Source organism: Ixodes scapularis, unplaced genomic scaffold (genome assembly GCF_016920785.2).
Source record: "Ixodes scapularis isolate PalLabHiFi unplaced genomic scaffold, ASM1692078v2 PGA_scaffold2__306_contigs__length_199485367, whole genome shotgun sequence".
Classification (NCBI taxonomy): domain Eukaryota; kingdom Metazoa; phylum Arthropoda; class Arachnida; order Ixodida; family Ixodidae; genus Ixodes; species Ixodes scapularis.
The window spans coordinates 45,826,706-45,898,794 of NW_024609857.1; the positions used below are offsets into that span (position 1 = coordinate 45,826,706).

Genomic DNA, 72,089 nt, shown 5'->3' on the forward strand with positions numbered 1-72,089 from the left:
TTCCAGATTGATCTTCAAAAGGATGCGACTGCCTGCGAATGGCTACATGCGTTGACATTGATGGGCATATAGACTGCACAGAATGCTTATCCCTACCTGATGGATGCTAGGAGGGTATGCGTTCCATATTTTTTTACTGATCTCTACGACAATTGCTAAATTGCGCTTCCCCGTTCCGTGATTGCGGCTGCCGGACGACCATCTTGGGACACGGAAAATTAACCTTTTGGAGCATTGCAGAGGCTGGCCGGCAGCGTGCTGAAGACATGTTTTTTGCTCGTTTGTCGTCATTGGGAGCGTTAAAGTGGCCCTGCAATAACTTCTTGACTGGTTTTTAATTTGGACCGAACCTGAGCGCATTGAACGTAGTAATTTAAAGAAACTTTTCTTTTCTCAAATTTCGCTTTATTTTAAAACTTATAGGCAAATTAGACTTACAAAAACAAGCAAAAAATAACATCCTTCATGACGTCGTAGGTCCTGGTTTGAGTGGCCGTGAAGTAGTGAGCTCATCGAGCGCTCACGGCTGCCGCACTCAGTGTCGACGGCTCGAGAGGGTGCCACTAAAGCACGTGTTGACTAGGCTGTATGAAGCGGGCGGCCAGGGCAGCTCGCATTGCATTTGCCGCGCGATTAAAGACTAATTCGGCATAACACTTCATTGGCCACAAACGACGGCAAACACGGGGTAAAGATCAGTTCAGAACGGGAGCCACTTCGCGCTGCCATACCGCCAAAGGGTCAAATCGCCTGCCAAGCCCGCACCGAAAGCCTTGGGAACGCTCGGAACCGGTCGGATCCTCGAGCCGGTATACGACCGCAGTGCCACCGCGTACATCCGGGACCTTTCTAAGCCCATTGTTCGTCGGAGCCTCATCCCACTACGCCTTTCTAGTACTGCGCCGTTTTTTTCACCGCTTGGTGGCGGGTTTGTCGACAAGTCTTTTCTTGTTTCCGTACTTTATAAACTGCATTTGTTTCTTTTCTGATCTAAAATACTGAACAAAAACTACTTTCATACATAATTGAAACGGTTCGCGACACTTATATTTTGTATCGACTAAAAAAAATGCTTTTAGCGGCTCTGACCAGTAGTAGCCCAGGACCAAAGACGTCACATATTCCGCGCTTTCGGCAACGCGGGTCGCCCTCGTAGGTGGAGGAGGTTTCCGCGTCGTCCGGTTAAAATATGACTCACTGATATTTAGTTATTCTCTCCGTGCCCGCTGGCTTACCCAAACCCAAAGAGACGTGGAAACCGCAAAAGAGGTAGACGCTTAAGTATGATTGCAGCTCCCCTTTCAGTCCACACTCCTTTACTCCTACTCTGACACTCCGAGTTTCATACTCCAGGCACAGCAACTAAACGGCGCATGGCGTACAGGAGCGCGACACACCAAATCTATTGACGAGCCGCACAAGCTCCTTCCCACCGCACGATTATGACGAACCTGGCATCCTGTGGATACGGGTGGGAGAAGCCAAAATTATTTCGGTGGTAAATTAATTAAAGCCAGTGTAGAGCGGCAGGGTACAAAGTAAAAGAGACGGCGACGTTATGAAGTTTCTACGAACGTTTAAGTATTTCTGAGAGGTTTGGAGACTCGCTTCAAGCACGTGCGGGGAAAGGCACCTTGGCTGATCTATTTATTGACCGTGCAAGCTGTTTATATTTGATTGTGCAAGCTGTTTTCAGGCGAGATGCACGAACAAACCTTTCCCGCAATGCTAACTGATGCTTCGGCTTTCCAATCTAAGTATCTTTATTCGCTGCAGCTGGACTAAGCAGTTTAAAAAGGGCAGCCGTCCCACTGTCTTCTCGGCAACTTTTCTGTCGCCGAGCTATCAGCACGCTCGTTCGATAGATCACTTTGTTCTTAGGCAAGGCACATGAACAAACCTTTTCCGGAATGCTAATTGCTGTCTTGGCTTTCAAATCAAATTGTTTTTACCTGCTGGATTAACCACTAATGGACTGAAAAGGAGGAGCTGTCCGGCTACGCCTTTTGTTTCAACAATCTCAACAATGGCACAGCCATCTTGTTTGTAGACGTGACATCACGGAGCGCAAAGAAGTCACTTGTGCTCCAAGAAATGCTCGGAGCACGAAGAGCACGCTCGAGTGTCAGTCTCCGGCGGCGCTCCCCTCCGTTTAGTGAAAGGAGCGCCAAACGCTTGCAATGTGTAAACAATAAGAATTTCCTTTGAAAACGCATAACATTTTTTGCAACAGCGCGGCACCGCAAGAAAAAGGCACAACTTGTCGAACGTCGAGTCTCGCCGGTCTTGCGGCGTGATCAAAGCTTCCTTGGCCTGCCAAACTGCTGCGTCTCTGTGCCTTTTCACGCTTGGATACTTATCAAGAATCGATGCCATGGCAGAGCTTTGAAGGTATGTCACACATAGGCGTCTTCTCTATCACCCAGCTGTTCCAGCGAGTTGCTATCAATAGGAAACGAAATCGGTGGTTGCTATTATGGATTAACCATGGCTATTTTCCAAATCTACTCAAATGGATCACATGACAGCACAAATAGAGCAATGCTGTGGAAGAAGGTAGGTTTTCGAAGACAAAAGTATGAAGCGGCGATATCTGAAGTTTTTCAAACGTGGCCCGTCCATATAGTTGTGTGCAATCTGTCGCCGTCGCCATAGCCTCCTACCCCTCCTTTTTCGCCACTGGATCATGCCCGCTTCTGGACTGCAAGTGCCGCAAGTTACAAATACAGTCGTAAGAGTAAAGTAAAATGCTGCTCCAGAGGCACATGCATCTTCATGCTCTTTGCACTCACGAAACAAATCCACACGGCGTTAATTCTTTATCGGTATTCAAGCGTGCGAAGACCAAGCTGCAGCACTTTGGCATGCCAAGGAAGCTTTGATCATGCCGCCAGAATGGTAAGACTTGCGTTAGACGAGTTGCCCCTTTTTCTTGCGGTGCTAAGCTTTCGTAAAAATTTCCACGTGTTCTCAAACGCAATTCTCACCGTTCGGGGTTTTAACAAACTTCTTCGGTAAATGACAACGAACGAGCAGAAAACATGTCTTCAGCTTACTGCCGCCCAGCCTCCGCAACGCTCCAAAAGGTTGACTGATAATCTTTGTCCCAAGGTGGCCATCCGGTGGCCGCACCTGAGCTGCAACGACCAAGCGGAGACACGCGATCCAGCAAATTGTCGTGGAGATCAATGGTATTGCTTGCACGGCGTACTATTAGTCTTCAGAGAAAACACAAGTGTCGCTGCGGTCGCCACGTCTTGATTGGGTTAGGTGTATCGTGACGTCTGGTGACGGACTCCGCTTCGCGTTCTGACATCTAGCTGGCTTCCCTGCGCCCGTTTCCTCACGATCGGAGGTTTGTGATCATGCTGACCTACTGTTCAGCGCTGCAATGCAATTTCCAAAAAGAAGCTGGTATCATATTCTACCACCCGAAAACTTCGAGATTAAAGAGAGCATGGACAGTCAGACTAAGGATGGGAAAGGCACCGTCAACATCGGCCGTTGTGAGCTGTAAGCACGTTGCGAAGCGGGGCTTCGTTTACCCAGTGCACAAGGCGCTGGGTGAGACTTATGCCGACAGAATTTTCATAGCTTTTCCAACCGTATTTGTCACGTTTACCCTTATAATTGGGTTATAAGTATGGAAAGCTATCGGTGGAGGCAACTCCGTCGATGAACCCCCCCGCCCCCTCCACACGATATAAGGCGGTTGTGCAAGGGGTTGTGGAAGCGGCGGTGTAAGTGTTTCAGACACTGAAATTCTGTTCTTTGAAGATTCATGAGTTAAGCACGAGACACATGCGCGAAAAATCCATCCGATCCGACGTCCGATCCGACAGTACGACTGCCTGATCCGAAAAATTTGGTCGCTTCAGGCGTCAGATCGGCGATCCGACATGCGTCAAACGCGCCAGATAGTTTCGCATGGCGGACGGATTGTCGGATGCGTCCAGCCAATGACAGCACAGCTAGCGCGAACGTCATGATGACATACTTGGTCTGTCGGGACGAATAAGAAAACGGGACGGGCGACGGGAAGCCGGACGCGTAGATCCCGCTGATCCATTTGAGAAAGATGGCCCCGGCAAAGAATGCACGCGCTAACAAGAACGAGCTCCTAGCTTCGCTCGTGCGAGCTAAACCATCAATCTGGGACCAGAGATCTATGAACGCGGACTTCTGCTGGAGTGCTTGGAAGTTGGATCTCCTGGGCGGAGCCGAACGGATTGTTGTGTCGCTTGCAAGGTCGGAAGCGTGTGCGTGTGTCTCAATTCGGAGCGGCGTTCGGACTGTCGGATCGGACGATTTTGCCGTCCATTTGTCTCGCACTTTAGGAGAACATCAGACCCTGCTTTGCAGGCATACAAATGGCATTTAAGTCAAAGGCCTTTGGGCGGTCTCACTTGTAATTTTTTCCCAATGGCCCAGAATACATTTAACATGTTGCTCGAGCAGAGTGCAGCTTTTTCGCTGAGACGTTTTTGTTTAGAAACAAAGTTGAAAAAAACCTCTTAATTTATTCAAATCATCAGCGGCGTTGATTGTGCGAGATGTAAATATACTGCAATGCTCCTGCAAGTGTGGTGGCATTTCTTCCTTTTCATATACCATCTCTGATTCATGCACTGTCTGCCCCGGAAACCATGCTCGGAATGTTGGTTGAAGTTTCGCCTGCAGCTACAGACCGTACCTCAATAAGGCCGCATATAATAATTCGCACTTCCTACGTAAAATGCGCACAAAAAAAAAAAAAAAAACGAAAGTAATATGCCGGCAGCTACTGCCGTCTCGGCCTTTGTAGGGCGAGTGACGGGGTAAATTTTGTCCTCAGCAGGACGTCACCCTGGCTCGCTGTAAAAGGTCGCCTCCCAAACTTCTCGGTGCTAATACTCTCACCATACAGTGCACCTGTTATTTGTTTGGCCCCTGGTCATGAAATCATTCTCAGCTTGCCATTCCATCTCACCGAGAGCCCGATTTTAGTCATTGAGGTCTCAACCGGCTTGCACTGAAGAAGTATTAGAGAGTTCGTTTCACGGGACTCGCAGCGTGGAGCGGGTTCGTTTCAGCCGGCACTCCACAAGTGGTTGCACTCTCCGAGTTCGTTTCATTGCTGACACCCCACGCGTGCATGCACTCGCTGCACTGAGAAAATCGAGATTGCGCCAAAATGCAATCCCGTCGTGCCTCGCTCCGGCTAGGCCGGCAAGGTGCTGGAGCAGATGACGAAAGTTTGTCTGCTACGATGTGTCGCAAAACTGAAAGGAAAAAAAGTAGATTTTCTGATAGAAATTGCGTCCCGCGGGCAACGGAATCAAACACGAGCTTGAACTGTGAGCGTCTCCTATTTCATGAAGGAAGCAGTTGACAAACCGTGCTTTATTTGGAGGTTTTAAGTCGCTCTGTTGCCATAAAAACGCTGAAATATACCAGTGTGTAAAGAAATGCTCAGAACAAATGCATCAGCGGCCCCCGAGATGTTTATCACCGACTTGTGCGGGTGAAAAATTGAACATTTGCCGACAAAACTGCCCCAGCAGAAACTTTGACTGCCCAATAAGCATCAGAGAAAGCTAAATTTAGTGATTTTACCCAAGGCTTGGGCAACATCATCATGTTTAACATTTACCTACTTCAGCTAACTTGCCCCGTCATATTTTGTTCGAGAAAGCTCTTGTTCTCGAAGCCCTCACCAAAGCTAATATCTGATCCACCTGTAATGACGATCGAAATCGAAAAGTTTTGCTGGGTATTCCAGCAGACTAGTTTTAAGGCGTACCCTTTCAGTGGTCCACGCATAATGCCATGCTGAAATGGATCAAGCTTCTGCTCGGACAGCATCATCCATTTTCTTCAGTGTAAACGGTTATGAGAATTGAAAGATCGCAACCAGCTGCTTTGTAGACAGCTGGTTGCGGAAATTTACGCCGTCTGTAACTATCCCTATGACAGCCGAGTTGCTTGAAGTCATCGCAACTATAAACTACAGGCTGCAGCGACCAACGTTTGTAGATAAACGTTGGTAGCGACTGTACTCTCGCATCCCCACCCATCACTCCGAACAGCAAGGCGCCAGTTTCGATTTGAGGCCGGTATTCCTTCTACAACATAGATGGCGGCAGCATCAGTCTTCTGCACTTGGTGCGTTTGGCGAATTCGTTTGAGTCCAGTTCTCAGTGCAACACTCTGCGAGTGCGATGCATTCTGGGAGAGAACTCGAACGGTGCCAGTGCGTGTGAAACGAACTCGCTATAAAATACCGCTACCAGACGCATCGTCTGCTAACATGAGGGAATAATAATGAGTTTGTTTGCTACTAGGTAGGTATCATTCTCTGACAGAAACAAAACGACGAACAGACTGGCAAGTCATCTGCGAACAGAGCCAAAAAGGGACAATCGTCTGCTACGAATTGTGTGCTGCGCAGAGTGAGATCAAAAACTAATTGAAATATGGAACATCGGCTATTTTACGGATGCAATTGTCCGGTGCTTCGTTTGGCTATGCTGATTTGTTTTCTGGCTGTGTGTAACTTGACACCCACTGGTGCTAAAACAAGAGCTTGGGACAAGCACCCACCTTACCACAATATCAATCTCACTATCCGAAAGAGTATTGGATATAATTACTGAGTGCCTTTTCCATTGACAAGAAGGCCCCAACATTTTCTAAGAACTCCAGTAGGGTTTTGTTGTGGCATCTTTATACTCGCAACTCATTCACTTTGCCAATTTCGTTTTTCTAGCCTGGCTCAGCTGGCAAGCTGAGTGGCGAGTCTGAAACTGTACCAATATTGTTTCCGGTCAGACTGTCCATTATTATTTATTGTTCTTCCCTGCTATTGTGATATGTCTGCACTGTAGTCATGACAGGGGCTTGAATGGTGGCTCCTACTTTCTACACATGGGTCCTAGGAAACATTTTGTAAGTGATGAGGTGCCCACAATCATGGGCGTCAGCAAAGTGGCGGAAAAGGGGGGGGGGGGGATTATTCTGAAGGGGTGTAGCTTTCAAACCTATAACTTTGAAAGAAAACAAGGTTTGCCCCCCTCCCCCTCCTTTTCCTGCAAAACGTACTGCAGATGCCCATGCCCGCAATCTAGGCCAACGGTTCTGGAAAGAGGGTTTGTGGAACCTCTCCGTAAAGGCATTTTAGGAGTCTGCAAACCTCTGCCGGCAATAATATTTTTTTTAAATATGATTTGGGGCATTGAGTGGAGCCCAGTCCGGCCATGGCACATTCACAGCTCCGGGAGAAAAAGGAATCTACAGAAGAATACCTCCTTTCACTCTTCCCCCTTTTTATTCCTGGTAAACACGTTTGCAATCCACCCCCCCCCCCTTCCCCTTTTTTTATACTGCCTGGCGTCTCCCATCACTTCTGCCAGTCCAAAAAGGGTTTGCTTGCCACGATTGGCGGTTTCCTTCTTTTCTCTATAGCATCCTTTCCGCTAAAGTGGAAAGAGTGTAGACGGAGCTTCTTCCCCTCACCGTACCGTCTTAACCTGCAACATACTATACTCTCGGGAACAAGATAATAGCCTTGTATCTTTTCTGCCGCCACAAATGCTGTGCTTAGCACGTTTTTGGCAGAGCCTTTTGCTGCCACCACATGCCACGCTATGAAGTGGAGTGCCACGGTGTGTGCGTGCCACCTGTCGCATAAAGCAGTGCACTTTCAAGCTGCGTGGATGCAATGACGGCAGAAAAAACACCAGCAGAGCGGACAATACAGAGCATGTTATTAACAGCACTGGTTAATTCCCAATAAATCACAATCTGGATCATTACTGTAAAACCATTTATTTTTGCAAATCGGTCACAGAGGACATAATCGCGGCCACTAAATTTTGCGAATTCCAGACGCCTGCATTCAAACTCTTAAAGAGATTATAAAAGCAATTTCGAAATTTTATTTGACGTCTGAAATGGGCGTCGGGCTCATCTCAGACACTGTTGACCAAGTTCCAGCCCGAACAGAAGTTTGTGTGCCGCACCAATCAATTAAACAGTTGTGGTAATATTTGCGCGGGGACAATGCCTGAGACCCCCCCCCCCCCCCCCCCCCCCCAAGACGGCGGCAGAAAGGTGAACTAAAGTGCGCTGTCAAAGCGTGACGACAACGGGCTCCTCGTCAGGCGATTGCTTCAAACGGTTTAAACGAATGATGCGCTCTTGGTTTAGAATTCGGTAGTGAGATGTCATACAAAAAAGTAATTTGAATGTTGGATAATTTTTTTAAAGCTGTAGTTCGGAATTAATAGGTTTCATAGTGTGTATAGGAATAGGTTCCATAGCATGTGTAGCGTGTGGGATGACAAGGAAGAAGACTTGTGGAAATAAATGACAGCTGTATGCTGTGCTGGTTTTGAGACGGTGGTGTGTATGTTCCTTTTTGTTTTCTTGTCTCAAGGAAACAAAATTTTGACAGCAAATTTTGAACCCTGCTGGTGCACACGTTTCTGATCCAAAACTGACTTCGAGACCCAGTAGGTTTCAAAGCCGGTTTCAAAGAAGAAAACCAACGCAAAAGTCAACTTCGAAACCTGGGATGTTTTGAAGTGATTTTTGGCATTAGTTCCCGAAAAGATATGTCATCAGTTTGGTGGCCGGGAGCTAAAAGCATTTCATGCTTAAAATCATACTCATCAGTGCGGCCTTTATTATTCTCCGACTGAATCAATTCTGCTTTTATATGCAGGAGGGAACCATTTGGCTTTTCGAAGGCTTTACTGTGGTCATGGCGGCCTACTGGGTTTTCGGCTTTGCCCATGTGCAGAAGACGTACAATACGAGCTGCCTTTTTGAGAGGCTTTGTCTTATTCTAATCTACTCACAGCTACGGCCAGTTGCAATCAAGGTGATTAATACAATCAAGAAAACACCTGTAGCCTGATTGCTGATCACATAGTGCAATCGCCAAAGTCTGAAACTCCTGCCAGGATTGTTCCGATTTTCGAAATCATTAAAGGCTTTGTTTGTTTTTCTTGAGATGGCAGCTGCAAGTTGTGTGGCTCACATACCTAAGTATGCTTCAATTCATGACCAGCTTTATTCGTTTATATTCATCACATTTCTCTAGTCCTCCGTGTTGTTTCCTAGTCATCAAACTATTAGGCACCTGTATGGAGTAGTTACATTTTGTTTTTACGTTTTTATCAAAACGGTTTGTGTCACCCTGTCTGGAATTCATCACCCTTACTACGAAATGTCAAATTAATCTCACGTTGAGATACTTTTTAAAAGTGGAGATGACCTGCATTAAATGTTGTGTTTCTTTATCACTCCTGTTCATACTTTGTATATTACTTCAGTCAAAAGACACCACCAGTGTTCAATATGCCCCGTCCGAGCACAAGCTTTTCAGCCTGGATAAGGTGAGCGTGAGTGAGCACATGCTAAACAGTACCGAAGGTAATGAGCGTGCACTGCTGCATTTTCAAAGTTTCATAAACGCTCTTTTTTAGAAAAAAATAAAAGCCAGGCATTGTTGTGGTATATTCATAACATTGTGGCTTTCTTGAAGAATGCGGGCATTCTGAAGGTGTTGCCGAAGGCTTGCCAGGGTGACAGCGCGGTCGAAGGCGACAAGTGCGAGCTAGTACACGCTCTATCGCAAGCTCTTGTTCTGCGAAAGCGCTTCTCAAAGTCGCTCTTGCATGCCTGTAGCCTTTGCTGCCCTACAGTGGTAATGGTAGGCAACTCCGGCTGACACAAGAAATCATCCCATCGCTGCCACACTCAGTTTCCCTTTAAAGGGCTGGTGAACCGAAATTTGGATTTCAGAAAACGATGCAGAAGCCGTAGGCGGGACGCTACAATCCCTAAAACACTACTCGTAGTCACAAGGCGATATCTCGAATGGACGGCCGTATTTTTGGAGAAAGAGGTTGAGATTGAACGAGGCCGATGAGGCGCGTGACGTCGAGATATCTCGTTTTCTCCTCTCTCTGCTTCGCCCCCTCAAGGCGGCGAGGCGGAGAAGACGCGAGGTCGTTCCTTTTCCTTCTCAGAGAAACAAGACAAACAAATCTGTCAAATGCGCCTCCTATTTTTAAAAATAAGGTCATCCATTCGAAATATCGCTGTATGAGTGATGTTTTGGTGTTTGTAGCATCTTGTTACACGCTTTTGCCTGGATGCAAAGATGGGTTCAGCTTCCACGGGATTGGTGCCACCTGGATCTTGTCCCAAAGGGCCAGCAGCAGCTGGATAGCCTCACATTGCGATGCGGGGATGGGGATGCCGAGCGAGCTCGGGGCATGCCGCCCACTCAGTGTGAGGGCCAGGTGCTCCCACTGACTGGCTAGGTGCATGTTGATGAGTTCCTGGAAGGTGTTGTTTACACTTAGCAGCCGGAGCTTGGCGTTCGACGCGCACGGCGGCACCCCCAGTGCCAGCTAGTACCCCTTGCGAATAATCACGTCCATCTTGCCCTTACCTCTCGACAGCAGGTCAGGTTGAGATACGGATTTGCACAGGCGATGTGGCTCACGACGAGTGGTTGGGTCAGCCGGATCGGGTCCGACTCCTCGAGCCCGTGTCTGTGACTCGTTATCCTTCTCACCATGCGCATGACTTGCATGGTTGTCTTGACGAGTCGGTCGACCGTGTACTTGGCTCCGCCGTCCCGCTGGAGGTGAAGGCCCCAGGATCCGAACCCGCTTCACCACCGGCATGGGGGTACCATCCTTTAATGTGAGGCGGATGTCCGCCTTCTTCTTCTTCGGGAATTGGCTTGCCCGCGCGGAGGAGCAACAGCTGAGACTTATCGGGGGCGCGCTGGAGGTTGCCGGCCTCGAGGTAGTTCTGCACCGTCTCAATGACTTCGAGGAAGTCTTGCCTCCCGCTGTCCGATCCCGACGTAGCCCAAATCGTCAGGTCGTCCACATAGAGTGGCATAGAGTGTATGCTTCATCCAGGGAATCCGTTCCAGTGGAGGAGGCGGCTTGCACATCGCCAGGTAACAAGGTGGGTGACAGGACCGAGCCTTGCCGGTTGCCCTTGCTCGGTATCGGGATGGTGCTTGTGCGGATGGACTCGATTCCGATGGTGGCCATCCAGTTGCTCAGGAAGTCCCGCACATAATCGTACATCCGGGGCCCGCACCCAGTTGAGGCCAAGTTCTCGAACACCAGCGTGTGACTGACGTTGTCAAAGGCGCCCTTTATATCCACGGCCAGGGCCAGGACCGCCCGCGTTGTCGTACAGGAGATTCTGTCAAGGATATCCTCCTTGATCTGAAGCAGGACATCCTGCGTGGAGGTGTGACCAGAACCCGAAAATGGTGTTCATGGTGGCATTGAGTTCAATACAGGATGGTCCCCTCAAATATCGCTGTAAACAGCTCATCAGGGCATGGGCATTTAAAAAACTGAAATGGAGTGTCCAGGTCTGTGACGCTCGGCGGTATACCTGATAACCTCTATTTCTTTTGGATCCTTTTCAAGGGAGTATATTTTCCACTTCGGGGCACTTTTCTTGTTTCTGGCACTTACTACTGCAGGAACTGTTTCACCCTCACTTTTTTCTTTGCTTTCACAGCACTCATTTGATGTTAATGTGGAAGGGAATTGGCCGGATTCCACTCTTCGTTCCTACGTAAAATGTGCTGGCGTCCAATACCTGCCACAAAAAGGGTACTTAAGATTCCAAAAATGACACATGATGCCAGCATTTCTTTTTTTTATTTCCAATGAGCAACATTATATTATGCCAAAACTCTCCCTAAATGCACACTGCATTTCACAGCGCGCTAAACTCTGCCGGAAAAATCGGCGCCTGCACGCAAAGGGGCGTCGTTTCCTCAGCAGTGTATTTTACCTTGTGAAATTTTAAGGCGCTCCTTTCTTTTGTAGCTAGAACATCCTTAAAAATACTAAAAATGCGTTCGCCACGGACGACCGAGTCTTCCGCTGGCAAACGCTGTCGTTTGCGTACGATACGCCTTGAAATTTTCACCCCATGGTCGATCAGGCGCCGATTTTTCCGGTTGCTTTCCCATATTTTGAGCCACCCAGAAACACCGCGCGCCCCCGTAAATAATAAAAAAAAAAAAAAAAAAGAATGGAACGGCATTGAGTGTTTTGTTTACTTACCGACTTTGTGCGTGGACCGCGCCACGTTGCGTTGCCTGCGTTTTGTGCACCCGCGTTTTGTGCGCCCGCGTTTTGGAACTAATTCAGTTGACAGTTCCCTCCGAAGATGAAGCCACTGAAGCCACGGCGGTAATCGTACTGGTAGGCTGTTCCCTTTCGAACGGGCGGAAGAAGACTACGAAGAATTCGGCAGTGAACGGGCGGAAACTCGATTACGTACAGCTTCAGTAGTCGACGCTTTGTTTTCTCGATTGCGTTCGCGGCGTTCACCGTGGACTCGCGCACTCGGCCGTAGCCGAACCAGCCGAACGGCCGAACCACTGAACCAGCTGGACGGCTGCCGGCGCGCGTACCGACAGCGTCGCCATAGCAACCACGCCGCGAGTGTAGTTGCCAGACAGAATTCACACGATTTTTTTTTTCTCGTCACTCACGTTGAGTTACTAGAAGTTAGGCGCGTATCATTATAATGCATTATGCTGTAAGAAGTTATTAAGGGATATGTGTACCTACCTAAGACAAACGCAGAAAAAATATTATTGAAAAATAAAATTGGCGTAATCTTTTCATATCTTGATTAAGACTAGCGTGGTCACTGGGCTAACCGATGAGCGAAATAGGAGGGCATATATACCGCTCGGGCACTTGTTGGTTTGTATAAGTAGGTTGTATGTACTATTTGTTGTGTGTAGTGCAATTGATCAGTACTTGTATGCCCGTGTGTATGTACAGTGTTGTGTGTATGCCCATGTCATGAGTGAATGTAACCGCGCTGTGGGCAGCAAAAAAACTGCTGCTTTCTTTTTTCAAATGTTTATCACTTTTTTTTTTGTCGCTAGATGGGGGTTGTCGCCGCCCAATTTGAAAAGTGTGGCGGTTGGTGATCTATAACTATTAGAGGGCTGGATGCCATTAGTCCATCCGTCGTGTTGATCGCTCCGAGTTGTTCGGTTCCACTGGTAGCTGTGTCGCCGTGTTATGCTGCCTGATTGCAACAAAAGGAGGTTAGGCGGCTTCCCCAGCGCGTGTTCTAGGTGCTGAATGCCGCTGTTCACGCACAAACGTTCATGAGTGGATAACGTACGTAACAGAGGTGAGCACAGGCAATAGTTAATCGAGAGCCACACGGAGCGCGAGTGCGATACCTCCTAGCCGCTGTCGACATAGGGTGTCGGAGCGATTCGTTGTCAACTTCTCCACGGCAAGTGGGCGTTTTGTTCAATAAAGCCAGCCTCTCGGTGTTTTGTAAAGCTATCTCTTCTTTATAAGCGCTTCTGATGCGATGAAAATGCGACCGGCATTGAGCAGGCCGAGCGAGACTTCGGCGACAGTCTCGGCTGTTCAGTCTCCAGCGGTTTCGGCCTTACTCGTATTATTTGCGGTGTTGGCGCTTGGACATAGAGATGTTTGGAAAGTTTTTTGCGCCTACAGATGACACCAAACGAGTGTGCGAGCCGTATGCTCTTGCTCCGGCGAGAAGCCGCGTACGGCTCGCCAGGCTCGTATCGCCTGTCGCATACTGGCCGCCATATTGTTTTTAGGGTGTTAGCAGTTAACACGATTTTCACCACCTCCGGCGGCTAACACCCTTACACGAATAAAGGCGTTAGCCAGAGGACGCGCCATTTACACGAATAAGGGTGTAAAAATTTTAAGTGTGCAGAGGAGCGCGTGGCTCGCGGTACAGGCTGCGTCGCCTGGAAGTCAGCCTAGGAGCGAGGGTGCGTGGCCTACTTCGATGTGTTCACGCCCCTCGATTGGCACTTTCCCAGCTTCGGCAGTGCACCTCTCAGCGCGCTGAAAGCTGTCACCGCTATCTTTGCTCGGCGAGTGCGGCGAGCTTCTTTGCACCGCACGCGCTGAGCCAGCAAAGATAGCGGTGATAGCTTTCAGCGCACCAAGAGGCGCACTGCTGAAGCTTGGGGAGCGCAGAGGGAGGGGCGTGAACACGTCGGAGTAGGCCACGCACCCTCGCTTCTAGGCTCACTTCCAGGCGGCGCAGCCTGTACCGCGAGCCACGCGCTCCTCTGTTCGCATTTAATTTTTCCCCGATAGTACATGCCCAGATCGATGGTCTCACCACGAAGGACCTCGAGGAGCTCGTCAAAGATCTGGAGCATCGGCAGTGACAGGAACACCAACAGCGGGTAACATTTGCATCTAGAAAATAAATACTTACTGGCATATACGTCGATGGAATATTTTATTGTCTTGACTTGCACCCTTGTTGTTCTGTGATCATATTGTCACGGGTGGTGATTCGTGACCAATAAACGAGAAATAAACAGAAATAAATAAACGTTTAATGTGGCGAACTTGTGCCAAAAATAAAGAAGGAAACAGAAGAAAGCAGAGCGTCGCGGGCGTCGAAGTCGGCGTGTCAGCAGAATCGAGCGCTGGGGCGAGACTGACTCGACAAGGTCGCGGGCGGCCTCTTATCTAGAGTGCGTCGCTATCTCGAAGATTCGGCGAAAACGGTTCGAGCGTCGCGTGATCGGGGCGAGAATGAACACGCACTTTCTAGAAAACAAAAGCAGGATAAATGATAGAAGTTACGGGCGGTACATGAATAAACGGGAGCTTTCTGGAGGACCGCGACCGACCGTTGCTTTCTCAGCCTTGCGCGCGGCATTACTCCCCCCTTTAAAAGTGCATCGCCCCGATGCAGTGTAAAACAAATCAAAATAAAAAGAACGATAAACTAAAGAGTCTTTTGGAGCACAAAAGGTCCACAGTCCTATCGAGCGTAGTACGGCTTCAGGCGCACGACGTGGACGACCTCAGGTCGTGGTGGGCGGCGTGACGATGTTCGTGTTCCGTCGGGCATCACCTCGTAGTTCAGATCCCCGAGTCGACGAAGCACTTTGTAGGGTCCAAAGTAACGTTTCAGGAGCTTCTCGCTGAGACCGCGGCGGCGAATCGGTGTCCACACCCACACCCTGTCTCCGGGCTGGAAGTGGACGTCCCGACGACGAAGGTTGTAGCGGCCAGTGTCGACACGTTGTTGAGCCTGAATCCGAAGCCTTGCGAGCTGACGGACTTCTTCTGCCCTTTGGGCAACCACCTGGGCGTCGTCACTTGCGTCGACAGCCACTTCGTGGGGTAACATAGCGTCCAGCATTGTCGTTACCTTGCGCCCATGCACCAGCTGAAAGGGTGTCATTCCGGTGGTCTCTTGTACGGCCGTGTTGTAGGCAAATGTGACGTACGGCAGCACCTCGTCCCATGTCTTGTGCTCCACGTCGACGTACATGGAGATCATGTCGGCGATGGTCTTGTTGAGTCTCTCCGTTAGCCCGTTGGTCTGCGGGTGGTACGCCGTGGTGCGGCGATGGCTGGTGTGGCTGAGACGAAGGACTTCTTGCGTCAGCTGGGCCATGAATGATGATCCACGGTCTGAGATCAGGACTTCGGGAGCGCCGTGCCGGAGGACGATGGATTCAATGAAAAACTTGGCAACTTCCACAGCAGTTCCGGAAGGAAGGGCTTTCGTTTCGGCATACCGCGTGAGATAATCTGTGGCGACGATGATCCAGCGATTTCCCGACGTCGACGGCGGAAAAGGGCCAAGTAGATCCATTCCGATCTGCTGGAAGGGTGCTGTTGGCGGAGGAATTGACTGCAAGAGTCCGGCTGGCCTCGTCGGAGGTTTCTTTCGTCGCTGGCATTCATGACATGATCGCGTGTACAGGTGGACGGTTTTGGGGAGCTTGGGCCAGTAATACTTTTCACGAATACGTGCCAGGGTCCGGCTGTAACCAAGGTGTCCGGACGTCGGGTCGTCGTGGCAGGCTTGAAAGATCTCCTCCCGAAGGTCGGTCGGGATTACCAGCAGCCATGGCGAGTTGTTGTTCCCGAAGTTCTCTTTGTAGAGTACACCTTGTCTAATGGCGAAGGTCGGCAGTGCTCGTGAAAAAACACGTGGCACGGTACTCCCGTGCCCTTCCAGGTGCTCTATTAGTGCGCGCAGCTCAGGATCGTCTCGTTGACGCCGGGCCATGTCGTCGATGTTCACTGCGCCCAGAAAACACTCGTCGTCATCGTCGTCGCTGCTGCCGGAAGGTGTTGCGACGGGAGCTCTGGACAGGCAGTCGGCGTCGCTGTGCTTGCGGCCTGACTTGTAGACGACGGTCATGTTGAACTCTTGTAGTCGGAGACTCCACCGCGCGAGGCGTCCTGACGGGTCCTTGAGGTTCGCAAGCCAGCAGAGCGAGTGGTGGTCCGTGACTACCCGGAACGGGCTCCCGTATAAGTACGGACGAAACTTCGTGATTGCCCAGACGACCGCAAGGCATTCTTTTTCAGTCGTGGAGTAATTTCTCTCCGCCTTGGTCAATGTCCGACTTGCGTAGGCGATGACTCGCTCGGTGCCTTCTTGTACTTGAACCAAAACCGCGCCAAGCCCTGCGTTACTTGCGTCCGTGTGAATCTCGGTTTCCGCATCCTGGTCGAAATGTCCAAGAACAGGAGGAGTCTGCAGTCGTCGCTTCAGCTCGTCAAATGCCTGCTGCTGTTCATCGGCCCATTCGAACTTCTCGGCGTCCTTCGTGAGGTGTGTGAGCGGTGCGGAAATTCTTGCGAAATCTCGAACGAAGTGCCGATAGTAGGCACATAGCCCAAGGAACCTTCGGACGGCCTTCTTGTCTCTTGGCGCTGGAAATGCTGCGACGGCACGAGTCTTCTCGGGGTCTGGGCGGACACCTTCGTTACTAACCACGTGGCCGAGGAACTTCAGTTCGTCATAAGCGAACCGACACTTTGACGGCTTCAGGGTGAGTCCGGCGGTCCGTATGGCTTGGAGAACTGCTCGGAGTCGTCGCAAGTGCTCGTCGAAGTCGCTGGAAAACACGACGACATCGTCGAGGTAGACGAGACAGCTCTGCCACTTCAGTCCTGCCAGTACGGTGTCCATGACACGTTGGAAAGTTGCTGGCGCCGTGCACAGTCCCAAGGGCATCACTTTGAACTCGTACAGTCCATCCGGCGTGACGAAGGCTGTCTTTTCTCGGTCCCTTTCGTCGACTTCGATCTGCCAGTAGCCGCTCTTCAGGTCCATCGATGAGAAATATCGAGAGTGGCGCAGCCGGTCTAGAGTGTCGTCGATGCGGGGGAGTGGGTAGACGTCTTTCTTCGTCACCGTGTTCAGCTGCCGGTAGTCTACACAGAACCTAAGCGTCCCGTCTTTCTTCTTAACCAGTACGACTGGAGAGGCCCAAGGACTGCTTGAAGGTTGAATTATGTCGTCGTTCAGCATTTCTTGAACTTGCTCCTGGATCGCCTGCCTTTCCTTAACGGAGACTCTGTATGGCGATCGATGCACAGGGCGCGCGTCGTCCTCGGTAACGATGCGGTGCTTCGCAACGGTGGTTTGGCGCACCTTCGACGACGTGGCAAAGGAGTCGCGGTATTCGGCGAGAAGGTTAATCAACTGTCGTCGTTTCGGGCCCGGGAGTTTAGGGTCAATGTCGAGCTGCGCTGGCGACGCACTGTCTTGCTGAAGTGGCGAGAATTCGTCAGTAATGGCGGCGACAGCGGCGGAGTTTTGGAGTTCCTCGACCTGGCCCACGGCTGCACCTTTTGTGAGGTGTTGCGCTTCGTTTCGGAAGTTCGTGACGAGGACCACAGTGCGGCCATCCTGAAGTTCAGCAACTCCTCTTGCGACGCCTATTCCTCTTCCCAGAAGCAACTGGAGGCTTCCTTCGAGCAGAACTTCGCCGCAGAAATCTTCGGTGATCCCGACGGGTACGAAAACACTCGACCGCGGCGGTAAGTTAACGTGGCTGGCGAGGACTCGGACCGCAGATGACGTCGCTTTGGGTTCCTCCGGTGGTGAAACAGGCTTTCGCAGCGTCAACCGGTTTGCTCCGAGGTCGATGACGGCGCCATACTCGCAGAGGAAGTCCATTCCGAGGATAACGTCCCTCGAACAGTCTTGCAGAACGACGAACTTTACAGGGCACGTCTCACCGTGGATCTCGACGCGAGCGGTGCATCGCCCGATTGGTGTGATGAGGTGCCCACCGGCGGTTCGTATTTGAGGTCCATCCCACGGCGTCGTGACTTTTCGAAGGCGGCGGGAGAGCCTCCCACTCAAAACTGAGTAGTCTGCTCCGGTGTCCACGAGTGCCGATGCGTCGTGGCCGTCGATGATGACGTTTAGGTTGTTGGACACCGTTTCAGGAGCGTCGTTTCGGTCTCCGGTAGCGTTCGAGTGGGGGCCCTCCGACGTTCGTGGAGGATCTTGGCGTCGGTCGTCTTCGGCAACTCCACCTCCAGGGGTTGCCGCGCCTAGTTTCCCGGGCGTGGAGCAAGGGGCGACAGGCTTTCACGTCGGGGTCGGTGCATCGGCGAAGCTGGACGTCGTGGTGAAGGCGATCGGAACTCTCGGCGGGACGCAGGCTCGGGGGACTGGGGTCGTCGCAAGTACTCGTCGATCTCCCGAGGGCGTTCACCATACCTGGGACGCGGGTCGCTTGGGTGGAATCCGCGCAGCCCGAGTCGTCGGTATGGGCATCGGCGGTACACATGGTCAGCTTCCCCGCAGTGGTAACACAGCGGGCGTCGGTCGGCCGTCCTCCAGACGTCTGTCTTCCTCGGCGCAGGTCGGTCTGGGTGAACGTGCGCTTGATCTTCCTGTCGTCGGGGGTAATGCGGCGTTGGGGCGTCTCTTCGGGGTGGCGACGTGGCTTGACGGGGGGCTTGCGGCGGTCGTCGGGCCATTGCGGCGTAGCTCAACATCGGTTCCTCCGGTGCCACCGTGGTGACGGGAACCTCTGGTTGGAGCGCCCGACGCACTTCTTCGCGCACAGCCTCGGCAATGGAGAGTGTCGCTGGACGACTTGCGGCTGGCAGCAACTGGCGGAGTTCCTCCCGGACGACCTCCCGGATAATTTCGCGGATGTCCGTACCAGGAGCGTTCTCGCCGCCAAGCAGCGCGGTTGCAGCGACACTTGGACTTGGATGTCGCTGGTAGTGGGAAGCGCGCGCTTGGAGGGCGCGCTCGATGTTTGTCGCCTCGGTGACGAAGGCTTCGACGGTGCCCGGCGGGTTGCGCACGAGGCCTCCAAAGATGTCGTCTCTCACCCCGCGCATGAGGACCCGCAGCTTCTTGTCGTCTGTGGCTCGTGGGTCGGCACGGGCGCTCAGGCGGAGGACATCTTCTACGAAGCTTGTGACGCTTTCGTCGGGGCCCTGCGTTCGAATTCGGAGGAGATCTTCTGCCTTCTCCCGTCGGTGTAGGGTGGCGAACGTCCGCTGCAACTCGGCCACACAGATGTCCCACGACGTAAGCGAAGCCTCGTGATTCTCGAACCAATGCCTCGCAGTACCCTCCAGCGAAAAGTAGAGGTTCTGGAGGCACTGCTCCGCAGTCCATCCGTTGTGGCGCGCCACACGCTCGTAGTGCTTGATCCAGTCTTCGACATCCTCGTGGATCTCGCCGTGGAAGGGTGTCGGCATACGGGGAGTGGCGGGCAGGTAGACGATGGCAGGAGCGGCGGGCGTCGGCGACTGGTTGGCCATCGTCGGCTTTGTTGGCTGCTTGGTCCTGGGCGGCAGAAGTTCGTGTTCCGGGGGTAGACCTCGGATGCGGCGACTTGACCGGGTCTCGATCTGGTCTTCGTCGGGTCCTCGGGAGGCTGGGTCCGGACTTGTACTGCGGGACCTCGGAGGGGTACGCGGCAGGGGCATGCGTTACCCCGCACCTCCACCAGAATGTCACGGGTGGTGATTCGTGACCAATAAACGAGAAATAAACAGAAATAAATAAACGTTTAATGTGGCGAACTTGTGCCAAAAATAAAGAAGGAAACAGAAGAAAGCAGAGCGTCGCGGGCGTCGAAGTCGGCGTGTCAGCAGAATCGAGCGCTGGGGCGAGACTGACTCGACAAGGTCGCGGGCGGCCTCTTATCTAGAGTGCGTCGCTATCTCGAAGATTCGGCGAAAACGGTTCGAGCGTCGCGTGATCGGGGCGAGAATGAACACGCACTTTCTAGAAAACAAAAGCAGGATAAATGATAGAAGTTACGGGCGGTACATGAATAAACGGGAGCTTTCTGGAGGACCGCGACCGACCGTTGCTTTCTCAGCCTTGCGCGCGGCAATATGTATTTTTGAACCTTTTTCTGGCACGTGGAGAAACGAGGCAGAAACAAGGCTGCTTTCTTTTATGCACCACGTGTATGCTATCAGATAATAACCAACAGTACAGATGAACGATCTCTACTAATTAAATTAAATAAGTAATGAGAACACATAGAAGAGCTAATAAACGAATTAAAAATTCGGCGTTAAAAGTTTGTTCTGGAGTTCGGGCTCGGCAATACTATGAACTTGTGAAAATATGCTACAGGTCGTTTTCAGATAAGATTGAAGAATCATGTCCAATGACCATTTTAATTTTAACAAAAAAAAATTGCTAGCTCTATGACCGAAAAATAAAACCGACATTTGTTTTAAAAAAAAATGTCTGCGAAAAACATTTCAGTCACGTGCGCGTTTTGCGTATCGCGCGATGCTGGCATTTCGTGCTGCTTCCCAAACAAAACTGTCCTGGCTACGGGTCCATAAGTATTTTCTGACAAACTAGGCATAGGAAGCATTGACAAAAAGTATTAATCGCAAACAACTCGGGTCGTTATTTTGAGAAATAAAATCTTAAATACGTCACATTGCGCTATAAAGCTCTGGATTCAAGTTTTTTTTTCGTATCTATAAAAGCTAAGGTCTTTAAGCGTTGCCTGTGTGTTGCCTGTGTATGGTTCATCTGTGCATGAAATATTGTTGTCCTGGTTAGCGGGAGAAATTTACCAGAATGGCTCACACAGAGCCATTTAACTAAAGATGCCTTATTTTGAAAATCATTTTTAAAATAAAAGGCCATCTTCTATATTCTTCAAACTCTCCAGAATTAATGTTTATAATATTTACTAACAGCATTTGCAAAATCATATTGCAATATTTGTGAAGCTTTTAAGTTATCAAGCGAGAAATATGGCGAAATTGACGCTAACGCAGTTGCTATGAATGGCGCGAGCGCATACCCCCCCCCCCCCCCCCCCATGCTTCACAATTTCATTAATATATTAAAAAAGTGTAAAAATGCTACGGGGTGGTCAGGAAAAGATAAATTGACAGCACAGAGGTGGAGGGTAGTTTTTGAAAAGAAATTCCTAAAACATTATCGTACAACCGACCCAGAAATGCTCATGGGCCGGAGTGATCGAGACGAGCCGCCCTATTTGTTTCAGCGTTCTTGGCGAAGGCATCTGGGAAGCGGTATGCTCACTGACAATAGCGGCGGCATCAAGTAGGATCTGATGTGGTGGGTCGCTTCCGTTCTCCACAATAAAATAGCGCACAAGAAAACGGTCTAAAAACTACACTTCCACTTCCCAAAATACAAAATATTTTACCTGCATTGCTCTTCATGCTCGGACGTACTTTCAGTATGTTGGTCTCAGTTGGATCCCTAGCATCAGTGTGAGTCCCAGCTACGGCCACAACAACACTAATGGACTCAGTAATTATCGTTGCCTTGCAGATAGTACGATCCCGACACACCCAGTAAATACCAGCACCGCATCTTCTGCTAACTATATAGGAGAACCTCTGGTAGAGTAGCAAAGGAGCCCCACGCTGAGTTTTAGCTACCTCCATACTCTGCGTGTCTCTAGCAAATACGAGAAGTTTTTACAGAGTGCAATGAATGTCATTCTATGATGGATGTCATTCACAGAGTGCGGCTTTTTTATAACCCGCGTTTTACCCGTTCTCCTCTAGGCAGAACTGGTTAAAATCCGAGTTCGAGTTCTTTTGTTAGATAAAGCATGATCAGTCTAAGAGTGTCTATCCCAGTTCCAAAATAGCGGAGGTCGGGCTTCGTCTGTTACACGCGGGGACAGGACTCTTTCCCTTTGTGTAAAACGAGGGCAAGGAAAAAAAATCTTTTGCTACACGCGGACACTGGACCCTAGTCTATATTTGTAAAACAAGGAAAAACGAATTCTCTCTGATACGGGGTCAACCTTGCAACCAGTGTTCCGGTGACGAATCGCCCTCCTTGACGAGTGTTCCTTTGACGAAGGGACCTCGTACGAGAGGGCCGGTACGACTAGTTTTCCTATGACGAGTGGGCCGGTTCCCGTGCGGGGGAATCTGTTCGGTGCTAGCCGGTCGTGGCTTCGTTGGTTGCGGACTTTCCTCTCATCGCTCGCTCGTCGATCGAGTCTACTGTTTGTTTAACATTAAGCTCAAATAAAAGCCGTATGGAGTGCCTATGCATATTCTGGTACGTGCACTTTATTTCATGAGTAAGTTCCCTTTATTTCTTTTGGTAGTAGTAAAAGTTACAGGCCGAGCTAGCGCAGGAACCCTGCCAGCTCCGTGGTAGTGCGTTGACTACTCAATGGTCCTTCTGTAGAAACGTCGGTTTGAGAGTAAATGCTTGAAGTACCCTCTTTTTACTAGGGTACGTTGTTGGACTAGTTGGTTCATCTTAGTAAAACATAAAATAGCGCAAAAAAAGACAAGGACAAGCAGTATACAGAATAGCGTCAGTCCCGTATACTTCTTGTCCTTGTCTTTTTTGCGCTACTTCATATGTTTTACCCTTTCTTTCTTCTGGCTCAACAGAGAGGGGAGGTGGTTGCTTTGTGTCGACTCCGGGGAATAAGATAACCCACGATTGGAACAAAGGCGAGTTTTGGGGAGCCGTATCCAGGTTACAGCGGCTGCATTGGCGAAAAGGATGTATCTGACCCAAAAGTTGAAAGCTGGGCTAGTTGGTATGGGCTAAACATAATGTAGGTAAAACAGCGCAGAACGAAAAAAGACTAGGCATAATGTAAGTAAAACATCCCCTGCCCGTCTTGATTGTTCCTTTCTTCTAGTCTCTCGCTTTCTGCGCTGTTTTACCTACAGTATGGTTAAAGGGGTCATGAAACAAATTTTCAACTTTTTCCTGTTTGCTCGAACAAAAGTTGCTTTCCCCAACCCGTTCACACCTAAGCTGACAGTGCTGTGGAAGCTATGTGCGCGTTGGGCCAGCCACACTTTTGTCACGTGATCACGCTCCCTCGCGCATACCCAAGTGCAGAGAATAAGGTCAGGTGATGAAAGAGAGGCGGCTGATTGGTCCTGCAAGCGCTTAGCATTCACCGCACTGTCAGCTTAGGAGTGAAGAGAATAAGTGAGGTCCGGTGTCGTGTGACATGCGTTTGGGCCGAGTGACACGCGTTGGGTACCGCGAATGTATCACAGCGAAAAGGCAGAGAGCTTTCGAACGGAACAAGGTATGAAATAATAGTCCGCTGCGTTTTTAAATTTTCGAACTGAAAATCAGGCTTCTGCCTTTCTACCTTCTGTCTTTTGGACCACTAAACAATATGATATTTGTAAAAACCCCATTTAAATTCATTTATCCCAGCCTACAATTCGTTTCATGGGCCCTTTAATGTGGCTAACGTTTTGGGTGTCGAACGGGTGGGAAAGTCCTTGCGCGTTGTTTTCTAGCCAGTGATATTGGCGGTGCGCATTTGCCACCATCTCAGTGGCCGATTGCACATATTTCAACGTGATTACATTCATACGACGGGTTGGGCGTTTTCTTGTGAACGTGTTTGGCGCATTGTAGAGTTCCACATAAACGTGATGACGTATGAGACCTGGATCTCCGGAATTCTAGATTGAGGAATTAAATACCTTATGTGAAGAAAATAAACGAATTTTGTTTGGTCAGGTATCTCATTTCAAGCAATCGCGATATGTAGTTTCAACGGGAGACTTGAAAACACCAAATGGGCCTCAGTTGTTGTAGATATTCAGTTGAATAAACATGAAGTAGAACTTTCACAAAGGCCTAATGCTTACAACAACCGTCATGGCAATGTTAAATATTTATGTGTCTTTCTTCATCTGGCACATCGTCCTCTGCGCTGTTTGAATTCTCATATACGTCATACCAACTAGCCGAAGCTTCAATCTTAGCACCATTTAAACAATTACTCATTATTAAAATATAAAAATTACTTTTAGAACTGAGGCAGTGACAGTTGAAATGACTGTAGCCTACCAATTATTTTGAATTTATGGGTAGCTATCACACAGTTGAGGCAATGTGGCAATAATATAAATTGGTGTATGTATGTTCATAGAGCTGGAAGTTAGTGAGCCTCAATGGGCGTCTGGTGTCTCACACGTAGATGAGCAATTTAGCCAATGCAGTACCACTGCTAGCCTGGGGTCTTTAACGTGGACCCCGCAGTAGTGATTCACGACCGCACGCCGGTACGATGCTCATCCAGATGCAAACGGGCAGGGTGGGGATTGAATTCAGGATCCCTGGCTTCTACGGAGCGAGCTTTCGCTCCATGTTCTCCGAGCTGGTGTGCTCTAGCCCACTCTGCGACCGATCCCCCCGTAGAAATATTGATTTGGAAATTTGTTCCGACCAACTAGTGGTGCGCCAAAAAAAAATATAAAAAACGTGTGCAAGGGGTGGCATGTGACGTTGTGTCATGTACTGTGTAAGTAACCATATTGCGCGCGCTGATGAGGACTGGAAAAGCAATACCTCTTACACTCTTGAGCGCATCAAAAGCTAAAGCTTTTACACGTACTGCTTACGCTGTAATTTTTGCATTTTAATAGTACTTTTTTTATATTCAGGCGTGGTGTAAGCTGTGTCTTGTGATTGCTTGCAATAAAGCAAGTGGAAGCATTCGAACTCTGGGTGGCTAAAAAAATCCACGTGCTGCCACCTGACAATCTTCTTGGTGAAGGGATTTCCTGGGCTTGCCGGAAGACGCGCTTTCACAATGAGATTTTGCCACGTGCTTTAATGCCGCCACATTTTTTCTTGATATTGACGCTCTCAGGCGGCTGTTCTTGGGCACCGCCATAACCGACCTTCAGCTTTTGTTTCCTCTTATTCTGTTGGCTTCACTTGATCATTACCACAGCAGGACAGATTATCGCCACTTTAGGTTGTACGGCGTAATTCTCCCTAGCATAGCCCTCTGTGGAGGCTCATAAACACCCGCTTCGCTGGCTGGTCATTTCGGTAAAACAAGTGAATATCAATTATGGCGGCTCAATCTGGCGCGTGTTTAAAGCATCAATACACTAACCCTCACCAACGCGAGCTTCCACCTATGAACATTCAGTATTGATGTTCGCACTCGCTAGTAATGTAGGTTTTTATCTAATTCGAGCTGAATCGCCGTGCCAATTAAAACCAAATCAATATGGACAAAAGAGAGTGTGATCACGCGAAAAGTGGCCGGCACTGCGGATTTGCAGAAGGCAAGCTCTTTTTCACCATAAGTGCGAGCGAAGCGGGAACTATACGCGCCAGCATAGTGCCCTGAAATACTCTTTTACTGAACAAACACGTGTGTTTGGAAGATGTCCAAATCGTTTTGTTAAAACACGTTTAGTATGGACAAGTTTTTGTGAACACACAATTCGTTGACATATTTCATGAACATAAGTTTCGTCGATGCTGGGATGTTTGATGGAAACACTCCGCGTCAACACATAAAACGGCGACGTTTCCAGAATCGTAGTTCTAAGGCGAGAGCCTTACTTGTCCCATTTCGCGAAAAAGCGGCGTCGTTGTGCCCGAAAGCTGGCCATAAAAATACGTCATCAAGCACGTGCCGCTCACGCTCACGCTCAAGTGCGGGACTGATGTGCACCACCGGAGCGCTGTGTGCAAAAGGTGCGCTTTGGATTTCATGTGTGCTCGTTGTGTGCTTCGTGCGATGGATTGTGAGGCGACTGCGTCTACATCTACGGCCTCGACATCGGCTGCAGCGTCTACATCTACGGCGGCGTCCGCAGGCAAACGAGGCGTAGATGACGTCCTCTAGGACGTCGTCCTTGACGTCACCTTAGACGCCGTTCTTGGCATCGTCCTCGACGTCGTCCTATATATTGTCCTTGAGGTTGTCCTGAAGGTCGTCCTTAGCGTCGTCCTAGACGCCATCCTTAACGTCTTCCTGGCGGTCGTCCTAGACGCCGTACTTGGCGTCGATCACTAGGACGTCGTCCTCGACGCCGCTTTAAAGCTCGTTCAAGTGGTCGTCCACGACGCCCTTCTAGACGCCGTCCTCTACATTGTACTCGATGCTTCGTCACGGAAGCCGTGAAACCTTTAACACGTGTAGAAACATTACTCGAAAACATTTCACCCGCGGGACTGTAATGATTTCGCCTTCCTACACGTATGGAGTCTTAAATGTCTTCCTGTAATTTTTTTTGTCAACTTGAAGTTATAGCAGCAAAGTGGATAGTTAGGATGAGATATGACACTAGGTTATACTTTACCTAGAAAGTTTTGTGCAGGTCGTTCAAAGAATGGTAGAGAATAAAATCCGAAATGAATCGTGGTTTGAAGCAGAACTTAAACCATGATTTGAAGTACTCCAGTTTTACTGTGATGATTTAAATCAAACTTTTTCTAAAAATGAGGCCCCAAATATAAGTATCTTTATTTTTATTTTATTTATAACTTAATCCTTTTCATTCGTATTTATGTTGTGTTTAATTAAACTATTAACCAAACTAGAAAAAACATAAAAGGCTGAAAACGAGCAAAATACGGTATTCTTTGGAGCAAATTGAGAATGATCTTTGTGTTTAATGATATTTTATTCGCTGAGTTCTGTGGCGTCGTATGCAAGCAAGCATATTCAAATGCGAATCAAGGTAACAAGAAGTATGGGTCCGCACAAAAGCACACAGACCTAGAGAAAGAGAAAGAGAGACAGATAGAAGGAGTGAAATAAAGAGGGAGAGATAGACAGTCTCGGAGAGACAGACTGAGTTATAAATCTAAGGTAGATCTTGCATTGGCCAGAATCATCGTTGTGTCCTACACGCGATCGCTGCTTCGCTTCTGAGACCATACCACCACCATACATACGCTCCCTAAAACCAAATAAAAAAGCCATTGATGTTGGGCAACTAGCCGACTGTGCGCGAGTTCAAACGCAGAAATCATTATTTTAATTAAAGCGATTGAAATCATATAACACTAATTTATATCAGAAAACTCCCACTTGCATCAAATAAATTTTGCATGTATTCGCTACTATTTATGATGTTACCCACCTTCCTATGAACTACGGCGGTGAGTGCACGACTTTAAAAAGTGCTTCACTACAGCGAGAAATTATATGCACTGAGGCGGACCACCGTAACGTTCCCGTACCCTTGTTAACATAGCACACAATTTGTGGCACGAAGTATATAACATCATTCATAGTGAATCCCCAGGTTGTAACAAATTTATGCATGGGAATGTTAATTTGTATCTGAAATGGAGCACACTTCTCGCCTCATATGCGACTTGTCGCCTCTGAAAATATCTTGCAGGTTCAGGAACCGACCCCAGACCTCGCCAAACCTCACGAAGCGCTCTACCAACTGAACTCACCAGAAGCTACCCGTCTGTAGAGCAAACGGCATTTAACAGCTTTTACCACTCTTAATCGTGAGTGAAACAAGAATGAGGTGAGACGATTAATTATTAGGTATAATCACTCAACGTGTGTGGATCCGTAGAACTAACTGGGGATCTGTGGGCTCGTAGTTTTTTTTATGCGGATTTGAAACTAAATAAAGTCATATAATTGCGATTTAGAGTACAAATATGATTATCTGTTCTGTGAAGAAAAAGGAAAACGATTTGCAATAGAAACATGGATATGAAAACAAAATCATAAACGTGCCAGAACAGTCGGGGCTTTCTTCCCATATCAAGGTGAACAATTACAGTTGCTACGAGTATTACGGTAGTTTACGATCAGAAACAGAAAAAGATAATTGCTATAACTATAATTTCTGTGGGTTGATTCATTCGCATTAATGTGCTGCTTTTTTATATAGAATATTTTCTCACGATTTCAGCAACTACGCTGTTTCATCGTAAAAAAGAAATCAGACATAAATATAAAAAAAAAAATAGAACATACACGCTAAAGACGCGATGTCACGCCGTATTCACAACATTTTGTTTAGTCGATGGTCGCATAAACACACACACACAAAAAAAAACTCCTTGACCATGCATTCTGGGCCCTGCTTGATTCCTTTCATCGCCCTGTAGTGTTAAATGCGTCCTGATCTAAAGTAAAGCAACGTCAAAATTCCGCTTTTTGGGTCAAACCAACGAAGGGTACACGACACGCCACCGCCGCACAGTGAAACGCGCAGAAAAGCAGCCGTGATCCACACGCAGCTTGGCGCTTGTTCTTTACATATCTCTAGCTCGCTCATTGCGGGCATCCATGCATCTGACACCCACACATCTAGTTCCATTTTTGTCTCTCATGCGACGTTCCAAGTGGTGCATGACGACAAAGGCAAATCGAGCAATTCTTGAACACGTGTCGCCATTTGTATTTGATATTAAAAAAACTGGAACGTGCCCTAACTGAAAGGGAAAAGTTTGTGATTGAATTCTGAACTTCACGTGTAATCTATCCATATGCTACTTCTGGAAAATGTGATATCAAAAGACGATTCGTACTTTATTTTCTCGTTATTTTTCTCAGTTGACACGAATGTGTCAACTATGGAAATAACACTATTTTAAACTTTCTTTTTTATGTAAATATGTTAGTTTTTGTACAGTTCGTTGCTTCCTTTTTTAATTCAATACGTCCAACAGACCTCTAACGTAAATTATCGTGGACATTGGGACATTATAAGTCAACTAAAAAATTTTCAATATAAACAAACTCTGACCTTTAAAAAATGAAAAATTAAAAAAAAGAACTAACAAAAAATTTTATATCTAGACATTAAAGTATAGTTTTAACATAAACTTTTATGAGTGTAAAATACATGGAAAGAACGCTCTAAACCGTCAAAGATGAAGCAAAACGGCATGCATGGTAGGGTTGCACCTTAAGTAGGAAAGTCATTCTGTCAACCTCCTCCTAGATGCGAGTTTTCTTAGAAACACTATAAAGTATCTTGTAAACGTATGGTCCGTATCCTTCTCATCCTCATATAAATAATAATAGAAAAAAAAAAGACATGAGACCCTCATGGCCGTTTTTATATCGACCCACCCAGAACAAAAAGGTCTATGAACTCTGAAAGAAAGGCGGCGGCGACCATCGCTTCCAAGATATTAAATGTAGTTAATGTTGTTCCAGCGTTTGAAATTGCATAAATTCTACCCAAAGGGCTGCGGTATCCGGTTGAAATTTACTACCCACAGGATGTTTTTGAAGCTTTTGACTCCACTATTTGAACACATGTCCATCCACGAGCACATAAACGTGTCGCGTTTTCAAATGAAACAATATTTATGAGCCCAAGAGTGGTCATTGCCATTCGGATAACTGCAGCGCACAAAAAATATCGGGCCGAACTACCGCCGTTCCCGGTCCTTTGACCCAACGATGAATCGAAGAAAAGAAAAAAATTGACCTGGAGTTCATTTATAAATCGTACAAGCTAATATGTGCACCGCTCAAAGGACAAGGAACTTCTCTAAAAAAAGTACATAATGGCAGCCATACTGATAAGCTTGCTGGCCATCACAGCTTTCCTAACTCCACGATGCTCAAGCAACAGCCCGTCTTATCCCGAGTTGAATCCAGCACTGGGGAAGTACCAGGACGTTTCAACGGTACGTGGGTTTAGAAGCATACAGCTGGTGCATTTGCACGCAGTCTTAGACGTTGCGGCGCGAATAGTGCTCTTGTACCTGACATCACTTGCGGACGGCCTACCAAGCAGCGTGTTTGAGGACTAATGAAATCCAACGTCAATGAGCAATAACGGTGACGCGTTCAGCATGCTTTTTTTCTGTTCGCATGAACGTAAGCGATTCCTCGTTCTCGTCGTTAGCATCGTCTTTGATGTTAGGAAAACGCAGAAGAAAGGAGACGGCTCAGTCGACGAGGGAAGTGAAGACGCACAATGGGCCTTTTTCCAGTCAGCTTCTGCGCATGCGTACACTCTCTCCCTGGGCCTATCCTCTTTATGTCGCCATTTTTGCAGGGCGCCGTCCCGCACGAGCTGCATTGTCAGCGTCTATCTTCACTCGTATTTAGTTAGTTTATTTCGACGCTTCGTTTTTAGTATCGATAGTAGGGGATGTGAAAAGCACTGAAAAAGGATCGAGGTACACCTAAGCATTCCTCTTGCGACCGAGTGAGACCGAGAGAGACCAGACCGGTTTTTAAAGCCTCTTGCGATCTCTTAGGACCAGCTCCGCTGCATCGCATCCGGTCCTAAGAGTCGCAAGAGGCTTAAAAACCGGTCTGGTCTCTCTCGGTCTTACTCGGTCGCAAGAGTGTGAACGGCGCTTGAGTTGTGAATGCGAAAGCATGCAAGCCGCTTGTCTGCCCCCTTTTTCGTCTGCTGCGTACTTTTCGTCGCCGGCCAGCGCGTGTGCTCCCCTAGGCACGGCGACCTTGGACGCTCCGTGCCCAGGGCAGCAACGGCGCGCTGACCGGCGACAAAAAAAAAGAACAAAAAACTTCTTTTCTCCAGATTTTTATTTTTTAGCTTTTTTTCTTTTTGTTTATATTTCCCCCTTTACTTTATCTAGGAAAGCAAACATTTATAAAAAAAAAAGTGGAGTTGACCGCGAGAATGCACCAGCAGGCGCAGTCGTGTACTTGTGGACAATTGTAAAGAGAGTGCAATGCTAGCTTTTTGGTGTGGTGATCTCTAACAACTTGGGAAGATGAAGGGGATCAAGGGAAGAGGACGAGTGGACAGGGCTGGATTAAGGTACGGGCTAAGGGAGGTGCAGCCCTGGGCCCCAGGCTGTCAGGGGGCCCCATGCTGGCTCCTGAAAATTTAAAAATGTTACTCTTTTTTTTTTTTTTAAGGAAAGTTTAGGCAGAAAGCAGAAGAAACACTCCGAAGGGCATCTGGCGCAATGGCCTTCTCGTTCTCTTTTCCTCAACAAGAAAGCAAGGATGCCATAAAGTTCCCGTCTCTAGATTAGCTGGTGCTTGTGAGCTCGTTGAGCAAGAAGGTGCCAGAACAACAAAATTTAACACGGCCTCCCACCCCTTGTTAGAGTCTTTTTTTTTTTTTTTTAAATTGGAGCTTGACGGAAGAACCGTTATGGAGCTTTCTTTTGTACTGGGGCCCCCTTAGCGTGTTTTACAGACAATTATGGGCAGGAAGTTAAGCAAGCGTTAAGCAAGCAATGCAGATGGTTCACACATGTAGTTTTAAACCTTTTCGCGAAACTCCATATGGAGTTCATTCCAGAAAGATAAGTTTGAAACAAGCGAAAAGGTGCCCGTAAATCTTCCGGACACCGTCTCTATAGCCACCAACAAAAAGGCGTTCCAAGGAGGCGGCTCTTAAGACGGCCCCCAACAGTTTTCGATGGGTACAGACTGGAAGGAAGTAATCTAGAGTCGATATCTGGTCTGCCAGTGGAACTAAACACTCTTCCTTCCAGCGACTGATTCGAATACTGCAATGGTTTTACCAACCTCTGAGGTGTAACCTCTTATTGTTTAACGTTGAGTCACAGATCAAAATGGGCGCCGGGGTCTAAATTCTGCATTTAAAAAGAACAAATTTAGTATTAAATCTGACGCGAAACATTTTCCCCATTCAAAAAGACAGCGTGAAGATATAAAAAGAAAACTTCTCGATTATCATGATAAATTCTTTAAATGCAAATGTGCCCGAACGACAGCGGTCGATGTCATAAAATCACGCGCAGATTCTCTTATGCTTTAAATGTGTAAGTCTGTGTTTGTTTGCGAAACGACGGTTGAGTTATTAGAAGAGCGTTTACGAAATAGTTTCATCCCGATAAACATTACTTCAACCAACAAAATTTCTTTCTTGCCTATGTCACTTCCTTCACTGTTCACGCCAGTAATTAATTAACAGAGGGCTAGTTAGAAGTTAAAACGCTTCCAGTAATTTGGAACGATTACAAGAATAAGGGCTCTAGATTTTTGTGGTAGTTGTCGATTTGCGAGGCATGCCATTTAGGGGAAGCGAAATTAGAATGGGAATTTCGCAAGTACCTTTTCGGTTGCTGCATAACTCAATTCATGAGTGATTAATGATGTCATCGACATGTTAGCAAGAGTGTCATCTGTGCTACAAGTCGACATCGTGACCAATTTGTATAAACTGGCCCGGCCATGTACTCTATGAATCTAGCTGTAATACTAGTCAAATGAATTCATGAACAGAGACAACATTTGTGAAGGAAGCAATTTATAGCGGTTTTTTTTTCTTGCTGTTTTTGTTTTTTTTGGGGGTTAAGTTGCTGGATGTGAACGACAAATCCTAATATTTTCCGCCATGTTCATTTGATTTTGTTTTGTACCTCGAAATTACTATATTGTAAATTGCTAGAGAGGTTGATTATTAAAGAGGCATAACTTCTAAACAATCGCATCCGCCTCAATGCCACAAGGAAAACTTGAATTCCACTGAATCTACGGATCTAAACAAGGCCCGACAATAATCATACGATGAAACATATCCAGATTTAACGAGTTAAAAATATACATATCGCCGTCGTCATCGTTACCTCCACCACGACCATTATCATAGGTAGAGGCCTCATAATAGCCTCAGCCCAGGACCCCCAAATGTCTTAATCCGGCACTGCCAGTGGACACATCGTAGGCTGTTGCTGGCAATGTCGCGCTCTCGTGAACCTTCGTAGCGGTCCTGGTGTCCGTTGGTAAGCGCCCCGTAGACGTCGTCGTAGCCGCTGCCGGGTCTGCTGATCTGGCTTTCTCAGGTCCCGCCGTGGTCGTAGTTCTTGCGTCTGACGGCGTAGCTATAGGCCGGTAGAGGGTCCTCGGCGGTGCCGCACTGAGTTGCCGTCGTCCCCGAAACCACGTGGCTTATCGAGGAGGTTAAGAGAACCTCCGCTAATGGTTGTGGCGGTAGCGGGACCTGTCGAAGATTCGAAAGAACGAAAGCCGAATCAACAGTTGTCTTCTGGAGAGGCTTCTACAAGAAAGCGTCGGTACGTTGGGCGCGGCAATAGGCTGGCTAATTTTGCGAAGAGACTATCGGTGCAGATCGCACAGAACTACGCGCACAATCTGCATGGTGCGGCCAACGGCGGGGCCGTCGGCATCGCCGTTGGCCCCGCCGACGCCGACGGCGACGCTGCTCAAGCCGGAATCGGGCATCTAAGAGCTACGCTCTAAAATTACACGGCTACACTTAAGACTGCTTACATGTAGGTAGGCGAAAGGCAGTCAAGGACGACGTCTAGGACGACTTCTAGCACTAACTCTTAGACGACCTTAAGGACAACGTCTGTGACAACGTCGAGAACGAGAACCAAAGGAACACCTTTAGGACGGCATCGAGAACAACGTATAAAGGACGACGTTAGGACAACCTCTAGGACGACGTTAAGAACGACGTCTCGGACGATTTCTAGGACAACCTCTAGGACGACCTCAAGAGCGACGTCGCGAATGGCGCCTAGAGGACGATGTCTAGAACGACGTCGAGAACATCGCCTAGAGAAGGACGCTTAAAGAGGCGTGTTGTAACCTAGTTTCGGATTCGGTTTGTATTAATTAATCTGAGTAGTTCCCATGCTGACTACCAGGTGTGACTGCCAACATATAGTTTTATGCCACGCGCATCGCGTGACACGTATGCTTGCGCTCTGAACCATAAAGATGTCTGAGATGTCTCCTTGAGTACCCGGCGTCCCATTTCATCGAACAATGCAACATTTGGCGACGCGGATGGGAATATAGGAAAATGACGACGAAGACGTCGACTGCTTCAACTATACTGTGGGGAAGCTTCCGGAGTTCTGCCCAGACTCGGGTGACATTGATATGTACCCTGAGCCGTTCGAGCTGTATGCAGCGGCGAACGATGTTGCAAAAGGCAAGAAGTTGCTCATTTTTCTTACCGTGCTAGGCGAGAAAGCCTACGTGACGCTGCGCAGCTTACTTCTACTGAAAACGCCGACAGAAGCCGGATATGACGAGGCGGTTGCGGCGCTACGAAAGCACTACGCTCCAAAACGATCGGTCTTCACGGAACATTACCGGTTTCATCGACGTGACCAGGGTCCCGAAGAAAGCATCTCCGACTTTGTCGTCGCTCTGAAGACATTAGCAGCCACTTGCGCCTTCGGCTCTTGCCTAGAGGAAACGTTACGAGACCGCTTGATTGCCGGGCTCCGAAGAGAAGACATTCGCTGCCGTCTGCCTCCCATGGACGACAAGGACGTCACGTGGGAGCGCGTTTTCACCGTGGCAACATCCTTGGAAACCAAGGAGATCCTAGCAGCGTCCACGCACAGCGCCGACGACGTGAACTGGCAACGCCGGTTCAACAAGCCAAGCAAGCAAGGCTGTACCAAGCAGCAGAACAGCGGACGCAGAGCCAATCACAAGGTAGCTTCTAAAAATGATCGACAAAGACTGTCGGTACCAATTGTTATCGATGCCGAGATTTGCATCTTCACGGAACGTGTCCATTCTTAAACAGTGCAAGTTTTAAATGTTCTAAGAAAGGCCACATAGCTAAGATGTGCAAAAAGAAAGCAGTTCATAACGTTTCATGTGAAAAGTCAGAACCTGAAGGATCAGAAAAGCCGGAGACAGACCTGTTATCTGCCATACCCCTCAACCGAGTAACAAACAGTCCCCCGTTTGTTGTAAATGTAAACATGAATGGTAAAGAAGTTCCTGTTGGATAGCGCTACACTGAGCACCCGAGCAGATAGACCTCCGTCAATTGTGGGCATGAACTCGTGCTTTGCGCCCGTGGCTAGAACGTACCCGGTTCTGAGCAGATCGCCATATTAAACCTCTTACCCTACCGTGCTGTCGTGTCACCGTTCTCTGGCGCAACTTGCAACACGACTTGTAACATGGTGTCAGAAGTTGGATGCCGCCAACGATGAACCGATTTCAAGAGCTCTTCAGCGGACACCGCCGCCCCAACCAGGGACCCAAATGAAGGTAGGCGACTTTGCTCTCGGGGATCTTCGGCTGAAGCTACGCGATAAATCATGGCGTCCTTTCTCATACAACCGCCGGAAGCATTTTGTTTCTCATCGCCGACCGAGTGGCTGAAGTGGAAAAAACGTTTCGAACGTTTCCGCCCGTCCTTCCGACTCCTCGCCAAGCCCGAGCCACACCAAATAGATGCGTTGCTCTACATCATGGGAGAACCAAGCGGAAGATATATATGGCACGTTCCACCTGTCTGCTGAGGAGGCCAAGAAGTTTACAGTCGTCATGGAGTAGTTCGACAAGTATTTTATCCCGCGGCGAAACGTCATCTTCGAACGAGCTCGTTTCAACACGAGAGTTCAACAAGAAGGCGAGTCTGCGGAAGATTTTGTCATGGCGCTCTACGCACTTTCGAAGCACTGCGACTACAGCAAGCTTCAAGAACAGCTCGACAGAGACCATCTAGTAGTAGGAATTAAAGAACAGAAGTTCTCAGCAAGACTTCAACTCGACGCCGACCCCACGCTTCAGAAGGCACTAGAGACGGTCCGACAAGTCGAAAGCGTACGTCAGCAGCAAGCTGAGCTCAATCCCGACAAGTCGACAGTCAACAAAGTTGCCGCGGCGCGTCAACAAGGAGCAAACCAAAGACGTTTTGTCAAGATTTCGAGGAAGTCTGCTCCCGCGAACGACGAACGACCTCACCCACAAGTGAAGCCATCTCCAAGCTCGAGCAAGAGTGGCATTCAGAGACCGTCTCGCTGGTGCGGAAAAGAGCAGCACGGACGCGCCCAATGCCCAGCGCGGTCGGAAGTGTGCCGTACTTGCCACAATGAAAGACATTATTCGTCTGTTTGCAGGTCTCGACGAGTTGACTTCGTTGAAGCGCCTGAAACCAACAGCGAACAAGGATTTTTAGGAGCAGTCAAGTCCTCCGAAACTTCGAAAAATGGAGACTACGACCCTGGTTCAAGGCCAACCCGTAAACCTCAATATCGACATGGGCACCCACGAAACCGTCCTTTCAGAAGCAACATTCGACATGCTCAAAGGACAGCATCCGCTTTCAGAAGCACCTCGTCAACTTTACGGGCCAGACGAAAAGCATCTCGCAACTCAGGGCGTTGCAAGACCCGAACTCGCTTACCGCGACAGGACAACAATTCAAGACGTATATGTGCTTCACGACGTCCACACGTCCTTGCTCGGAAAGCCCGCCATCAATGATCTGCAGATACTTACAGTCGTCAATGCTGTTACCCAGAAGGTAATCCCGATAGTGGAATTTCCTTCACTTTTCCAAGGTCTTGGCAAGCTGCAAAACGAACACCGCATTCGCTTGCGCGATGGAGCGGAACCATTTTGTATCGAAGCCGCATCCTGATACCCTTGTACGAGAAAACAAGATGGGAGCTACAGCGAATGCGCACAATCGGTGTCATTTCTCCCGTCGACGAACCAACCGAATGGTGTACGGCCATGGTAGTCGTCCTCAAGCCAAACGGATCGGTGAGAATCTGCGTCGACTTTACTGGTCTAAACCATCACGTCCTAAGAGAATGGTATCCCATTCCTTCCGTCGAGCACACACTCGGACTGCTCCACGGCGCGAAGATATTTTCAAAATTAGATTTTAATTCGGGATTTTGGCAAATTCCACTGGACGAAGGTAGCAGGAAGCTCACCACCTTCATTACCCCGTTCGGAAGGATTTCCTTTAACAGACTACCTTTCGGAATATCGTCTGCTCCAGAGCACTTTCAAGAACAGATGTCAAGTCTTTTGCATGGCATAAAAAGAGTGGCCTGTAACATGGATGACATCCTCATCTGGGGCTCAACCGAAGAAGTACACAACGAGACGCTGAGGAACCGTACTGCAGCGATTAACCAAAGCTGGATTGACGCTGAACGAAAACAAGTGCCTATATAATGTCCAAAAGCTCACGTTCTGAGGCCATCAACTAGGCTACAACGGCATCAGACCCGATGAAAGGAAGGTAGAAGCCATTCTGAAAATGAAACGCCCGACAAACAAAAGTGAGCTGCAAAGAGTAGTGGGTATGGCCACGTACCTTGCCCGTTTTGTGCCAAACCTTTCAGAGGTTCTTCAGCCACTTTCATCTTTGTTGTCGAAGAAGCAGGAGTATTTTTGGGACTCTCCACAGCAACAAGCATTTGACAAATGAAAGTCACTACTATCTTCTCGTCCCGTACTGGGCGTATACGAGCCCGAAATTATAGAGTCTTCAGCGCAGACACTTCCTCCTTCGGACTTGGAGCACTCATCCGGCAGCGACAAACAGATGGTTAGTTTGCTGTCATTGCGTACGCCTCAAGATTGCTCTCAGACACCGAAAAACGCTACGCACAGATCGAGAAAGAGGCTCTTGCCTTAGTCCGGGCATGCGGGAAGTTCGAGGACTACCTGGTTGGAACACTGTTCCAGCTGGATACAGACCACAAGCCGCTCGTTCCCATCCTCATGTCATAAACTCTTGACGACTTGACTCTCAGACTCTAGAGGCTAAAGGTGAGGATGATGCGGTACCAGTACAGCGTAGGATATGTACCAGGCAAAGACCTACTAGCCGCTGACACACTTTCCCGAGCACCTCTACAGCAGACAGGGGACACAGACCTTGAAAGAGACGTTGAAGCTTTCGTCTGTTCCTTGAACAAAGCTATCCCAGTCAAGGACCATTGCCTACAATGGCTAAAAAAAGCCAAAAATCGGACACAGTCTGTAACCAGCTACGAAAACTGAGCTCAAAGGAGTGGTCATCCAGAAGACACTTGTCACAAGACCTAAAACCATTCTTTGAGCACCGACACCAGCTCACCGTAGAAGACGACTTGCTCCTCTATGCAGCCCGTGTCGTCGTTCCTGTCTCGGGCAGACAACAGATTATGCAACTTCTTCACGAAGGCCACTTCGGCATCACGAAAACACAAGCAAGAGCAAAAGACTGTGTCTGGTGGCCAACAATAGCAGCAGGGATAACTGCCACAGTAAAGCAATGAAACGAATGCATCAAAACCACGTGCAATCACAAGATGCCGCTTCTAAACACGGAATTTCCTGACCTACCATGGCAGCGCGTTGCAATTGATATTTTTTACTTCTACAGTCACTGGTGGTTGATCATGACAAATTGTTTCTCAAGGTACCCCGAGATAGCACGACTTGAGAAACTTACATCGCTTACAGTCATTAACCACTGCAAATCAATCTTCGCTCGCCACGGCATTCCCGAGGTGGTAGGGTTCGACAAGGGACCTCAGTTCTCGTCATCAAACTTCGCTACATACGCTGGAGAATACGGGTTCAAACATACCACCTCAAGCCCATATTATCCCCAAAGTAATGGACTTGCAGAAGCAGCCGTGAAATGCATCAAGAAATCAATGAAAAAAACGAAAAACCCGTGCTTGACCCTTCTCTCTTACAGGTCGACTCCGCTGAAGAACGGCTACAGCCCCGCTGAACTACTTATCGGTTGACGTCTACGAACCAAGCTCCCTACTGTTCCCGCGATGCTCATGTCCCACATGCCCGACATGAGAAAACTTCGCGACTTTGAAGAACTATACCGGGAACACCAGAAGAAAGACTTCAATCAACGGCATAACGTACGCGCAATGCCTGAAGTCCTAAATGGAGATGAAGTTTGGATCACTGACATCAAGCAGAAAGGTACAGTGCAGAGCCCAGCAGAGGAACCCAGGTCTTACTTCGTGGAAACTGACAACGGGGTTGTACTACGTAACCGAACTCATCTTGTTCCTTTTCCTGCAAATGTCCGCGATGCCCATGTCGTTGACACCAAAGATGCTCAAGAGCCACTTACAGGATGCAAAGGCAATCTTCATTCACACACGAGAAGTGGCCGATGCGTCAAGGCTCCCCAGAGACTTTGACTCTTCGGTGTGGGGGAGATGTTGGATAGCGCTACACTGGGCAGCCAAGCAGATAGAGCTGCGTCGCTCGTGCGCATGAACTCGAGCTTTGCGCCCGTGGCTAGAACGTACCCGGCTCTGAGCCGATTGCCATATTAAACCTCTTGTCCTACCGTGCTTTCGTGTAACCGTTCCCTAGTGCAACTTGCAACACGACTTGCAACAGTTCCAATAGAACTGGACACGGGTTCGGCTGTATCGCTAATGGCAGAAAAAGAGTTTATCAAACACTTCCCAGGTGTAGAGTGCTCTGATGTGGATGTGCGACTTATTAAGTAAAACGGAACGCCAGTGCCTGTGAAAGGTAGCGTAGATGTCAGAGTAAAGTACAACGGACAGACGTACTACTTGCCGCTAGCGATAGCTAAGAACCAGTATGAGGGACGCATGCCGACTCTTCTTGGCCGAGATTGGCTTGCCAAAATCAGACTAAACTGGCCCGAGCTCGTGGAGTTGAATTCACTAGACGAAGAAAAAACTCTCAACAAAAAAAAAGTCCTTGGGAGAAAAGTTTCCTGACGTGTTTGAACCAGGACATGGCGCGATAGAGGGTTTTTCAAGGTACCATTGGTTGTGCGCGAGGATGCAAACCCCGAGTTCTGTAAGGCGAGACCAGTCCCCTCCACTCCGTCGGAGGTGGTTGAGTAATAGATCAAAGATTTAGAAAAAGCTGGTGTCATCTTCAGAGTGAGCCACAGTGTCTGGGCTACGCCCTTGGTTATAGTGCCAAAGAAACACAGCACTGCTGTTCTGCTTTGTGGTGACTCCCGGGTGACCGTGAACCCTAACATAAAAGTAGACCACTACCCTTTGCATATTCTCAAGGACATTTTTGCATCCTTAGTTTGCGGCACTGCTTTCACAGTACTGGACCTTTCCAAGGCATACGTGCAACGCGAACTCGACAAGAAAGCACAAGAGCTGCTAACTGTGAACACTCACATGGGCCTGTTCAGGTTCCGGAGATTGCCGTATGGGGTAGCAAGTGCACCCGCCATGTTGCAGGCAGTCATGGATCAGATCCTACAAGGTATACCTGATACCGCCTGTTACTTAGGTGATGCGCTCGTTGCTGGCAAAGACCACAAAGAATGCTACACCCGCGTGGAGCAGGTGCTTCAGAATCTGAGCACTCACGGCATCCGAGTGAAAGTTGGAAAATGCAAGTTCTTTCAGAGCAAAGCACAGTACTTACGACACATGCTGGATAGTAGAGGATCGCATCCAACAGAATAAAAAGTGGAGGCGATTCGGAAAGCCCCTGAACCAACGAACCTGACCCAGCTTAAGGCATGTTTAGGCCTTGCAAACTATTACGCAAGATTTTTGCCAAATTTGGCTACTCTGCTTGAGCTTATGCACGCCCTTCTGCGACAAAGCAATGAGTGGGAATGGTCAAGCCAATGTGCTAACAGCTTTAACGCGTGTAAAAAGCTTCTTTGTAGGAGTCAGGCCTTTGAGTTGTATGATGTGCACAAAGAGATTCAGCTAACATGTGACGCATCGGCGCATAGTCTTGGCGCGGTATTGTCCCACATATAGACGGTGTCGAAAAACCAATTGCATTCGCATCGAGATCGATGTCGCCTGCAGAGCGTAACTATGCCCATATCGAGAAAGAAGCGCTTGCAATTATGTTAGGAGTTACAAAATTTCAGAAGTACTTGTATGGACGCACCTCAAGGTTGCAACGGACCACCAGCCCTTGACGGTACTTCTTAACATTAAGCGACCCGCTAGTGCAGTGGCTGTGGCCCGCATTCATCGCTGACTAACACTCCTAGCAGACTACAGTTAACGCATTGTTTACAAGTCGGGGAAAATCATCAATAACGCTGATAGCCTGTCAAGGTTACCCCTGCCCAGTACGACCGACAACTCAGATGAGATATTTTATTTCTCATTTGCGAATCAACTCCCAGTAACCTCGAAATATGTCGAACGGGAAACAGCAAAAGACAAAGTCTTGAGTGCTGTACAAGAAATGACCTGTCGAGGATAGCCTCAATAAGTATCTGATGAGTATCAGTCATTTTTGTTTCGAAGGTTTGAGCTCTCTGTCGACATGGGTTGTCTTATGTGAAATAACAGAGTAATTGTCCCAAAGCCCCTCCAAGATGACATGCTTAACTTGTTGCACGAGCAACACATGGGCATCACAAAGATGAAAGCAGTCGCTAGATCCATGGTCTGGTGGCCAGGCATGGACAAAGCTCTCGAAGATGTAGCGAAGCGGTGCGGTCTGTGCCAGAGCGTTGTGTCGATTGGACAGCCTGCCTCCCTGCAGCCATGGCGATGGTGTACTAACAAGTGGGAAAGGGTACATTTAGACTTTGCAGGAAAGGAAGGCAAGACTTGGTTGCTTGCGGTAGACTCTTACTCGAAGTGATTAGTAGTTAAGGTAATGACATCAACCACCGCGCAGCAAACCATCGAGCCAGTCAGGGGATAGTTTGCAGCCCACGGACTACCAGTTGAGATTGTCACTTACAATGGGCCGCAATTTCGCTCAAAAGAGTTCACCGATTTTTTGCGTAGCAATGGTGTAAAGAACACCCTCGTCCCCACCTTTTCATCCACAATCAAACGGCGCAGTAAAGCGGGCTGTTCAAACAGTAAAGAAATCACTGTTAAAACAACTTCTAGAGGACCAGCAGCATAATCAGAAAAGGACTATGCGACATCGCTTGGACAACTTCCTCTTTGCGTATAGAACTTTTCCGCACACCTTCACAGAGAAAACTCCCGCTGAGTTGTTCTTGGGGAGGAAACTAAGGACGACGTTGTCTCTTGTAAAACCAGACATGAAAATCGCGATGCAGGAGAAGGTTCAGAAAACCAAGTGTGCCGCTGATAAGCGAAGGTGTGTGCCGAAAGTTCTCGGTGGGTGACCGCGTGTTCATGAGAACGGTGCGTGGAGAAACTGAAGTGGTGACAAGGAATAATCAAGAGTGTCAACTCTCCAATGACTTATCTGGTGTTGGTGAACGGACCTGTGCGTTTTGTGCATGTTGACCATCTGAGGCGGTCGTTTTAAGAATGCCGCTTTGAAATGCAATTTGAGGTGCGTGCGTCTTTGCCTCATGATGATAATGTATGTGATGTTTCTGTTCCTTATGAGCCCCCATGGTTCAAGCCGGTCATGCGGACACTCAGAGTTCAGATGTGGACAGTAATACATCACCCCATCCAGCTTACTCAGGGTCACCTACCCATGTCGGTGTGGTACTCAGGCGTAGTACCAGAACTAGGCGTCCGCCTGATCGTTTTGGACATGAGTGATTCTAATCCTAAGTGGGAGGGAGTTGTTTTAACCTAGTTTCGGTTTCGGTTTGTATTAATTAATTTGAGTAATTCCCATGCTAACTACCAGGTGTGACTGTCGATCTGCATATAGTTTTATGCCACGCGCATCGCGCGACATGTATACTTGCGTTCTGGAACATAAAGATGTCTGCGATGTCTCCTTGAGTATCCGGCGTCCCATTTTATCGAACGATACAAGGCGGTGCAACGATATTCAGTTGGAATGTTTTTCCCTTTACACGAGCCTTGTGGCACTAGTGGGACAGAAGGAAAGTCGCGCGCAACGCCACTAGCCAAGAAATTTCTTTGTTGCAGTGTAATATCAAGAACAAAAGCGAGCCTTTTTAATCAGTTTTTCCTTCCTAAAACTTAACGACGTAGCTGGGCGGTCGCAGTACCGTACAGTGACGATATTTGAACGCGGTTCATAGATTGAACCCAAGCACTGCGTGGGCACTTGATTTGGGCTCACAGTAATCGATAGCTCGAGAAGCATTCGTGTAATCGCCCGTGTCCAATCGCTGCAATGACGACAATAGCCGAACCATAACAGTGGCTGGAGCTCGGCGCGACTCTTGTGCCTTGTCAACCCCAGCCCGTCGCTGTGATCAACATTGGTGGCATATAATAGGCTCCAGATCACGTGGCCGCTTGTTCTGGCTGCGAGTTGAGAGCGTGAACTCTGCTCGTTTTTCTTTAATTTTCTCTGCGACTGCGATTTTGTGTGGTGATAAAGCAACTGGTGTTTCACAGGCCATTAACTTCACGGATACGTTTAAACAGTACTTGTGCAAAGTATAAAAATCGTTGTATCGCCCCTCAAAGGAAACTGCGGCGTATTTACGTGCATGGCCACATTTGCCTTCGGGATCCGCAGCAACTGTAGACGCTGCTGCCGATGTCGAGGCCGTAGATGTAGACGCGGTCGCCTCACAGTCCATCGCACGAAGAATATAACGAGCAACGATGAAGTCTGAAGCGCACCTTTGGCACACGGCGCTTCGGCGGTGACATAACGCTGATGACGTATGATAACGCTTGATGACAACATGCTGATGACACTTGATGACATGTTTTTATGGCCATTTTAGGGCCCAACATCGCCGACGCCACTTGTTTTTCCCGTAATGTGACAAATGAGGTCGTCCTGGAGGTCTAAGACCACTTTTAGCACGACTGTAAGGACGACGCCAAGGCAATGGACAAATACAGGTCGCCTATTGAGCAACGCGTGCCGCGCAATCGCGTTTTTAACGGCTTTTTTAACGCTTTTTGACTGAATGGGACAAGTAAGGCTTTCGTCCTAATAAAGAAATACAATATCTTTACGATCACTTTAATTTCTTGTATATCAATGTAACTGCAAGGTAAAGATCTTCGACAGAGATGTGTCTGCTTGAGTGTTCTCCAACGGCAAAACCGTGAAGGAATTCCTGACGTTTCCAAGCCTAATTGGCTTCTCCTTCAGGGGTGGCTATAGGTCGTATGAGCAGTCACAGCTTCAACCTCTTCGTCCTTGTAAATGAGAAAACATGATTTCCTCCTTTTAATTAGGCGGTGTTTTCGTCAGTTGTCATGTAACACAACGTACACATTGAGCGTACACAGACGGTAATGCACCTAGGGATCTGTTGATGTTTCCTGGCGTCTGTTGGATGTGCCAAGATTTTAAGGAAACCGTTTTCAGAAATTTGGCTCCGTGTCAAACACGTACGCCTGAGCGAAGTCAATCGGGTGGTCACGCGCTGCGCAGTATGCACCAACTGGTCCCCGTTCCCGGTCGAAGTTACGGACGTCGTTCTTGTGCTGGAGCATTCTTTCGTGAAAGTCCTTTGTCTCGCCGATGTAGCTGGCTGGGCACTCTTTGCGAGGAATCTCGTGATTTCTTGCAAAGGAATTTAGTGATTTCGCAGTGACCGAAAAACAATGCCTACTTACAAATAAGAAATAATGTTCTCTTATTTACAAAGACGAAGAGGTTGAACCTGGGACTGCCCCATACGACCTACAGCCAGAACTGAAGAAAAAGCCACGTTGGCCTCAAACCGTCGAAACTTATTTTTGCGGTTTTGGTGGTTGGAGAAATTTTTTTTTTATTTAATATAATTTAACTCTGTTTTTTTATGCTGATGATACTCGATATAATATATGTATACTGAAAACAATTCCACAATTGTTTCCGATCCAAATGTGCAGGTCCTGCCACTTCAGGAGACGTGGTACGCTGTGTACAGGAACTATGAGAACGACCCTGCGTTTGGCGATGCGTTTTGTCCTAGGTTTTCTAGCCAGGGTCCCGCAGTAAATGGATCTTACCCACAGTTATGGCAGTCTGAGGAGGGCTCAGTGTAAGTATTCTCTCCCCCCAATCCATTTTTTTACAATAAATGTAATAAACAAATTGATCGTAAAATTTTGCAAACCATATTCTACTGATTTTTTTTAAAATCAATCTATGAAAAATAACGTGCACGAAAAAACGTAGAAACTGAAGATGCTACTCAAGTAGATTGATTTAAGTCCTGTTGGAATTTCGAATTATTTCTAATGACCACTTCCACGAAGTTGCCCACTGCGCACAATTATACCTGTGAGTCTATAAGAGAATGTTAGAATGAAGACGTGTTTAGTTTTTAGATACCCATGCACGGTTCATTTCAGAGCCATCAAATGTTAGAGTATTTTTTTTTTGTTACACAAAACATTTTCGCAGGCTTTCTTCGCTTATGAGAGCGCGAAACAAACATATGAACCTGCAACTTCAAAGAAAATGCAATTATTCTGATTGGTTCCATTTCAAAGCCGCAACCACTACGAACTAGTGTGTTTTATGTTATGCATAGAACCGAGTTGGTATAGTTAAATAAAGTTTTGTTTGAAACTTCATTCACGGGGCTTATAAGTAACCGGCATGATTAGTTTTTTTTTTTTTTTTTTTCTGAAAGCTGTTGTGAGGTGACTTATAAACCAAACTGACTGAACCAAACTTTTTGTTTATAAAATAACGTAACTGGTCGTTGCATGACGTGATTCGTGTTCTGTAGAGCTGAGAGATTATAGATAGTGCTAAGTCGTTAACTGTACTAAATTTGGGGCTTTGCATTTTCCGCAAAAATTGGTATCGGCCCTTCAAACGCTTCCTGTTTACCGCAAGCAATTGCAAGGGATCCACATTTATCTGTGATGTGCGTTTTACTTATTTTTTGGCAACTTGGCGTTTACTCGTTCATTGTGCACCACTTTCGGGTTGTTTTTGGGCACAAGATACTAAAGATTATTCTTATTAACATTAATATTATTATGTGGTGTAGTAAACATTTCAATTAATTCCTCCATTTTGCGTTAACCGTTAAGTTTCTCGCACCCGTATAGAAGCCATACGCGCTCTTTTAATGTTCGGCTTAAAATTAAGTATGGCATTCCACGTATAAATAAGGGGTGTTTCAGCAAAGCATTTCACAAATCCCTGAAATAAACGGGCTCAGAAACGAAAGAACATATTTTCCCGGGAAGGAACTGCCAGCCGCGTCGGACATTAGGACTTTCAAGAAACAAACTAATTAGCTTAGTAAGGAAATAGAAATTACTAAATAACATTTTAAGTAGTAAAGTTAAACACAAAGGTTCAAATATAAACTTGCTAAGCCTCATCAGATCCATTAATCCAACTCATTTTACAAAGGATTAAAAGAAGAGCCGCATTTTACGGGGTTCTAAAAGATATAGCAGTCCTGTGTTAATACACAATTGAGTCACTGGTATAGCTGCGACACGTCACAGCAAAGTCATTGAGCATCGGCGTCGAGTTCACGTACCATGGGGCAGTGTGGTAAGTGAACAAAAGCGTTCGGTACATAATAGACATTTATTTCGTTCCTAACACTCTTGTTTCCTTTTTGGTTCCACACAGCGTGAAAGTGCGTCTCCCAGCAGGGGCTTTTCACATTGACAGTGCTCGAACAGCAATTTGTTATCGGCTACATTTTTATTTTCTAGAGAGCGCGTACACTGGGCGTGGTTACTGCAAAAACCCTAAGTGTTGATTGGGTTATTCACGCTAAGGCGTGGCTCAGTAGTAACGCCCCCGCTTCGCACGCAGCGGACCGGGGTTTGATTCTCGCGGGCGGCAATCCGATCTTTTTCAAGAATGTGCAATACCGACCGCAGACGCCCAACATCGCCAGCGATATCAGCAACTGCAGCTAAAACATCAACAAGAGACGTGATATCTGGTTGTGCGAAAGGCACACAAAACAGCTATCGCTTCAAATAAGAAACGCTTGATTAGGATGCGTTTTTAGGTTTCGCTTTCCTATCGGAACGCACACTGCCAACTTGATGAAATATTCTGTGGAATAAAAAGTATTCAAAGAAATTTAAAAAAAAATAACATGCGAACTAGATATTCAGGTAAATAAAGTCTTGCGAAGTATTTTTTTTCAAGAAAAACAGAGATGGATAATTTTGTGATCGTGACCTTTATAATGCAATGCAAAAAAAAAGTGTAGAGGCTTGAATTAAAGATTATACTCGTCCAAAATTGCAATTCCTGCTTACTAACAGTCTATTATTGTCATCTAAAATATTACCCCGCGAACAGAGCGATGTCTGTTGTTGTTCAGTTGAAATTCTCCTTTCAATGCATGCGTTGAGACAAAGAAAGTTGGGGACGTCTTAGCGCCAGCGATTTTTGCTTCCTAGTGGCTGAGACGCGCAACAAACGTCCGCCATACTTCCCTCCATCGCACAAGGGAGGCAAGGCGGCAGCTTCACGAGCCTGGGTCACCGGGGAACAGGACCACTGTATAAATATTCACTCCGATAAAGAACCGAAACCTGAAAAAACAACGCCCACATATGCTGTTTTTTGTTTGTTTGTTTTTTGGAACGTCTTGTATGAGTATATTTACTGGTTTTCGAAGAGGCTTAGAGAGTTATTCATATAAAGCATATTTTTACTTTCACAAATAAAAAGTTATCTAGTAAATTTTAGTTCATTATTTAGCTAATTAGTATGTACTTTTTGAAATATTTGACGTCCGCCATGGCTGGCAGTTTCTTTGCGGGAAGAGTTTAGCTCCTTCTCAAACATCTTATCTTTAGGGGTCTTGGAAAGCCTTCATTAAAACACCCGGCATAGGATATATCATTGACACATTAATTCAGTGTAAAATTGGCGGGAAAAGGGAAATTGAGCCTGCAGGTAGCACTCTTAAACATTTTATAAAATATACACTTTTCTGACGACTTTTCCCTCGGGGAATGTCGAGGCAAAACTTCCTTCCTGTGAGAAAAAGAATGTGACCACCCTTCAAACAGTGAACGGCGGATGCGGACGCGGGAAACAGATTGCGCACTCGGTCCTAAAGACCAACCATCAGTTCGCGCTTTCCCCTTTTCAATCGCATCCTCCTCTCCCTCCTTCTACCGTGGCTACTGTTCTCTGTTTCCTCCTCCTTCATGGTGAGGAGGATCTTCTGACTTGCAGAAGCTCCAGTCTTGTCATCAGCCTTTAAGCAGATGACGCCGCCGTGTGCCAACGCCATCTGGAATAATGGAGGACTCTGAACAGCCCACTCTTCCTGCATGCAGCGTCATAACAGTCGGATGACTCCAACTGAGTAATTGGACGCGAACCCGACGCCGAGCGTCTTTCGAAGCGTTGATCGGTCACGAGGCCCAGGCGAACGATGACGGCAGCGCTCTTGTCCAATCGGTGTCTTATCACTCGATTTCACTCTGGTATCGTCACAATTCTAGTGCATAGCCTTTCATTATTCTTATTCGTCTTTCGTGTGCTCGCTGCTCCGATTAGAACATTTCCCCACAAGAAAAGCCCTCCGATATTTCGATCGTCGGCGTCATAATTTACAGTTGACAAAGTCAAAAATGCCACTCTATTTTCTTTTTTACTGGAAGAAAGCTGCGCCTTGCTATGTCACGGAGTAATTTGCATCACCAATAGATATCTTTCAGAAAACAAAAAAAAAATAAAATTACTAGGAGCAAGCGCCAATTTTTTCAGCCGACTTAAGAGCGAGCTGTGTGGTTGATAACACCTTATATATCCTACTGCTAAAATTGTGAGTTGTAGCGCCGAAAGTTGAAAGGGACGGTGCACATATCAAATAGGAGTATATAATAAGAAATACGAAAGAGCAAATCTATGTAATTATCCTGTTATTGTTGTGACATGCAAACTAAACGAATGACACGCAGATTTAACTTGCTTGCATCTAAATACCACACAATTAACCCGAGTCGTTTCTTCTGGTTCTTTTTGCGCTCTCTTCGCAGGCAGCTTACGGTTACCCCTTCGTCATCTGAAGGATATACTGCGGAAAATGTTCTCCACTTCCAAGCAATAGGTCGTGAGTAACCTATATAATACTGGTATCCGAAGTCTTGTTTCAGTGTTTATTCATACTTTTAATAATACAAAACCAAGTTAACGAAACTATTTACGTGACACACGAGAAGTGTGTTGGCGTGGGCCAGTGGGGCGTTGACTGTCCAGGCCGTGGGTGTCTTGTCCAGGGAGCGTGCCTCGATTTCACACCGAGAAAGCACGAGTTTGTGACCCCCACTCTTCTCCGGCCTTCTCTCATTGTTTAGGTGAAAATCGTATTATTCCAAACACTAAAGTTTATTAAATATCAAAAACACAGGGTGAAGAAACCTGAACAATATATATCGCGCGCATATTACAGAGTGCTGACTAAATATGTCTAACCCGTTTGAAACTATACAAAAACATCTGTTTGTCAACGTAGCGTTACAGTTTAATACAAAGGTAGTCGATCACGTGTTTCACGTGTTCACAGTTTACGTATTTGTTTATTAAAATTCAAATAAAAAAACAACTAGCAAGAAACTATCCGAGTTAAAAGCATGAAAAAAAGGGAGGTGTGTTTCGGCGGTGCTTCGTTGCCGACTTCGTCGAAATACGACAGCATTGCTTGTCGGCACTGAAGGTTCACCATTCTATCCCTAGCCAAAAGGCTCTCCTTTTTTGGGGGCATCTTTCTGGCACGTCGACCATGGTCATTCAAAGCACGTCGCCGTTTCTGCTCAGCTATCTATTCTTTAATCAGCTCTATTCTCTTGAGATGCGTTAAAGAGTTTTAGTAGATCGTTTTCGAAGGCCCGCTACGGGTGCAGGCGCCCTCTTCAGAGCATGCATCGAATTGGCAGCACGAGCTCCCGTTACAAATAGCTTGGCTTGACAACACGATCTACTAAAGCTCTCTATTCTAAGTTCACCCATATTCTGAGACTGGAAGCCCCGCTTTCAGCGCAAACGTTCTGCTCTTGCTAACAAAAGTGCGAACGCCCAGGCACGCGCAAAACACTTCAAAAGCCAGCGAGCATTTATTTCATTGTTTAGATGTGGTTTATCTAGTTGCGACAGCCAAGAAACCCTAGCCTGGACTAGCGTTTCTGGGCTGCATGCAAAGAAGTTAAAAAAAATTTTAAATTAATGAATAGTTTTCGAAACTGCGTCTGGTGGCGGTTTATGAAACTCTGTTGGAATGCCACGACGTCATGACTTCCTGAGAAGCAGCGCCAGTATGGCTCGCTCGTGAAGTTACATAGACCTGAATGTGACTTGGCGGGTAACGCTAACGCGTCTACTATTCGCCTTCCACCAATAAGATGAAACTGCAGCCAAAGCTACAAGCGCAAGCTAGGCCGCGCTCCTGACTTTGAAACATGCATTTCTAGTGCAAGCGCTCAATCTGCGGAGAACACTTCAAAGCCGTGACCTTGAGCTCTCGCCCTCGGATATTACTACCACGCGAGATTTTCCCGCGTTGGCACAACCAAGTAGCAAGGCTCGCAACTACGGTTCCCTTGACCGAGCAAGAACTATTGACGTCACGAGCCCGATATCCACTGCGCTTCTCACTGGCCGAGTTTGAAGTGAGGGGAACAGAGCTCGCGTTCACGTCATTTCGTTTCCGTACCCCTTTAAAGGTAAACGGAGTATAATATATAGTTCTGGTAGATCGTGTTTTCAGGCCACGCTATTTGTAGCGATGCATGCTCGGAATCCCGCGCCCGCAGTGGTAGCGGGCCTTAGAAAAATATCTACTTATACCCGTGCCACACGGGCAGCTCGAATGCCATTTACAACGAATGACATTTGAACGATCGGCAATCAGCGAGCGAAACTTCGACCGTGGGGTGTTCCTTGCGCGACAGATAGCGAGCCGATTTGTCGATCACACGAATGTCATTCGTTGTAAATGGCATTCCAGTGGCCCGTGTGGCATGGGTATCAATCTCCCTCTTGGTGACGTTCAGTAGACCGTGTTTCAGACCCTCCCTTTGCTAGCGGAAGCTCGTGCCGTCTCTTAGAACCACGCATGAGCACCCGTCCGCTCGGCTCCTCTCCCCAGCGAAGGGTCAAAATCATTCTACCAAAGCTAACTAGTGTGAACACCACGGCACATTCAGTGAGCTCTTCATCTCGCGTGAGCACCAGATACGTGCAACAAATAGAGGAGGACGGCATGTGCACCTCACTCTCCCGCGAATAAGAACGTGTTTTGATGTGGCGGCCGGAATATTTCACGCAGTAAGGGGGAGGGGGGGGGGGGGGGGTTCCTACTAACGGATTCAGTTTCCAAAAGACACATGTTTGATTGAGTGGCTTAAACCAACAGATGTCAGTTGTATAAATGCTTGATCAGGGTCACAGGGTTGACGGTCACTATATTTGTAATACTATTTGTGAGAAAGGTCGAGACCATCTCTGCCTTGCCCAAATACTTGTCGCTTTCCGCGTACCCTCCTCGTCCCTCGACGAAGCGCACATGATGTTTTGTTTTGTTTTCTTGTTTTATATTCTTTGCCCCAGGAAGTGCCATGAAATTACAAATTTGAGCTCTTCGTCGCATAAGTTGATTTCTAAGATCTAGGCTCTCTACTTTACATATCAAAAAAGCCTAGTTCTTAGGGAGCAGCTTTGTCAAAAGTAGACGATATGTACAAACACATAATTTCTTGCTCGTTTTTAGCACTGGCTGTCAGGCATGTTCTTCTCATTTCTGCGAATAAAACAGAACTAGTAGACACTAAACCCATAAAAATACGGGTTTTCGGGTTACCTTCGCTATGCAGACACCCGTCGAGGGCAGAGGCCGCCTTCTGCCAGCTGTCGCGTTATATAGACATGTCATGTTTGCAGGCGGACACCATAATGTTTTATACCCATATATTATACGTAGGGAAGCTAGTTTTTTTAGACATTGATATACAAAATTCACTATCTGGGACACTTCTGCACTAAATAGCAGAGCGTTGTGGTGAGAAACAAGAATTATAAGTTTTTTTCGTTACTTTATTACTAGGGAGTGACTTCAACAGTTTCCATGCAATACTTGAGGACCCCTGCCTGATACAATATAAAAAAAAGAACTTGCTTCAAAATAAACGAAAATACGTAATTTTTCACTTGACTTGATTTTACTTGCATTGATTCGCCCTTCAAGTGATCTGTAGAAACGTAGACGCCTGACTCGAACTTATGATGATTGCGTTTTTCTTTCTTTTTTTTTTTTTTTTTCAGAAAGCGTTTCATTGTTAGTGTACGTCGCGTACCTGGACGCTCATGAATGCACGGTCTTTAGAAACATATACGCTAGTGGTAAGTATGTTTCAGCCGTTAGAGATTCGTATGCATCTGTATTTTAACTACGAGAAAATTATAATTTTTTCTTCGCTGAATAAGACCAGCTTATGACGATAATGCAATTCATGCAAAGGCGCAAGCGAGTTCGACAAGAATGACGATAAAAGCACTGGAGATGGGGAGCAAGGGGGACAAAGGATAAACAGAGATCTCCAAACATGGCTAGGTGACTGGTGCACGACCGAAAAAATACGTCTGGTGCTCGTATCGAACCAGGGACATCTCCATTTCCAGTGGAGCGCTCTACAAACTGAGCTAACCAGGAGTTAGACGTCAGTAAAACGAACGGGTTTCATCAGCCACTAGTATAACACCAACAAGGGTGAACGGCCTAAATTTAAAGGTTATGATGATAATGCAAGTAATACAAAGGTGCAAGTGAGCTGGACAAGAATAACAATAAAATCACCGGAGAAGGGGAACAAGGATAACAAAGGACAAGCAAAGATCTCCAAACACAGCAAGGTGACTGGTGTGCATAGCTGCTCCCCTTCTCCAGGCAATTATCGTCATTCCTGTCCAATTTCCAAATATACAGATTTTATGCCTCTTTTTTCTCTCATACAGTATTGTTAACATGCCAACAATACTAATAAAACATTAAACTATTTAGTCTTAAAGGAAAACTATTGTTTTTAAAATAAAATCAGGCCTACAGGATTTTAAACTACAAAAACTAAGTACTACAAACACTTTGTTTTTTCCAACCACGCAGATGAGGCGTGCAGCCTCCTTGTTCCCGAGAGCGCCCTGGGAAGGAACAAAACGTGCTGCAATTTTGTGTTCGATCTTCTCTGCGGAACAGGCCAAAAATACTACAGCTTCAACGAAAGCTGCCTGAACTGAAGTATCAGCCTGATGCCATACAAATTGGCTATCCGAGAAGGCATTTCCGGCGATTAGTTTACAAACACCGACGTTTTCAGTTTCTGTCTGCTCTACTAAATAAAATATCTTTGTTACTTCGTTTCACTTTTTGTTAGAGCGCAGCTGAAGCTACGAGCTGATGGGGGCAGTCAAACAGCGTCAAAAGTACAACGTCATGGTAGTCGTCATGTTCTTGTGAGTTTTTTGTCATCCCAACACCAATCACAAAAGGAAGACCCAGTGAGTTGCGCTATCGTTATGTGTGTATTTATTTTGATATGTTCATACACTACATTCCGCTCGGACATTTGATGAAAAGAGTTGCTTTGTTATTTTTGTGAGTTACCTGTGCGCGTCTGACATTTTTCGGTAAGAATTAATGAATTGGATATTTGACAGGAAAAATTAACTGCTCCATTTTTCAAATTTTGAGATAAGACAGGTTACAGAGGAGGACGCTGTGCTGCGCCGGTTGTCAGATATCGATGATACATAATTAAGGTGAAAAAGGCTTCAGCGTCTGGCAATGTTCCAAACCTTTTTAGCATGCACGCAGAGGTATGGCATTGTCGTTATTCATTCCAGCAGAAATGATATCCACGGTTACTTCGTCGAGGTTTAACTACCTTAAATATTATCTCGCGATCTTTATTGATAGCTTTTATCCAAAGTTTTGGGAAGTTTGCACGCGATCTTTGTATGAATATTGTTGAACACTTAGGTTACACTATGTTACGCGTATTATCTCCTAAGTATGCTAGAACAAGTGAGTGTTGTGAAGGAGCCACGGTAGTATGAGAGGCTTCAAATGTGGCGCTATGGAAAACAGTGACGTCACTCTCGTCACTGTCTTGCATTGTCGGCAACGAGGTAGAGGGTCTTCTCGCATGCATTTTTAGCACGCACGCAGAAGTATGGAAATGTCGTTGTTCATTCCAACATAAATGATATCCACAATTCATTCGTCGAGGTTCAACTACCTTGAAAATTATCTCGCGATCTTTATTGATGGATTTTCCCAAAGTTTTGGGAAGTTTGCACGCCACTTTTGTGTAAATATTGTTGAACACTCAGGTTACACTATGATATGCATATTGTGTGCTAAGTATACTAGAAGAATTGAGAGTTGTGAAGGACCCACGGCAGTATGAGAGGCTTTGAACGTGGCGCCAAATACAGTAGAGACTAATACAGGAAACTTCGGTGTAAAATCGAGGACGGAAGTAGAAAGCGATCCTGGCGGTATAGAGTGGACAACTCGCCACTTTCCCCGGAAATGAATCGAGTGGGTGTGACTCACTAGAGAAATTGATAGTCTATGAATTATTCTTTTTTTTTTTTATGGAGCAGAGGGAGCATAAGCTGGTAATATTGGACCTCTTGGTATTTAGATGTCAAAAAGCAGTGTGTTGTATTGACCAGTCAGGGTTCGTATGGCGATTTTGTACAATCTAAATAATTAGTAACCCTTTCTGAGCTTGTCGATTTATTTGTTTTATTCCTACTGAAACATGTCTTATTAGATGTCCTTGGCTCCAAGTGACCATAGTTGGCGATAGGCATCATTTTTTAATGAGACCGACTTGAAATCTCTCTAAGTGACTAGGAGAGATTAATATTGATAATTATGTAATTTTTTCTGCTTACACTTATGAACGCAAAAGCAAATTGTTGTGTGTATGTTTGTACAGCCGGAAGTTAGTCTGCCTGAGTGGGCGTCTGGTGTCTCAGCTGTAAATGAGCAATTTAGCCAGTGCAGCAAAACCTCTAGCCTGGGGTCTTTAACGTGCAAGACCAAGTAGTGATACACGAAACACGCCGGTACGACGCCCATCCAGATCGAAACGGGCAGGGGCGGGTATTGAACCCAGGACTTATGAACGGTTTCAAGTAGCTTTTGTTGGCTATTAGCATCTTCATTGACCAGATTGACTTTAAATGGCTGCCAATGGCTATTGATGACATAATTGACAACTATCTATATCGGCGTTGGTGAATGCATATGGCTTCAACTGTCGATTATTGGCTATCAGCCTCCACTTTTATATATCTTGCTATATATTGACACGGGTGGTGACCAGAATAACAATAAATAAACAGGAAGAAATAAACGTTTAATGTGGCGAACTTGTGCCAAAAATAAAAGGGATACAAAAGATAATAATAGAGCGTCGCGGGCGTTGAAGTCGGCGTTACAGCAGAGTCAAACGCTGGGGCGAAACTGACTCCGCTCGCGTTGCGGAATCCCTTATGTACCCTCGTGGCTTTCTGGATCGTTCGGCGTAGAAGGTTCGGGGCGTGGAACATTCTAACCTAAAATCAGCAAGACGGTTCTCGAATTCACGAGAACATCAGATTACAGTGTCAACAAAAATGCGCCTCCGCGGCCAGGAATCGAACCCTGGCTTTCAGCGTGGAAAGCAACCGCGAAAACCGTTAGGCCACGCGCGCGCGCTGCCTACATGGCCAGCTGCGCGCGCGGCATCGATCGCCGTAACGATGCGGTGTTTCGCAACGGCGGTTTGGCGCACCTTCGACGACGTCGCAAAGCATTCGCGGTATTCGGCGAGGAGGTTAATCAGCTGACGTCGTTTCGGGCCCGGAAGCTCAGGGTCAATGTCGAGCTGTGCTGGCGACGTGCTGTCTTGATGAGGTGGCGAGGATTCGACAGCAATGGCGGCGATTTCCGCGGAGTTTCGGAGTTCCTCGACGTGGCCAACGGCTGCCCCTTTCGTGAGGTATTGCTCTTCGTTTCGGAAGTGCGTCATGAGGACCACAGTGCGGCCACCCTGAAGTTCAGCTACTCCTCTTGCGACGCTTATTCCTCTTCCCAGGAGCAATTGAAGGTTGCCTTCCAGGACAACTTCGCCGCAGGTAGTTGTATCGGCCACGACGGGTACGACAACACTTGATCGCGGTGGCAGGTTCACGTGGTCGGCAGCGACTCGGATGGCGGCTGACGCTGTTTGGGGTTTCTCTGAAGGTGGCACAGGGGTTCGCAGCGTCAATCTGTTTTCCGAAGGTCGATGACGTCAGCCATTGGTATTCAGACAGAAAGTCCATGCCGAGAATGACGTCCCTGGCACAGTCTTGTAGAATGACAAATTTCACAGCGCACGTCTCCCCATGGATCTTGACGCGAGCGGTGCATCTTCCGACTGGTGTGATGAGATGCCCTCCGGCGGTTCGTATTTGAGGTCCAGCCCACGGCGTCGTCAGTTTTTGCAGGCGGCGAGAGAGCCTCCCACTCAAGACTGAGTAGTCCGCTCCGGTGTCCACGAGTGCCGATGCGTCGAGGCCGTCAATAACAACGTTTAGGTTGTTGGACACCGTTGCAGGGACGTCGGTACGATGCTGGGCGTCGGTAGAGTGGGAGCGCTCCGGCGTTCTTGGAGGCTGTTTGCTTCCGTCGTTTTCGGCAACGTCACCTCCAGGCGTTGCCGCACTTAGTTTTCCCGGCGACGCAGGGGAGATAGGCTTTCTCGGCGGGGTCGTTGCGCTGGGGACGCTGAACGTCGTGGCGATGGGGAGCGGGCTTCACGGCGGAGAGACGACGCTGGGGAGGGCGAGCGTCGGAGCTACTCCTCAATGTCGCGAGGGCGTTCGTCGTATTTTGGGCGCGGGTCGCTCGGGTGGAACCCGCGCAGCCCCAGTTGTCTGTAGGGGCATCGACGGTAAATGTGGCCGGCTTCACCGTAGTGATAGCACAAGGGTCGTCGATCCGCTGTCCTCCACACGTCGGTCTTTCGTGGCGCTGCCTGTTCAGGGTAAGCGTGCGCCCGATCTTCCTGGCGTCGGGGAAACTGCGGCGCTGGAGGTTCACGTCGGGGTGGCGCGGTGTACGGGTAGGCAGGGGCGGTGGTCGTCGGGTAGCTGCGGCGTAGCTCAGCTTCGGTTGTTCGGGAGCGGCGTTGACAAGAGCTTGTGGCTGAAGCGCCTTCTGAACTTCTTCCCGGACAATCACGGCGATTGAGGGCGAATCCGGGCTTGCGGCAGCAGGAAGAAGCTTCCTGATTTCCTCCCGCACGACGTCCCGGATGATGTCGCGGAGGTCCGGGCCGGTGCAGCTGGAAGTCGAGAAGGCAGCGCCGCCAGGAAGTCGCTGGTAATGGGAGGCCCGTGCTTGAAGGGCCCGTTCGATGTTTGTGGCTTCCTTGACGAAATCTTCGACGGTGGCTGGGAGGTTGCGGACAAGGCCTCCGAAGATGGTCTCTTTCACCCCTCGCATCAGGAACCGCAGCGTCTTCTCGTCAGGAGCGTTTGGGTCGGCGCGGTTCATGAGGCGGAGAACGTCCTCGACGAAACTTGTGACGCTCTCGTTTGGCCCTTGGCTTCTTGCTTGAAGAAGTTCCTCGGCCCGCTGACGTCGCTGCTTGCTGGCAAACGTGCGTCGAAGTTCCGTCCGGAAGTCTTGCCACGACGATATGGACGCTTCGTGGTTCTCGAACCAGATGCGTGCAGTGCCTTCTAGAGCGAAGTAGACGTTCTGAAGGCACTGCACCGGAGTCCAAGCGTTATGGCGAGCAACTCGTTCGTAATGTTGCAGCTAATCTTCAACGTCCTCGTGGACCTCCCCGTGGAATGGTGTCGGAGTCCGCGGTGCGACGGGAAGGTATACGACGGCGGCGGCTGACGGGTTCTGCGACGACTGGTTGTCTATCGTCGGCTTCGTTGGCTGCCTGGTCCGGGGTGGCAGAAGTCCGTGTTCCGGGGGTAAACCTTGGGTGCGGCGACTGGTCCGAGTTTCAGGTTCCGCGTTGAGTGGTCTTCTCACCGGGCTTGGAATCGGGCTTGCACTGCGGGCCCTGGGAAGGGAACGCTGCACGGGCATGCGGTACCCCGCACCTCCACCAAAATGTCACGGGTGGTGACCAGAATAACAATAAATAAACAGGAAGAAATAAACGTTTAATGTGGCGAACTTGTGCCAAAAATAAAAGGGATGCAAAAGATAAAAACAGAGCGTCGCGGGCGTCGAAGTCGGCGTTACAGCAGAGTCAAACGCTGGGGCGAAACTGGCTCCGCTCGCCTTGCGGAATCCCTTACGTACCCTCGTGGCTTTCTGGATCATTCGGCGTAGAAGGTTCGGGGCGTGGAACATTCTAACCTCGAATCAGCAAGACGGTTCTCGAATTCACGAGAACATCACATTACAGTGTCAACAAAAATGCGCCTCCGCGGCCAGGAATCGAACCCTGGCTTTCAGCGTGGACAGCAAGCGCGATAACCGTTAGGCCACGCGCGCGCTGCCTACTTGGCCAGCTGCGCGCGCGGCAATATGGCGGCAAATATTTATAATGAGTACTGAAAACTGAGCTATTTCTGTTTATTAACTGGAATGACTTCAGGTGGCTATTGTTGGCTATTAGAATATATTTCTGACCATATTGGCTTAATGGCGACTAATTTCTGTTAGTCAGTATAATAGGAATTATTGCTGTTGAGTGTTTGTGGATGAGAATGGCTTCAAGTGGCTATTATCGGCTATAAGCACCTATTTTTGAATAGATAGCAACGAGGTAGAGGGGCCTAGAGTGATAAACCAGAAGTTCAGAAGTGGCACCCCCCCCCCCCCCGGTTGCCGCCACGTTGTACGGAAAAGTGACCATTCGTCACGTTACCTCACAAGAGCCGTGGCGTCTTCGGAAGAAGGTAGCTCCCAGAGCTGGCGGATGCGAGTTTGTTCGGTGCGCGGCAGCCGTGATGTGCAGCTGCTTTCCGACGACTTCGGGCTTTTTCGTGCTGGCTGACGCAGGTATAATGTGAAAACATGAAGGAATGAGACTTTATACCCTTTTTGCTCAAGATCGCTATTGATCATCTGGATATTAACGCCTGTGAGACAGCCTCAGCCGTATCACCGTACCGGTGCTCGGATTCCCGGATGTCTTCGAACATCGATAGAACTTTGAGAACTTTTAGCATAAAATTTTCGCATACTCTTAGCTTTGTTTGAACGTTGGAATCTCTGAGAATCGATGCGAAATGTATGCGTGTGACGTAGGGCCTAGGGGAATTTATTTCAACCCCTTATAGCGAGGAAGCTCCTGCGATCTTTACGTTTTGTACTTATTAACACTTTTTACGATATAACTCCAGCATAAAATATTCGCATTTATCTAGCTTCGTTTGAACGTCCAAAGCAAAAGGTATACGTCGCGTTAGGGCCTAGGGGAAGTTCTTTGAGCCCTGCGTCACCGAATAACCATAGAAACTTTAAGCGAGGAAGCTCCTGAGATTTTTAACCTTCCGTGCTAATCGACGATTCTACATTCGATCGCTTTTCTTCCTTTTTTGTGAGCACGAAGTGCACACTTATTTTCAGCTGCGAGGATGACGTTTTATTGAGTGTGGGAATGAATAAATCGTTGCAGACACCTGCTTCAAAGCTATTCGACTTGCTATAAGATCTGCTTTGGTGTACGCATAGATTAACTGCACATTTTTCTCTTTAATATTTATTGAAGCAATACTTTTTTCATCAAGAGTGCATTGCACTTAGTCGGTCGATTATTTACTTGTTCTAGTTACCTGTACAGAATTATTCATATTTGTGTTCATCCCTTGCCCGAAGAGCAGACTTCTTGAGAAATGTTGACACATCCTTTCGGCCTCTTCAATAGACTTTTTTCAAAAGTGTAGGCGGCCTACACTTTGTGTCACGGTAACTTGGAAAAGGGCAACCGCCACAGCCCCTTCGCGCCAATTAGAGAAACTGAGTTAAGGTGTGTGGCAAATCTGTGTAGACGAGCACTCTGATATGTTGTCATGTGCCTCTCTCCAAAGTGCATATTGACTCACCGAGATTGTAGCCCTCGCCCTTTGCCAAAATGTGATGGAACGAATTATGGTAGCTACTACTCTAATTACCCAAGGCCTTCATACTTTGGGCATTTGTTCCACAAGAATGTTATGTCCGCCGTCACTGTGAACTCGGTTGAGCGCCTATTGGACTCGAATGCTGCATTAGCGTTCAACGTGAGCTGAGGCCTATTCGTGTGCTTTAAGCCGAGAGAAAATGGTGACCGTTGAGTTGCTTTATGGGGTTTTTCAAAGGGTCTATTGTGTCATGGTGAGGCTTAAAGTCTACTTTTGAGAACAACCAACAATCCTATTTCTTCGAGTCACTCAGCGGCATACTCCCTCAAAGTTGTAAATTATGTGCTTCGTGGCGTGGACACAGGTGATTACTGTCAACAAATTATTAGGTATTGTCCTTGGACAACAAATGACACCAAATCAACTGTCCTTGCATTGCCGCCTACCTGCTTTGTCGTGCTTACCCCGTCCGTATGAAGGGGATCAGGAGTTTCGGGGTAATGTCGGCACCAGGCACAAAGGCCACCGAAAATAATCCTCAATGTTTCGCGGACGCTCGTCGAGACGTGGTCGAGGGTCGTTCGGCATGAACCCTTGCAGGCCAATTCATTAGTACAGGCACATTCAGTAGATGTGGCCGTCCTCGTGCAGTGGTAGCAGTGTGGTTTTCAGTCGACCCTTCGCAGCACCTCCATTTTCCTCAGTGTACTTTGTTCAGCGCGGACCCACACTGGTTCTTTCCAATGTCGGGAATGCTTCGGCTTTTGGGTGTCTTGTTGAATTGGCATTGAATAGTAACGGGCAGCCGGTGGCGGTCGTCGTGACTTTGTGGCATAAGTCGCCCTCGGTTCGTCAAATCCCGCTTCGCTTGAAGAAGCCTTTAGTTGAAATGCCTGTCGAATTTGTTCCGAAACAATCTCGGCAATCAAAATAAAAGCCGGGCAGCTGATGGCAGGAAGCAGCTTCCTGGTCTCCTCCCGTACAACGTTGTGGATGATATCGCGAATGCCTGGGAGTCTGCAATCAAAGTTGCAGCTGGACGACTCGAGTGTCGAGACGCTGGGGAGTTGTTGATACTGACAAGCTCGGGCCTGCAGTGTACATTCAACATCGGAAGCCTCGGTGATATGAACCCTTCAACTGTTGTCGTGGGGTTGCGGACAAGGCTGCCGAAGGTGTTGTCTCTCAAATGAGGGACATGGGATTTTTAGCTTCTTGTCTTCTGTAGCATCAGGGTTGGCGTGGGTGCTCGATCAGGCGCAAAACATCCTCTAAGAAGGCGGTGACGCTCTCGTTGGGGCCGTGTCCTGGACAGAATCAGGAATTCGGCTCTCTCTCGCCAATGTTGGCTGATGAACGTGGACTTCAGCTCGATCTTGCACACTTCCCACGACGTTAAGGAGGATTCGTGGTTCTCAGACAAGTGCCTGGCAGTTTCTACCACGAGAAGTATAGGTTCTGCCGGAGCTGGTTGTCCGTCTACCCACTGTGGCGGGCGACACGGTCATATTGTTCAATCCAGCGCTCGACGTCTTCATACACCTTGCGTGAAGCCGCCTCGGTGGCTCCGAGGCGAGAGCGCTGGCCTACGGATCCCCAAGTGGCGGGTTCGAATCCCGGCCGAGTTGCCCGCAATCTGACGGAGGCTCATTGCAGAGAAGGCGCCGTGTAACCGAGCTTTCGGTTGCACGTCAAAAGATCCCCGGGTGGTCCAAATTAATCCTCAGTTCTCCGCTGGGGCGTGCCAGATGCCCGTCGTTGGTTTGGCACGTAAAACCCCCAAATTTGACTTTGACTTTCACCTTGCGTGAAAGGGCATCAGAGTGCGAGGTGCGACGCCCATGCAAACCATGGTGGGAGCGGACGTGGTCTGCTGCTGCTGCAGGTTTGTCATTGTTGGCTTAGTCAGCTTCGGTTTTTCAGGCGAAAAACCGAATTCCGGTGGTTCTTGCTGGTAGCAGCGACTGGCTCGGATTTCAGGTTCTTCGTGGTGTATTTCCGAGGTTCGCCCTTGCGGTACTCACTCGTCTTGCGGTTTTTCTGCTGGGCTCGGGTTAGGACCTGGTTCACGGCTCGCCGGGGCTTTAAGCCACAGGATAATCCGCCACCCGTGTGATGTTATCGGGCAACTCGGCTGAGGAGCCGCCAGTGTCCACAAAGAGTCAAGGGCTATGGGTAAAGTGCGCAGCACCTCCACCAGAACATAATATGACAGCTGAGCATGGCCTGGAACTTTCCAGAATAGTAAATATTGATAGAACATAGGACTGGAGCAAGCATCCGTGAAAATATAACAAACCAGTCAGAAGAGAGTCTATCCTAACCACTAAAGAAGCTGCATTGATTTAGTGGCATTATCTTCGAATAAATCCTTTCCTTCGAGGTTTGACGACTGCCGTGGACGAGCTGAACTGAAATGGATATGGGACAACTTTTCTGGTAATGAGTAGCTGCAGACCGTGGTTTCAAGGCGGTGTGAACGGGTGGACTGGATAGATAACACGCGCGATGAAATGTCCATACAGCCAGGGTTGGGCAGAAATACTCAAAATTGTATTTGGAAATACAAATACTGGGATACATTAAAATAGTAGATAAAATGCTGATACAAAGATACCCCTTTAAAAAAGTATCGCGATACGTATCGGAAATACATTTTAAAAAGAGGCAAAAAGTATTTGGAAATACAAATACAGGAATACATTTTAGGAAGGGTAGAAATACAGATACAGAAATACTGACAGTGCAAAACATTTTCAAAATTTTTTGAGACGCGAAACTGAGATGAAGCTTGAAGTTTTAAGTGGATGTTTTCGATCCCGAAATTACGTTCCTGCAGACTTGACACTTTGCCTAGAAAGTTGTGGTTTCGGAAAACAAGGAGTCTTCAATGGGCCCAAAAAAAAACGTTCCATCAAGGGCTGACCGCGGTCCCTTCCATGGAATCCTGTCTGTCTGAAGAGGGAATCCTGTCAACATTGATCACATGATCTTAAGATGGAATGAACTAGTATTCTTTATCTGAAGGTGTGGCCTTGAACATGAAACTTTACCACGCTGCTGTACGAAAGGACAATACATACTTCCATTGTAGGTTACCTAGTTGAAGATCGTGCATGCAGTGTCATTTGAAATTTTTGAGAATAGTGGACCAGCTGAAGCATCTTGGAATACATGTCTTATCTTCTGTTACGGTTGAAAAAACGATACGGTAGCATCCCTGTTCTGAAGGTCCTTATTACCAACCCTCCGCCACCGACGCACGGATTGCAATCCTCAAGTTTTGCCTAGCATTATCCAAACAGAGACCTCGTGGATTGCGAGCTGATATATTCGGCACAGGTGCGAGCTGTCCGAGAAACAGCGGTCTCGAGACGAGTCGCGGGAGTACGTAGTCTGGAATGGCACAGCGAGGCCACTTCTGGCCTCCTTCCGAGTTTCGGATCACCAGAGCAGCGGGTCACGTTCACGTCGGCTGATGACGTACCCTTGAGCCACGCAATGTTACGGTCGCAGCCGCAGATGCATTCGAATATTTGTTGAACTTCACAGCGTGAGTCTTCCTACTATTTCAAGTCAACCACCGCCAGGCTCGTGCTGCAACGGAATGTGACTCAGCTTTGCCGGCTGGGTGTTCTCTGTACGCTAAGGCGAGAGAGACGGTTAGCAGCGCGCATTGGATGCCAGCAAACAATGACTCAAGAAATCCCTACCTAAGGACCCGCGGCAGAAGATGCTCTGACTCCACTCCTGGCACGCCACCTGGTTCGAGTCTCCGACTAGGCAATACTTCTCAGAAGAGAGAAGAGGACGTATAGAAAAATAGTTTGCAGAATCAAAAGGAACCTTGGTCAGCATAGTAAAAAGGCCCCAGCATCTCCTTGACTCTGGTGCCCTCAGAAGTAAAAAAAAACAAAAAAAAAAACAAAAAAAAACAGATGCGTACGCACTTGCTTTTTCTTTCTTTTTTTTTTCTTTCGGGGGGGGGGGGGGGGGGGGGGAGTATTTCTCAAGAAATGTAACGAAATACATTTTATCCTGATTGTATCGCGATACAGAGAAACATTCCAAATGCATTTCGATACAGGAATACAGATACTGGTGAAAAAAATGTATCGCGATACAGAAATACACATACGAAATGTATTTCTGAAATACTATCGCGATACATTTGTATCGCGATACTGTCCAACCCTGCATACAGCTTGCAATTCGCGTAACGAGTGCTGATGAAACTTGTGTCGACGAAACGCGCGACAGACCAGCGGAATCAATACCAACTGCAACACTTGTGCTCCGTGAAAGTGCACGTGTACGCCAGAACAATTTAGGAAGCAGCACAGCAACACCTAAAGCACGGCACAGGAACTACCAGCTTGAAGGCAGCTCTTCGGTGTGTGCGCCGCACACCTGTGCTCCGTGAAAGTGCACGTCTACACCGGAAAAATTTGGGAAGCAGCACATTATCATTCAGCACGGCACGGGACCTAAAAGCTTCAATGCAGCTCTTCGGTGCACCGCACAGCCAAAGTGAGCCTTCGGTCATTTGAACGAAGCGGCACCACGATTGCACATTGCCAAGCACGACTCATGCAATTTCCGTCGCTTAACTGTGTATCCAAATATATTGCACACGCTTCACCGCAGACCTTGAAGATTCCGACGGTCGACGAGAGCACAGAAACGTCGCCTCAAAATGTAGCCTAGCGATATACAAATCAATCCGAGGTCCGAGCAACATAGGGCCTTTTGTCACTTTTGTGGCAATATCCCCGTCGGTCACCACCGAAAAGCACACCGTTCCTCCGTATTTTCACGTTATACCTATGTCAGACACCACGCTGAACTCTGAAGTCGCTTTCGACTGGCGTCATATGACGGCTTCCGCGTCTGAAATCAACTCGCCGAGACTAACGACAACGAACAAAGCATCCGACTAGCTCCGGCCAATGCTCCGGCCCAGCTGGGGCCAGCCGCTGCCTGGGCGCTGCCATCTTTCCAGTGACGTCACGTATTTGATTTGGTCACGTGACGAGTGGTCAAATTTGCATACAATGGCAGCGGCCTTATGGGAGTCACTTTTGAGTGCAGACCGGAACCCCGGTTTTCGCTCTAAGCTTCTCTACCTCGTTGATGGATTGGCTGCAAATGGCTACAAACCTCTATTAGTAGCTAACTATTGCTTGAGCTATTTTTATGTTTACGAAGTAAAATGGGCTTCAACTGGATAATGTTGGCTATTTGTATTGATTTTGACCAGATTAATTGAAATGGCTGCTGATGGATAGTAATGAGATCGTTAAACAATTATGTGCTATTTTGGTGCTTAAAATGAGTATGGCTTCAAGCGGCTATTATTGGCTTATGCATCTAATTTTAGACAAATTTGATTGAAATGGCTACAAATGGCTATTAGTGACTAGTGTTGATAGTTATGGGCGTTTTTGTGTTTACTAACTGGAATGACTTTAAGTGGCTATTTTTGGCTATTAGCATCTATTTCTGAACAGATTGGCTTCAAATGGCTAGCAATGGCTATTGGTAAGTATAATTGACAATCATGTGCTATTTCAGGGTCTATGGATGAAAATGGCCACAAGTGGCTTTTACTGGCTATAAGCATTCATTTTTATTGCAATGGCTTGATTTGGCCAAAAATGGCTGTTAGTGACTAGTGTTGATAGTTATGAGCGATTTTTGTGTTTACCAACTGGAATACCTTTCAGTGGCTATTCTTGGTTATTATCGTCTATTTCTGACAAGATTGGCTTCAAATGGCTAGCAATGGCTATTAGTATAATTTACAATTATGTGTTATTTCAGTGTTTATGGATGAAAATGGCCACAAGTGGCTATTACTGGCTATAAGAATTCATTTTTATTGCAATGGCTTAATTTAGCCACAAATGAATATTAGTGACTACTGTTGATAGTTATGAGCGATTTTAGTGTTTACCACCTGGAACGGCTTTAAGTGTTGTTGGCTATTATCATCTATTTCTGTGCGGATTGGTTTCAAATGGCTGGCAATGGCTATTAGTGTGTGTAAACAATTCTGTGCGAATTCAGTGTTTACAGATAAAACAGGCTGCAAGTGGCTATTATTGGCTATAAGCATTTATTCCTTATCAGATTGCATTGAAATGGCTACAAATGGCCATTAGTGAATAGTGTCGATAGTTATGAGCAATTTTTATCTTTACTAACTGGAATGGCTTTTAGTGGCAGTTGTTGACTATTCGCATCTATTTCTGAGCATATTGGCTTCAAATGGCTAGTAATGGCTGTTGGCGAGTATAATTGACAATTATGTGCCATTTTAGTGTTTATGAATGAAACTGCTGACAAGTGGCTATCATTGGCTATAAGTATTTATTCTATAATAATTGCTTGAAATGGCAACAATTGGCCATTAGTGACTAGTGTAGATAGTTATGAGCGTTTTTATGTTTACTAACTGAAAAAACTTTTAGTGGCCATTGTTGGCTTTTAGCATCTATTTCTCACCAGATTGGCTTCAGATGGCTAGCAATGGTTATTAGCAAGTGTCATTGACAATTCTGTGCTATTTCAGTGTTTTTGGATGAAACTGGCTACAAGTGACTATTGCGGGCTATAAGCTTTTAGATCGGTTTAAAATTGTTACAAATGGCTAGTAGTGACTAGCGTTAATATTTATAAGCAGGTTTTATGTTCACTAACTGGAATGGCGTTTAGTGGCTATTGTTGGCTATTGGCATCGATTTCTGACCAGATTCGCCTCAAATGGCTTGCAATGGCTATTAGCGAGTATAGGAAGCGAGCAAGCCGGCCGTGTCGCGGCGGTCGCCTATTGTTCGCCGTGACCTGGCGGTAGCCGCCGCAGGAGCATCGGGCAGCAATGGCGACGAACAGCACGGCGGACAGTGTCCCCGTCGCGATTACGACGGAATCTAAGGCAGTTACGAGTTCGGAAAGTTCCTTCGGAAGCCGGTGCCGCCGGCTCAGAATCATCGCGAAGTAATAGCAACGAACAGCACAGAGGACAGTAAGCCACTAAGAGTCCGGAAAGCTTCTTCGGTAGCCGGTGCAGAATCATCGGGGGGAAGCAGTGGCGATTAGCAGCACAGCAGACAGTGTTCCCGGTGTGATTACGACGGGGTTTAAGGCGGTTACGAATCCAGAAAGCTTCTTCCGTGGTGCCAATATGACGAAGAGAAAACTGTTTCATGAATCTGGCTGCGTGTGCGACGTGAAGGAGGTCCGCTTCGACGGACAAGTGGATGTCACGGAGCGCCGTACTCTGCAAACAAAATTTGTTGGCGTTGAGTGGACTGCGGTAATTATGTACGTTTATTTCTAAATCAGCTTGACAATAACTGGGCGATTTTTTTTCGCGCCGTTCCACGATTCTCTTCACTATCTTCCTGTAGGCTGATGGAAACATCCAACGGTAGGCTTAGGAGGGCGACCGCATTCGGCTTCTCGATTCCGGTGAAGTATTTGCTGCATACTTTAGAGTTTGCCGTCGGTGTCGATGCTGTTCCATCGTCGCTAGAAAATAAAAAAAAGTTAATTGCATTATTCGTCAGCAGCTTAAAGGGGCACTGACACCCCAAAGGTCGTATTTATTTTTATTGTCTAAAACGATGCAAGTTGCAGTCATAGACACGCAAAAAAAACCGCATCGCGAAAAAAAAATTTTCCCGCGCGCGCGCGCGCCTTTTTATTTTTGGCGTTTGATTTTCCCGCGTCTCGCCTCCTCGCTTCTTTTGATCGGTGACGTCAAAAATCAGGAAATTTAGAAGCTTTGTAGGCGACATCTCTATAACATTTAATTACGGCAATCCTAAAACATGTTTTTAACGCAATTGCGAACGCACTACGGCCCTTCTTTTTGAAATACCAAAAATCGGGAGTTCGTTGTGGTGCCGTCTCCTGGATTTGTATCCTCCAACGGAAAACAGGCGACACCGCTCAAAACCGGTCCGCCGCAACGCCGGGCGCTCGCTCCTTTCCTCCTCGCTTTGGGTCGCCATGGCAACAGCAGGGAGTGGTGAAAGGAAGTCGACTCTCAGGTCTCCGCGATTTTTGACGTCAAGGCACCGGCGCAGATCGCGCGGGAACTTCGAATTCGGCATTTGGAAATTGTTTTTTTACTTCACGAATACTGAATTCCCAAATCTCAAATTTTGAGGGTAATGTCCCGGCATCGTTTTCAATCGTTTCGGATAATAAAAAAAAATATGATTTTGATGTGTCAGTGCCCCTTTAAACAAAGCGCGAACTGGAAGGTAAGAAGCATCACTAACCTGTATGGACGCACAAGTCGTACCCAGGTCGCGCACTACTCCGCCTCGTACGGCTTCGAAGGGACGATGTAGTACTTCGTGCCGTGCGCGATCTTGCCGACCACGCAGCGATTGTTGCGGCTTTCTTGGTGCGGTATAGCCATCTCAGAAATTACAGCGCTAACCCACTACAACGTACAACTATAGCACAACCAACGCAGCGACTGGCAGAAGATGCCCGATACAACGGACCCGTTTGCCGCTAGGGGCGCCCTGGTCGTGGCTTGAATTAGATCCGCACGGTTCCTATAATTGACAATTCTGTGCTATTTCACTGTTTATGAACAAAACTGGCTACAAGTGGCTAATATTAACTATAAGCATTTATTCGTTATTAAATTGGTTTGAAACAGCTACAAATAGCTATTGGTCTTGATAGTTATGAGCAATTTTAGTGTTTACTAAGCGGACTGGCTTTTAGTAGCTGTCATTGGCTAGTATCATTTATATTTGAGCAGATTGGCTTCAATGACCTAGCAATGGCTATAGCAAGTATAATTATGGACATTCACGAATAGCCATTCATAGCCATTCAATGGATATTCACGAATAGCCATTCATAACGATTCGAAGTCAATCCGGTAAAAAATAGATGATAATAACCAAAAATAGTCACTTGAAGCCAATCCAGTTTGTAGACAAAGAAATAGCCGCTAATTATAAATACTAGTCACTTATAGCCATTTGCAGCCAATTCAAGCCAATCAGTACAGGAACAGATGATTATAGCCAATAATAGCCAATCCAAGCCGACCAAGTCAAGAATAGATGCCTATACCATATAATATATAGTTGAAGTCATTCAAATCTGTACACACTCTAATTGCATAAATTGTAAATAATAGTTGCTGATAGCCATGTAAGCCATTTCTTTAATCTCAGCCAAAGTTTACAGTGCTAAAGCGTCGTGGATGATGGAGGTAAATTAAAATTAATATGAATTCAGCAAAAATGCTCTAGGAGCACGTTAATGCACAGGGGAAAAATAAAAGGCGTCTGTCGTTCGTTGACCACGCATGAGGGGATAACTGTAAAAAGCGAGGAGTCAAGGGAGTTTATTAGACGAACGATCGAGGCAGCATTCGCAGAACTTGAACCGAACGAGATAGAACAGAGCAGAAACAGCAACACGTTACAAGACCGGAACACAAACGTGACAACTGAGACGATCACGGAGGAATGGGACAGAACAGAAACTAAAGCACAGGCTGGAACGGCAACAGGCCCAGATGCATAGGAATGAGACTAGTCAAGACGCTAGGAGCAAAATAAAAATTGGAGTTAAGGCAGGCAACAGATCGAAAAATATTGGGGGAGAGGTACCCAATATTGGAAACAAAGCAGAATGAGATTACTATATAAATGTAAGTAAAAAAAGCTTAGCATATAACATCATACCGCGCAATAAAAGTTAATTTGGAACTGTACAGACTGCCGATGCACTTAGTAAAAGGAAGAATGGATAGAAAACATTTTAGGTGACCTACAGAAGCAGTTCTGAGTAGATCGAAGATTAGATGATAACTTATTTATCATCAGTCAGTCTATAGATGTGGCACGGATGAGCCAGAAACTGTTATGGATAGCATTTCTAGCCATTAAAGGGGTGTACGACAATGTGAGTCATGATAAACTCTAGGTACAACTGAGAGAATAATATAGATGCACATTTGATTAGGCTTTTGCAACATGTATACAGAAGTGATAAGGTTGATTTAACATCGGAAGCAGACATAGCAGAACCGGCAGAAATAAAAGCAGGGTTTAGGCAAGGTTGTTGCCTATCGCCTCTTCCTTTTATGATATACTTTAATAGATTTAAAAGAAAACTAGAAGCGTGCAATTTAGTTTTGATGTGCGAGCCATATATAGAGATGGCAAAAATTAAACCAAGGTATACCAGGAATGCTCTACGGAGGCGATATCTACTGATAGAATGTAACCAAAATAGGTTTCAAAGACGGATTAAGATCTGTGGAGTGGAAGGAGACTCTCTGGCCAAAAATTAAATGCCGACAAGTCGAGAGCAAAGGCTTATATTGATAAGCAGGAAGACCCACTGGAAATTTTTGACGTCTTAATAAAATACGTAGAGAAGTATGAATGCCTAGGAGTAAGGCTGATTGTGGAAAAACAATACTTCGAAGAACAACAGAGAATATGCTAAAGGAAGGTAAAAAGTATGCAGCAATTCGCAAGAACACAGTAGTACGATATTACAATAAATATGAAGTTGTTAGTGGAATATGGAAAGGAGTCATTGTGCAGTGGTAGTCTTTCGGAAATGCTGTACTATGCATACAATCTGAGGTTTAGTCGAGTTTAGAGACCCGACAGTGGAGCGTGAGCATACTGGCACTGGGGGCGTATGGGAATACACCAAATGAAGGAGTGCAGGAAGACATCGGTTGGGCACCTTTAGAGGCTAAATATGCAGTGAGTAATTTTAAATTTAATACAGACTACACAGAATTCAGGATACTCGATGGGCGAGAAACGTATATACGCATCTATACATAACATTTCTGAACGCTAATTGGACAAATAGAACCAGAAAATGGGAATTCAAATACAAACCGCCAAGTGCTGGGGCAGCGCAGACTATCTTTTGGCAATGGAAGTAAAAGAAGCAGAGGGAAATTTTGAACTAAATTTGTCTACGGGAAAGAAATGATGAATAAAGAAGGAACATTGATATAATAATTTCCGAGGACGCTCGTTGTTATTTCAGGCTATAACAGGAGTATTGAGAACCAGGACATACAGGAAAAGGTTTGAAGAAACGCGTACGTGGTGGGCCGTATGCCAAGGGAAAGACGAGAGAGTAGGTTATGTGGCGTTAAGTAGTGAACAGGGCTTGCTCCCGCCCTCCCGGAGGGGCCCCGGCGACGCATTTAGGCGGAGCACTGGGGTTTGCAGACGAGAATGCAAGAATAGATGATAAGTGCATTGTAATAACAAAGAAAATATTGAAACGCTAGTGGAGGATATCTAGGGAGAATTAAATGACGTATAGCTGACACAGCTGGGAGAGGCGGGGCAAAGAAAAATTGGGGCTTCCTCAAGAATGGCTACGGCCGAATGCCTCAGACCTGTCTTCTAGTGGGCCCCGTTCTGGGGTAACGCCGTCTTGGTTTGACAAAAAAAAAACAAAAAAAACAATTCGCTGCCCTTTTACCGAGCAAAAGAGGCGGTGATGTTTTTTTTTTTTTTGTTTTTTTTCTTCGATTACACAAAACATATTGGGTAATACCCCACACCAATGGTGATAGTTATGAAATTTCAGAGGGGAAGCAAAGTGGCTTAGAATCGCGAATTGAGGTACCATACAGTTGTTTTTTTAGCTTATCCGCTAGATGGTGCTAACTTCCGCGCGTTCTAGAGCCGTTAGCATTCATCCATCGATCCGGATTAATCTTGGGGTATTTAATATTTACCGGAATTTAGAGTACTCTGATTTGAACTGTTGCATATTCCACAGCTTCCAATGCAGCACAGTCGCCTGGCAGCGGCTCGACTCTAGGAAAAAATTCCCTTCTGTACCACCTAGAAAAATAATCAAATAGGATTAGTGATAGTATTACTAGTTTCAGCTCAGGACAACCGCGGGGCCAGAAAAAGGTCAAAGGAGCCGCCTCTAACTACGACGTGATGGCATTGTGATTTTGAAAGGAAGGGGGTAACCAAGGCTAAATCAGTGCTGTACGAAACGTCGTTTTAAAAGACGGCGTTTTTGGAACGCGTTCCTTTTACGAGGAACTAAGGAACGCCACCATTCCATCTTGCATCGGCAGAATTGAAACACGAACTCATTACGTTTTTAATGTAAACGGGAAAAGGAACGACGTTGTTTGTTTGTTTTGTTTTTTTGTCTTTTTTTTTTTTTTAGTAGTGAAGCAATTCTTTTTACTTTATTTCTAAGGGGGAAGCTCTAAAAATTATAAAAACAATATCGTTGCGAAGAGCAGGATCTCGTTAACTTTTCTCTTACCTATTTTAGAGTTTATTTGTTGGGTTCTCGCTTTAAACAGTCGGCTGCAGGCCAGCTG

General features: G+C 47.2%; 1 protein-coding gene across 1 annotated transcript; it reads left to right on the plus strand.

The window, feature by feature from the left end:
* Positions 1 to 29,625: 29,625 nt before the first annotated feature.
* LOC115327023 lies at positions 29,626 to 52,870 on the plus strand. Its single transcript, XM_040208310.1, has 5 exons — positions 29,626 to 29,748; positions 44,524 to 44,675; positions 48,625 to 48,698; positions 51,902 to 51,979; positions 52,740 to 52,870. Exons 1-5 carry the CDS (start codon positions 29,626 to 29,628, stop codon positions 52,868 to 52,870), a joined length of 558 nt encoding a protein of 185 aa, XP_040064244.1.
* Positions 52,871 to 72,089: the final 19,219 nt, after the last annotated feature.

Coding starts and splice junctions, on each gene's coding strand:
- LOC115327023 (XM_040208310.1), top strand. CDS start 29,626: ATGGCAGCCATACTGATAAGCTTGCTGGCCATCACAGCTTTCCTAACT. Junction 44,676..48,624: donor CAGTCTGAGGAGGGCTCAGT/GTAAGTATTCTC, acceptor CTCTCTTCGCAG/GCAGCTTACGGTTACCCCTT. Junction 48,699..51,901: donor CCACTTCCAAGCAATAGGTC/GTGAGTAACCTA, acceptor TTTTTTTTTCAG/AAAGCGTTTCATTGTTAGTG.